This window comes from Adiantum capillus-veneris, chromosome 26 (assembly GCF_014529385.1).
Source record: "Adiantum capillus-veneris isolate H3 chromosome 26, ASM1452938v2, whole genome shotgun sequence".
Classification (NCBI taxonomy): domain Eukaryota; kingdom Viridiplantae; phylum Streptophyta; class Polypodiopsida; order Polypodiales; family Pteridaceae; genus Adiantum; species Adiantum capillus-veneris.
Window position 1 is genome coordinate 45734598 of NC_140956.1, and position 72089 is coordinate 45806686.

Sequence of the window (72089 nt, forward strand, 5' to 3'; positions counted from 1 at the left end):
TACGAATTCCTGCAGATTGCGTAGCGTGGAAACATATAGATGGAACATGGTCGGATTTTGCCAGGGAAGCTCGAAATTTGCGCTTAGGCCTGGCTATGGATGGCGTAAATCCATTTGGTCAAAGATCAACATCTTACAGTGTATGGCCCGTTGTCATCGTCAACTACAACATTCCCCCGTGGTTGACTACGAAGAAGGGGCACCTATGGCTAAGCTTGATTGTGCCAGGGTGATATAAAGTGGGGAATATGGATGTGTATCTTCGTCCACTATTGGAAGAGCTACAACAATTGTGGATTGGCATAGAGGTGGTGGATATGAGCCGACACACAGGACGACGGAATGCTTTGATCAGAGGCATTCTAATGTGGACCATGCATGACTATCCCGGGCTAACAGAATGCTCAAGTGATCTATTGACACTCCTCACTCAGACACTGTAAATCTTGTTTTTTCCCATAGTTGATCTATTATCATGTGTATACATGCAGGGCTTCAAACAAGCGGATACAGAGCATGTGTCACATGTGGACCTAGACTGAATGCACGTAGGGCACCCTCACTGAAGAAGCAAATCTACGAAGGTCATCAAGCGTATCTTCCAGAGAATCATGTGTTACGCGACGGCTTTTTGGGAAGAGAGCCACCAAGGATGTCTGAACAAGCATGGTTAGAGCAGAAGGAGATGTGCGATGAGGGATTGCCTCCAGGGATGAAGAGACTATCTCTATGGTACGAGTTACCATACTGGCCCCGACTCATGATCAATCACTTGCTCGATCCAATGCACATATTCAAGAATGTGGGTAATCTACTATGGGACCATCTGACCGGCAAGAAAGATTGGGAGCCAGAGTTGACCTTAGAAATGTGGATCGTATGGAGCAATATTGGCCGCAAACAACGTCTGATGGATCGATAAAACTCCCTAAAGCACCATGGATTTTCACAGGAGCCCAAGAACGCAAAGTAAAAGAGACCATTCGATCTTTGCGGACCCCCACTGGCGTAATGCTCTCGCTCTCGACATCCGTAACACAATCTACAAACTTGCAAAGCTGGTGCAATGGATCTCACAAAAGGAGATCAACGTAGACTCCATACCATTCGCCAAACTAAATGCTGCGGAGCTTGTGTGCATGTTTGAGAAACATTTTCCTACTACAATGCTAACCATTCAGGTGCATCTTCTTGTTCACATAGTTGATGAGGTGGAAATAGCTGGCACAGTTCATTCCAGATGGATGTTCTTCTTAGAACGTTTCATGAAAACGCTTAAGGGATATGTGCGTCAAAAGGCACGTCTGGAGGGTAGCATGGCAGAAGGTTGATTAGTATCAGAGTCCCTAGTCTACATTGGAGAGTGGCTAGACGGATTTGATAAATCCCGGGACACGCTATGGCGAACCATAGATGATGAGCGCATATCTGGGATTGTCATGTGCAATCTCGGTGTTGAGAAGAAGATGACGGAAGATCTAGAGGCTAAAATCAACCGATTTTGCATGCTTCACAATCCAGTGATGCAAAAGTGGATTTCACAATATGAGGATGCAAAGCAAGAGCGACAAAGGGCACGAATCGAGTGGAGACGGGGAAGACGACCACCGATGCACTATCCAGCGGTTCTGGAGAGCCTACCAACCTTCATGAGCTTAAGATGGTTGCACAACCAATTGAAAAGCGCACAACAATGCGGTGACGAAGTGACTGAGGAAGAGTGGGAGTACTCTCGGGGTTGCGCGACCAAGGTAAGTTTGCAATGTACGACTAGCAAGTGACTTTATTTATAAATGTTTGAACGGCCACTCATAATCTTTGTTCGTTGTAGTATAAGTCATACACAGCAGCATGGTGTAAAGGTCGACATTTTAGGGTGGAACGAATCGACAAAAAGCGTTTTACTCAAGATTGTGGAATCATGGCAAAATTTGAACAGTCTAGTCGACGACGTTCCTCTGATGCAGATCCTGTGGTGGCGGAACTCACTTACTTCGGCACGCTGCAAGAGATTTTGAGGATCGATTACAGAGGATTTTTTGTCGACTTGTTCGACGTGCAATGGTTCAAGATAATCATTGAGGGTCGCAACGCTACTGTGCGTAGAGGAGAGTCTGGTTTTCTTGAGGTGGATTCTACTAAGAAATGGACTGACCTAAGAGACACTTTCGTACTACCCGAGCATTGTGAACAAGTAAGTATGTAAATAGTTAACATCCCCCTTTTACAAGTTATGTGCTTGAAAGCTCTCATGTAAGTTATGTGGCTCTGGCAGGTAATATTTCATCCTACAAAGTCTACATCAAACTGGTGGTACGTCATAGAGGTAGCCCCTCGTAGTGCAAGGACGTATGAAGGCTACCATGTGCCAATCACAACGGCATCAATGGAGGAGATCAGAGAAGATGCTCAATCAGAAGCCGCTGCGGTGGTGCCAGACGAGCATCAAGATGCTACTACTCTATATGGGGTGCATGCAGAGGAGCTACAAAATGAAACAGAGGATATGTGTTTAAACGGAGAGCTCTATATAGATATAGGAAGTTATGCTGAGTTATGCGAGGATGAGAGAGAGATCTCTTAAAGCCACAAATATTGTATTTGAACAATTTTGCTCCGTGTTGTAAAAGCTCCGGCTCTCTAAGTACCTTCCATGGTGTATAACGCTCTTTTCTACTCGCGCTCACATCTTTTGATTGAAAATTCTGAGTTTTCGACTTGCCTCTTCTATCACTCAATTCATTGCGTCATTGTATTTATATGCGTCATTACGTCATTGTATTTAATGGTCTTTGCGTCATTGTCTACTCTATTCATTCAATATTAAGTTTAAATATTCGTGTGTTTAATGCAAGTATGGATGATGAGGAGTTTCTTTCTTCTTTGTCACCGCAGCAGAGACAGTGGTACGTGGAGCGTCATCGCTCTGGCGCATCATCGCGCGTTCCTACTCCATCCGCATCTCCCTCTCTTTCGGAGCATTCGGCGCGCTCCAAAGCTTCGGCGTCGACGAGACGAGCTTCACACTCGTCTAGACACCGGCGCTCTAGTGGTGGCGATGGCGGTTATTGTGGGGATTCCGCCACCGATGCCTCCACACCGCCTCGTGTTCGATGAGGCTCTTTACCCTCCCCTTCTTTGCCCGCCCCCACACCAGCCACAGCATCGCCATCTACGCCAGGTTTTGCACGGCTGACTATTCCTAGAAGCTACACACCTCTACCTACTCCGCCAGGAGCCACCCCACTCGACACTCCTCGCTTCGGGGCCCAGACGCCGGTGGAGACACCTGACGTCCGTACCCCCATCGACATGCCGCTAGAGACCCCTGCCGGGACACCCAGGTTCACGCGTCACCGGCCAGAGGGCTTGTCTTACTCCATCGACTTCAGCGGCGGCATCATCATGGATGATGACGGCAAGAAGGTGATCTCGCGCATGCGTGGTCTTTGCTCTCAGCTGTTTAGACACTACATACTAAACAAATGGAGTGAAGTACCAAGTGATTTAAAAAACAGATTCATCAGCATACTTCATGATGAGTTTCCCGTTTCAACACGGGATCAGCGCTTCAATGAAGACCTGATGAAGATTCGAATGCGCGAATACTGCAAACACAAGCGTTCCGAAGTGCAAAAAGCAATCAAGAATGGGTGGAACAGGCCAGATTGGCTAGCCAAAGAAGATTGGAAGAATGCGAAGAAAGCAGCGCGCGAGAATCCCGACAAGTGGAAGCAACAAAAGGATGCAGCCAGAGCGCGAGTAAAGGCAGGGAGCTCGCACCACTTGGGGAGCGGTGGATGGGCATCATTTGAGGCCGATTTTGTAAGTGTTTTCACATTGCTCTTTATGTTCGATAGTTTAGGGATTATGAGTTTTTTAATTCTAACATAATGAAATCTTTGTATGTTTTGACAGTGGTCGATGACAGGACGTGATCCCACACCGTACGAGCGCGAGTACGCAGGCAGGAAGGGCTTAAACGCCCTGATGGACATTCTCAGTTCTCGCGGCGGCATGGTTAGTATTAGGGTTTACTCTTTTTTATTTTTTGTATTGTTTTTTAAATGTCGTTATATGTTTATACTTACTGAAAGCTGTCTTAGTCTTTTTTTGCAGAATCCGACAGATACACCGCTTGGACGCGATGAGACGTCTGACTAGACGACGTCAGTTTAGCCGTAGCTAGATAGCATTAGTTTAGGGTTTCTCATAGCTTATGTATCATGAGACGGATTTTATACGTCTTTTTGAACCATGTATATTATTACATTTGTCACCGCAGTTCCTTTGCCAATCAATTCTTTATGCCTATGATGTTGTACAATTGTCATTATTACATTTGCCAATCAATTCATTTTGCCTATGATGTGTACAATTGTCAATTTTGCAAACAATGTGTCTTTTGGGTGACTATTTTGGGTCTATTATCTACCCTTGCACTTTTTTTAAAAAGTGAATCAAGTACAATATGGTTGATGGGTGGCAGGGCATGAATGCCCTGCCACCAAAAAAAAATTCTCTCGGGCGTCGCTATAACCGTCGCTATTTATGGCTCTGTAGCGTCGCTATGAGTGTCGCTATAGTCTTCAGTGTAAACGTCGCTATGAGCGTCGCTATGAGCGTCTCTATATTGCAACGCTTATAGCGACGCATATAGCGACGCTCTCGTAGCGACGCTCGTAGCGACGGTTTTAGCGACGCCGGGGGTTATAAAAACCCAGTGTATTTCCGTCGCTAACCGCGTCACAAGAGCACACAACCTCTTGTAGTGGGAGGGGTCCAATAGGAATTGAGTAGCCCAATGGGCTACTTAATTCCTATTGGTCAAAATGAGGAAAGGTCCAATGGGGATTTAATTCATTTAAATCAATTAAGTTTAATTGATTAAGCTCTCACAAAAGGGGAAAGGGGGACACATGTCAAAAGGCTATCACTTATGCTGCTTAATAATCATTGGCTTGACTTGGGGAGGGCCTATGGGGAGATAGCAAGAGCAAATAGCAAGAGGGCTCGCCCAAGAGAGAGAAGGGGCTGATTTTTGCAAGGCATTATCACACACACACACACACACACACACACACAGTCTATGTGTGAAGTAAAGAAGACTATCTCTTCCCAAGCTTTAATGGAGAGCTCATCACCTACTCCAAGCTTGTGAGATAGAAGCCTACATCGACATACTTTTGGCATGCGGATGCAAATCCAACCAAGAGCCAAGCTTCAATGCATGCTCATCTCCTCTACCAAGCTAAGCTATGCTAATATGAGTGATTATGTGAGGAGATGTACATCTTTCTCGTAAGATACTCCTTCTTCCTCTCAATCTACTCTCATACCTTGCTAGCTCTCACCATCTTCGAAGGTGTGTGAGGTCTTGGGTCTGAGAACGGGGATCATTAAAGTTGTGTTTGCTAAGTGTTTTGCTTAGTGCATGAAGCTTTCATCTTCATTGCACTAGCTAGTCTTGAAGGAACACAAAGAATTATATTGTACAATGTCTCTCTTGATGGGAGAAACCATAATACAAAGCCTTTTGGAGGGGGGACCGGCTCCATGCAAATCCGGTCCTCAATTTTTGTCAATAGCTTAATTTCTCTCTCTTTTGAAAGTATTGTTGATGCTATCTAACTAGGTGTTATGCTTTTTGTTGCTCTCTCCACCCAAGCACTCTTGTAATTCTCATTAGGAATCTATTCTAATGAAATGCCCACTATGTTCATGCTAATTTCCGCTACACACAAGTTATTAGGCCATTAAATGTTACACACACAAACAAGAGACACGCTCTTAGACTCATCAAAGCGAAGGAATAAGAGGTGGAGGGAGGGAGAAAGGTAGAGAGATGGAGCTTGTGTAAAACTTGAACTATAACTTTCCATGTATTTAAACAACAATCCCATCGTACACACATTATCTTAGGGTTGGGGAAAGCCCTCTCATTCTACTACCCTCTTACAATATATTAATTAGACAATGAAACACACAAAAACCACTTGTTCAAAAACACAAGCTCTAATGGCACAACGTTAATGATACAAATCACCTTGTGTCCAATGAATCATGTTGCACTATTGGATGGAAGAAGATGTTGCAAGACAAATCACACTTTGGGAGCACCAAACCCTCAATTTATTGATGATGGTAGAGCATGTACAAGAGTGACTTCAAAAAGTGGCATTCACATATATAATGTGTAGCCTATCAAACCTTATACATATCAATGTGTGAAACTCAAAATATGGTGACTACACGTGAATCTCTCCTCTCACATATAGAGTTTGGGGGCTTTATGAGAGACATGTACAAGGAAGGGAAGTGATCTATTTATAGGTTGGAATCCCTTTATCAAATTATACAAATCTTTTTTACAAGTTAATTAATAAAAGGCTTAGGGATTTTTTAAATATCGAAATGAAGTGGGCCTCTCTTGTCCCCTTGAGTCACATGGATGTGAGCTCAAGAGAAGAGAATTATTGATGGTACAACAAGATGAAACTAGAGAGAGAGAGAGAGAGAGAGAGAGAGACTTTTTACTATTTTGTACCTCTCTTGAGGTTTTGTGGTGAGGTGTTTTTTATGATTAGGATTAGTTGTTAATTGAGTTAAGTAGGTTAGTAACATGAAAATGCAATCACTCGTTGGTGCACACAAGGTGCATTACATGCCCGGGGCAGTCACTTATCAAAAGACCCCTATATCACGTGCGTTCAAGAGGTAATTAATAATACCCCAATATACATACTATACTTACACTGTGAGCCTATTTAAAAAAACCCCAACCCCCTCTGTATGTATACATTTTTATACATTTTGATCTTTTAATAATCCTCTCCGGTTAACTCACGTGATATCATACACATTCTAAAAAGTGACCGCCCCGGGATTACATGGGTATATACAATAATAAAAGAGTTTGAGAGGGATGGAAAACCATAGAGAGTGGACAACAATATAAAAGGAAATGAGAATTTCGCATATTTACACCAAATGGATGATGTGGTTAGTGTGGACATAGTTGTAAGGAGATATGTATATGTGTGTAAAATTGGAGCATAAAAACTATGGAGAAAGGGGAAAGAGCAATGGTGAAGAGGTGAGAGGGGACATAGAAATTGTAGATTTGAGTGAGTGATGGAGAGGAATGAGAGTGTAAGGAGGAGGCAAAAGGAGATAAAATGACTTGTGTGCATGAAGTAGGTAGGCTGGGGTCGACCACAAAAATCATAAATCCATGTCTCTTGAAAAATTACACAAAAAATTAACCATATTCTTGAGCTCATAAGATCCATTTGGTATGTTGATAACTTCTCTAGATTTAGAGTGAAAGTAACTTCAAAAAATTTGGCAAGAACATGTTGTTTTTTGCCTTACCAAATCTTTGTGTAAGCTCCTTCTTGTTGAACTTACTTATGGCTCTAAAAGTGAGCCTCCTTATGCATCTTAGCATGACATAATACATACAAGTAGACTTGAACACATGCATGGAGGAGAATTATTGATGAACAAAAACATATACATTATGGAAGAACACAACAAGCTAGTGCATGGACTATTCATGGAATATATGATGATGGGTACATGGTGTTCATATGAACATAGTGAAATCAAGAGAGAAGGGATCCTCATTTATTCTTTACCTTCATTGAATGATGTAATTTTTTTTTCTTTGATGTAAATGAAAATATGCATGTAGATATGAATCATCTAGGAAAAATTGATGGAGTAAGTAAAAGTCATTTTGTAAATTTTTCTAGACTAGTCATACAAGGCTTTAAGGATGCTTGCATGAGTACAATGTATGGTCTATATATACAAAGATAAAAGAAAATATGCAAATGGCGAGACAATGTAAGCACCAGAATTAGGCAAAAAACAATACACTCCTAGATGCAAGTATTTGCATATATACCAAAACTCATAACCTTTATACTTTGATATGGAATATTTACACAAAAAAGGGTCAATAATATAAATTCACCTCTCTTTTTTTGGTTCACTTAGCCAATGACTAGCTAATTGAGAGCTTTCAAGGAAATATGGGTAGCGTCCCCTCACACATACTTTGCCTATGTACAATGTGAAAATGCAATAGCCACGGTGGTAACGTGAAATTTTATTGGGTGAGGTAGCTCACTACTATGATGAAATAACTTGGATAGCTAGAAATTGGCTATCACTATTAAAGTTCCCTCCCTTAATTTGTTGGCATACTTTTGAAGCCATATCTATATGTTACCTTTGTAGAGTCCTTATGCTTTGAGTATCCTTATTGATACCATTTGTTTCTTATAGTAGGCCTTTGCTTTTGCCTTAATTCGCACATTAGTGGCTTCCATATTTGCACTAGGGCTAGCTTCTATCTTTGGTATCCACACTAAAAGGACCCTTCAATGGATCGACTCTTTGGGGGGGGGGGGGGGGGGGGATTTGGGTCTATATTACGTGCATTTTAAAAGCTTCTTACTTATAGATCATTTGTTTTAAAAACCTACATTATGTAGTACATTTTATAACCAAAGTATCCATTATGTATCAAAATTGCTACTATTCCAATTAAACCAACTTTATGTATGCATATTTTCTATAACTCTAAGAAACACTTAATCATGTGTTCTCTCTCTCTCTCTCTCTCTCTCTCTCTCTCTCTCTCTCTCTCTCTCTCTCTCTCTCTCTCTCTCTCTCCACTCACGCCTGTGTTTGCACACTCATAATTGGTATCAAAGCGCATGACGATCGTGGAGAGCAAGGCCGCGTCAAGAGCTTCAAGCTAATAGCTTACTCGCTCTCCATGGTGGTGGAGAGAACAAGAAATCTTGGGAGCTTTATGATAAGGCAATGGGAGAGTGATGTATGCTCTTATGGAAGCTCAAAAAATAGTGTGGAAGATACTGTGCACGTGAAGGTGCTACCCTAAAAATTGTGTGAGTAGCAACACTGTTTTGCAAAAATTTGAATGAACAAAAGGTCAATTGTTAGCTTGGTTCCCAATGGCCTTATCAAAAACATTGTGTCTACGACTTTCCAATAGAGATTTTTACCAAACTCTACACCAATTCTACACCCTTCACACTTTTACATTGGAATCCTCCTTCAAAGCCTCACCAAACTCTACTTCGAAGACCTTGAGCGACAATTACAGAGAGAGAGAGAGAGAGAGAGAGAGAGAGAGAGAGAGAGAGAGAGAGAGAGAGACCTTCTTCTTCCCCTCTGCTTCTTCTTTTTGCTTCACCTTCATCGAGAGTGTGAGACAAATCCCAAAAGAATTTCCCCTTTTTGTCAAGAGAGAGCATGTGAGTAAAAGAGTGTGTGTGTGTATGAGAGAGAGAGAGAGAGAGAATTGAGAGAGCTCACACCGCGAACAAAATGAATGCCCCCACAATTCCTCCTTCTCTATTCCTTCGCAACTTGAAAACTTGTTTGTTTTTTTCCCCCAAGTTGAAAATCATACTTCCATGAACACTTTAACCAAAAGAGTCACTTCTTTTCTTCATCTCCCTACTCATCATTTTAAGGGAAAAAAACTATGTATCCCTTCTGACCTTTCCAAGTCTTTGTTAGCAGTGGCTAACATTTCATCGATTGTGCACAAGCAGGGGATGTGCACCATAATATTTCCTACTTGTTTTGTATAGGTCTTGGGCTCATTTGAGTTCAAAATTTTATTAAGTTATAGGTTAAAGGGTTCAATTTAATTCAATTGTAAAAAGGCTTGGAGTCCATGCCTATACAAGTAACCTAGGCTAAAAGATAAGACATTCTTGGGTGAGCGTTGCTCTTTGCAGGGTTGATGGTTATGAGGTTCTTGGGTTTTTCCATGCCCTTGAACTCTTGATTCTTCTTAATCAAATACTCTTTCTTTCTTATTAATCCACTTAGCATTGATTATGTGTATGTGAAATTGTATTAGTGAATTCTACATCTCTAATCTCTCTGATTAATCTCTTCTAGCCACACCATTGGCCATGGTGTGTGAGGGCTATGCCTTCCTTCTCTTTCTCTCGTTATAAAGTGTGTAATTAGTGTTTGTGCAAACAAGTTAGCATTGAGGGGTTAGAACGGAATATCCACACTAATGTGAAGTAGACATGTTAATTACATTGCTTGTGTATGTGTGCGATTAAGAGTTGTGAATAGGGTGATTAATGTAGAGACTAATTTCAATTGCATACTGTGTGCAAAGTGATTAATAATTTGGTTTGTGTGTTTTATTAGAGGAAGCCCACTCCATGGATTCTCTCTTTGATGGGTAAAGAGATCGGCTTGAATCCTCTATTTCGATGCATCCGTCGCAATGATGCTTGTGACTTCAAGCCCTAGCCGGGTTACCATGACACAAATTGATGATTTTGTTGGCCTTGGGTTGCAATTAGAAAATATGCTACAACCATCCCCAATGTTTGGCGATGTTGTCGGGAATTGATAACCTAAGCTAGTGAGTAGAAAACATTAAGAATAAAGTAATTTTATTACTAATTTCATCAATTTTAAAATATGTGTAACTCAATTTTAGGTTAATTTGATTGTAAGTGCAAGTATTTGAAGCTATTTTTTGAGTTATGGTACCCTAATTCCACTCCCTATTCACTAATTTCACACTAACCATTACTAATTTTGTTTCATTTCCATTCTAATTTTACTAATTTGAAGTTAATTTTCACTAGCTTTTGACTAATTTCACTAACCTAACCACTAATATTTTATGTGTGATATATATGAAATTCCCTAATTAGAGGTTGATAATGACTCTAATTAAGTTTTTTGTGCTAATCTATGGCTAATCTTATGATTGAGTGACTTACATTGGTCAATTTTTGAACCGATTTGGTGGTGCACACACTTGTGTGTGCAATGATGCATCTTCGCAAGGAGCAAATAAATGTCTTGGAATGCATTAACAACGTAAGTTCATTAGCTTTCTCGATTGGATTCTTGATTGGTTAATGTGGCTCCTATGTGCGCTAATCATTTGCTAAAATTTGGTGTGTAACTCCTATGTGCGCTAATCATTTGCTAAAATTTGGTGTGTAACTCAAGTAACCTACACTTTGTACCTAATTTGACTTAATCGAAGTGAAATTGATGGCCAATTTTGATTGATGAATCATATGTGTGTCAAGATTAAGCTTAATTTCCAACAAGAATTCATGTGTGTATAAGGATTGATGTGTGTGTAGTGCAAAAAAAGGGAAAAAAACTACCATAAATTCAAGTGTTTGTACACATAATTTTGAGTGTGTGCATGCATAGAAATTGAAAAAATTGATGATATATGAGTGTGCAATCAGTCAATTGATGTGTATGTTAGGAAATTCTAATCATTGGAAATTATGCCTAGTTATCGAAAAAGTGGGAAAAATTTGAGTGTGTGGCCATTTAAGAACACATAATTTTCAATGATTAATGGTCGATTGGGACACCTAAATGATTTTTGGTTGTTGAATGTGCATCAATTGTGTGTGCAAGTAACATAGCCAAATTGCATTGCCAATTGAGCCAAATTTATTTTTTTGCGCTTAATTTTCGAGTGTGTGCATTGCTTAATTAGGTTAAATTAGGATCTAATATTAAGAAATTGAGCATGCATGCATTCATATATGATTGATCAAGTATGAAATTGTAGCAATGCAATTGTGGAATTGATGGATTAATTGCTAAATTTGGGTATGTATGCCAATCAATGGCATGTGCAATCCAAGGTATGAATGAATAATTGGTAATTTTTACCAATTATAATGATGGATTGACCAAATAGTTGATGTGTGTATCACAAATTGGCTTGAAAATTGAGCTAGATCACTCAATTGATGTTCAATTGTGGAGATTTTAGTGTATTGCCATGCTAATGATTGATCAATGTGATGAACATAGCAAAGATGCATTGATGTGTGTGTACTTGTACTCGAAATTCATTCGTGTGTAGCCTCACAAACCAAAATGATAAATTTGCTACACCAAATAGTTTTGTGATGGAAAAAAATGGACTAATGGATCGCATTTATCAAAGCTTCAATGGCTAGGATTGAAGATATTGATCAACACTCATTGTTGTATGCCTCAAAATTGAGTCAATACACATAATATTAAGTAAGCAAAGCATGATAAATCATTAAGTCATTATCGAAAGAAAATCACATACAAGCTCACATGTGTTTCGATAGCATAAGCGTGTTAAGACCTTCACAGTGTAGCACCTAATGGACAAGATTTTAATGAAAAGTGTATTTCAATTTTGAAGGAGGTCTTTTACCATCATTGGGGTATGTGCTATGGGAAATTCCTCCTAAGAGGATAAATCATATATATAGTTTTTGTTTGGCTAGTTCAACATAAGGGAGCCCACCTAGCCGGACAACACATTTTTAATGCATTTGTACTTTATTATTTTTTCAAGATAGTGTACATCTGATCCCAGGGTAGCAGATCGTTCCGTGAGTTGCAATTCTTTCATGATATTTGTAAAGGCCCGTGTGGGCCGGCCATTGGCCATTTAGAAAGCCCTAAATCTAAAAGACAATAACCTTAGTATGAAAAGGAGGCCTATCTTTTGGAGAAAGGAAGCTATGTGTACATACGCTCAAGTGGCCAAGCAGCTCCAACTTGTAATCAACTTTTCTAATGATTGGATAATCCAATTTCAATTTCGAAACTTGCATTGTGTTCCTCTTTCCTTGCTCTTTATAAAAATACCTAATGCTGCTTCTAGGTTTCTAAGAAAAAACAATTTTCTCCATGGCTTTGCTAGAATCGTATTACATTATTTTGTGCTTGACCTTAATTTGTTTGACTACAAAAGACTCCATAAGATGGTAAGACTGACTGATTGTATTCTATATTTGATCCCAAATGCACAAATAGAATTGTGTATTTGACTTGTTTTATTAGCTGAAAGGGATGACACTAGATGAGATATGCTTGTCTCATTGAATGGTATCATCTTGTCTTAGCTTCCATTCGAACCAAAGACTGGACCACTCTTCTTTGATTGTAGCATGTGAGCATTTTTCTCGGGTTCTAATTAGATCTATGTAAGGCTTGCCTCAAAGATTTCCAAGGGAAACTTGGAGATTGCATTACTTGCTTTTGATTGGGCACGTAAGTCTTACAATGTGTCCTAGCTCATTGGAAGTGTTTATGGTGACTGACCTGGTTGGATTGCTCTTTTGTAGTTGAAAATAATGAATGTTCAACATGTTATCTTCTCACCCATATGTTGAATGATGTCAGACATTCATATTGAGACTTTGGATGGCATGGTTTGCATTCCCTGGGTGTGGACTGGTTTCTCTTCATATGACCAAGTTCTTATAGATTTAATCTTATCACTACCTGCTGGCAGGTTTTCTATCTTGGTAAGTTTCATATCATATTTCTTGACGACGAGCATTGATAGCCTCTTCAACAAGTGTTTGAAGTTCAACCTATGAGTATGCCTTGTTGTCTCTCTCTCTCTCTCTCTCTCTCTCTCGTTTGCAATGAATAACTCAATTTTTGTATCCTTTGGTTTCTTGGTCTTATTGTCATTTGTATCTCTCTCTCTCTCTCTCTCTCTCTCTCTCTCTCTCTCTCTCTCTCTCTCTCTCTCTCTCTCTCGTGCATTTGATCATGATGAGCTCTGTTGTTGACTATAGATACCTTTGGTGGAGGACACTGTTTGAATCGAGAAAGCATGTGCATTGTTGCGCCCAAAGGGTTTGCTCCAAAGTTGAAGGACTAACTACAACCCATCCGTGACTGACTGAACCACTTTTTGCCCTTGGACATTTTGCCCCACATCAATGATGACCGCGACGGTGTGACTTGGGCCAGACTTTAGAGTGTAGCATAATGAAAGCCTCTGCACATGCACTTAAAAAATAGCCGTTGTGGTGAAGTGGTCCGATGTGGCAGAGAGATTCCGCTCGCATCGTTTGCAGCTTAAAAGTAGAATTATGCATGTAGTAAGCCATTGCGTTTAAGAGAACTGTGCTCGAATGGTAGGTTTACCTTACGAACAACCTTCTCTTTCAAATTTACATGTGTGCAAGATAAGTCCAATGGCAAGCTCTGCGGATTAGGGCCTCTCCCTTTCTACAGAGTCCAACTTTCCATGTGCACAGTGCACACCCTTTCAGTGACTTGTGGTCAAAGGAAGAACCTCAAGAAGAGTCGTGCGTATTGAAACCAATAAAGGGGCGCCACATAGGCATTTGGCAAACCAAAAGTACCTAGTAACATGTGAGTCGTCACTACAAAATTTTCTTGTCCAAGGTGGCAATACATTTTGATTTTGACTCAGATATTCGCCCTCCCCCCCCTCTCCCTCTCACACACGCGCACGCAGGCGAACACGAATAACACCACGCGCGCTCAGATTGTCTCGCAAGCTTTCAATCTGATCTCGAATGTACTGTGGATCGAGCAGACAACAAGTCTTCTAGGGTTTTCGTGCATCTGGGATCTGCTTTGGTATAGCTGCAATGGGTGGCGTTGCATCCACTCCTCGGGGAGACGTGAACCCCAAGGAGCATGGTGACTATCTGCTCGGAGTCCTTGTCGGTGAGAAGGCATATGATGTGCATTCCAACCTTTGGGACAGACTGCTTGGACTTCCTCTCACGCTGCAATGGCCTGATAATGTCATTCAAGACGCATGTGAAAGCATTGGTAAGCGCATTGTTTGTTTGTTTGTTTGTTTATGAGAGAGGGACAATATCTGTAAGAATGCTGATAATGGAAAGGAAAATGGTGACTGTGCGTTAATTGCATTGTAGGCTTTGGCAGAAATTGTTCATGGTTTTCAGTAAGGGTCATCAATTGCTATACATTGAATCCTTTTGATTGTAGAGTGCAGCACTAGGGCAAGTCCAAAGGCTTGCATGAATCATTTAGATTATTTGAACATATAAGGCATTTATTTGCAGCAGAAGAATTTGAGTCTGTTCCCTAAGGTTAAATGCAGAGTGTAAGTGCTTGTTTCTTGCATGCATTGTGTGTAAGTCTTACGCCTTTATATTCAACTAAGCAATTAAGATGTCTCTTAGACCTCGTAAGGAGGTGCAACGTAATTTCGCAAGCATCTCCTTCAGTCTTGGAGTAGCTGTTCAATGTGCTTTATGGTGTAGTGCATTTTTTTGATGGTGATTTCTGGCAATATAATTTATATAGTATGATCTGTAATTTGCAATGTCCTTATTCTCGCTATTTTGAAAGGAAGTGCAATTTAATTTTGCCATTGGGTCTTGAAGTAGCTGTTCACTAGATACAATTCCGAGCTTCTTTGAATGGATTGTGTCACCTCCTTATGGGGTTTGGACCAATCCACTCTTTGATTAGGCGATGGTATCTCCCTCTAATGTCATAGTAGGGCATGTGCAAGCATAATGCTCCCTTCCCCTTTAAGTCTAAATGACATTTATATTTCCGGTTGTGTGAGATGAGATTGTAACCCATTCTTATGCCATTCAACATTGTCTATGTTTTATATGGTGATGACAAACGGATTCCATTCTGAATACAAGCTTCACTTGCCTTGTTTCCATGTTAAGTAGTGATCTAGTCTAGGGATGCCAGGTGCAATGGAATAGAAATGGTGACAAGATCTAGACTTTACACTTCCACAAATCTTTACTTCTTTCCTTGCTTGAATGTGTGCTACTTAAGCACGATTGATGGTTCCTTTGAGAGAGAGAGAGAGAGAGAGAGAGAGAGAGAGAGAGAGACTTCGTGACTTGTAGCTGAAGTGTTCTAGCCACCGTTTCATACACCTCAGGCAACTTTGTGAGAACCAAAGCAGCTAACTGAGTACTCGTCAGTGCACTTTTCATAGCCGATAGTTGATCATGAATAACTTTAGTCTTCATAAGAAACGATTGCATGAAACTTCCTCCTGGAAACTAAATGGCAAATAACTGGCCAAGAAGGGTGACTGCTTACATCGTAGAATCCCGATCAAACATTCCAACGAGCTTGAACCACATATCATTGGCAGTCTTCAAAGTCTGAATGGCTGGAGAAGGTCCTTTGTAAGAGATTCCGCAATGGTCGACATTGCCTTCGCATTAGCTGCATCCCAATCGACACACGATTTGAGATATTCGTCATCTTGAAGGCGGGTGTACCTATTGTGGGGATCTCTCGTCGGATGGGGCTCCGAGCCATTGACAGTATCCCATAAGCCTTTCCGCGAGAACCAGAGTCGCATGATCAAATTCCAATGAGTGTAGTTATTGTCGTTCAATTTGTCGTTGGTGCTCGAGCAAGGGGGGGCCATGTTGAAGTTGCAAGATCTGGTAATTCGGGAAACCTTCTCGCACTCCATGGGTGGCCGCACTAATCCCAAGCCACAAAATAAACTCCAAGCCGTTCTACTCCTTTGCATAGACAGCTCTATACGAAGTAGGCTCTGCTCTTTAAATTCTCCCAAGCCGCTCTGCAACAAGGTGCTTTTACACCCCTCTCCTGAGCTCCAATCTCCCCACTCCAAACGCTCCTCTTCGCTCGACAATGCTCCTTATCAATCTCCAAGCCTCAATGGCTAGCCATTGGCAGCATTTTGAAACTCTGTTAGTAGGCTTTGCTTGGGCAAAGAAGGGTTCTGGGCCGAAAGCTAGTAGACAGCGTGTTGAAACACTGTGGCAAGGAGTGATCGTCACTGTCGATGTTGGTGCTAGGAGGCAGCGGCATTCTAAAACGCACATAGGGGAGTTGTTACCGTTGCTTGCAGTGTATCAAAACGCTGTCTCCACCGACAAGGAACCGACCACTGGCGGGGTGAGCTGCCGACCCAGCGTTTTAAAACGTTGAGGGGTTGTGACCACGGTAGCTAGTAGAGGGAGGAGCTGAGCGACTCCGATCTACAACGTTTTAAAGCGCCGACAGCAGAGAGTTGGAGGTTAGACACCTGCAACGAGGTTCATCTTCTCTGCGCCAAGGTTCTTCAAGCACAGAGCTTCACCAAGAGCTCTGATACCATGTCAAAGTCGACGATGCGGAAGCGTAGAGACCAAGGAGAGTGAGCACGAGAGAACAAGCGAGAGAGAGTCTTGTGAACCAATCAATGATTAATTGATTGTGTATACAATGGAGGCAAGGGGTTGCTTCTATAGCAACCTCAGTAAAGTGCCCTACCCAGACTTTGACAAATAAGTAAAATAAATACCTAAAAGCCAAAATAAATAATGGGATCACATTGGGCAATTCACTTGAGATGCCAAAACTCTTAACACATCTTGGTACCTTCCCTTGGCTTTTGAGGTGGACAACGAGTGGGTCCCTCTCGTCTCTCTTACAATTTGGTTGTGGGTACAACATCAAGAAATGTTAAGAGTGGATGTGGATGATTATGGAGGCACGGCCAAGGGGCTTCACAGTCCCTTGGCTTTTGTGAGCTGCTACAGGGGTTTTTATAGTGGATGCTTTATATCAATCAGATACACAACATTAAACGTTGTGGTTTTTGCTATATCGCCGGAGGTGGACAGAGCTTTGGGAAGATTTGTGTATACTTGATCACTATCCATATAGCTATCTTTCACCACCTGATTAGAGTATCTTTATCCCCAGATGGACCCCGTGTTTTGTTATGGGATATTTCCCCATGATTTGATTGTACATCTCTTAGGGTTTTTCCCATATTTCTTGTACATGGACCGATGGTCGATTTTTATGTAACACTTTTTTTTAGAGAGAGAGAGAGAGAGAGAGAGAGAGAGAGAGAGAGAGAGAGAGAGAGCTCATCAAAGTTCTGTATAATTGCAGCTCAGAATAGCATTTTCACTGGCCATTTATCGAAACTTCTTCTTCATCTTGCTTGGAGCTTACAAGACGTGTCATATGCTGTACCCCCAGCAAATGTGCCGTCAATCTTGAAGGCCACTAATGCAGTTCGATTTTCTAGTGTGTTTCTCAAGCATCTGATTGAGAATGGAAGTAGTGACCAGCTGATGAGCTGTATTTCTTTGTGCTTAAGTGAAAAGGAAGCCAAAGCAACAGGACTTTCAAAAGGTTTGATTTTTCCAAAGGGTTAAGTGTTATAGCTAAGGGCTATATATTACTGAAACCTTTGACACATCTTTATGTTTCTCAGGCAACCAAAATGTGGTGGGTTTCTTGATCTCTGCAATGTTTAAATTCATTGGTAGTCTGGATGTCAAGTAAGCAAAGTCTTTCAGGCTTATTAATTCTCATGTCGGGGCATTGATAAATTTCTCATTTGAAGTTTATTTACTTGTGAAGTCCATCTACATACTGGCTACACTTGGAAGTTGGGAACCTCCTCCTTGTTATGATGTCCACTCTGCTGCATTCAAGCTTACCTTTCGGAACAAAGGATGCTCATGTCTTCTTTGATGCCGCCATGGCACAGGTCTGTGATTGCCAGCTGTCAGAGGCTCTACTTGACCAATGGTCAGTGTTCTTGCTTGAAGCATTGACTGAGAATATTTATGTTTACAGGATATTGGTCTTGTAAGGCTCGTCGTGCGCAAGTTGCTGATGTCATATATAGCACGGTTTCCTCTTCCAGAAAATGCTGCACATTATATGACATTTTCCAAAACGAATCAACGGGGAGTGCTCCAGAAAGTTGGGTCAGCTGCTGGTTAGTAGTGATTATTGTTGATTATAGGCTTATATAAAATAATGGTATAATAGTTCTTTTATCCAAACCAACTTATTCAGTTTTTTTATTGCTTCCAGCAACTGTCTTGAGGCTGCCGTACTATACCTACAATTACCTGCTGAGCTCCAGCAGTGCGGCAGGGCCCAGTCCTTTGGCTCAGAATAGTTTGCTTTTACTTCTTACTCTTGTACACTACCGGAAATGTGCCCAAGCCGATGAAATTGCTCACCAAAAGCTTGATGGCAAGGGGGAAGATGCAGTAGCTGTGTTGGCTGACTCTGATCATCTTGTCTTGAATCCTTTTTCTCAAGCTCTTGATTCAGCTAGAGATACAGAATGTAACAATCTGACACTGGTCTCTTTCTTGACATGGACACTGGGTCGTTACTGATAGTAGAGCTTTTTTTCTCAGTTGATTTGGTTGATCTGGAAAGCAATGCAAGGACGGACTCTTTGACCAGAATTCCATTTGCAGCGCTGTATGATACGCTTGGGCTGTAAGTATCACAGACATAAATATTCTAGTTACAGCTGCGTTCTGTGCAATTTCTGTTTCTTTGTACCTTCTAATGACTAACACAATCCAGTAGTGGAGCTTGGTAGTATTGAAGGTTGTACAGTAAATGAATCAAAGATGGAAGATTTTCTGAAAGCTGTCTTCCTTTTATGTGCTAGCTATTGGCCGATGGCCTTTGTGGCAAAAGAGTAATCACCAACGTTTTAATATGAAAGGTCAACATAAGTTACCAATTAAGCTCACGTAGCAAGTCTGATGATTTGAATAAGCCGAGGAAGTCATGTGATCACGACTAGTCAAGGACGGAGAGAACGATGATGAGGGAGCCATGAGGGCTTCTTTCCCTCATGCCCACCATCACCATACCATGATGCATCTGTGCGCAGCAAGGAGCAGCCCATTAGGGGTACCGAAAAGATAATGAGAGCATGAGGGCATGCCACCATGGAAGGCACGGGCGATTCCCCATGACTCAGTGATTGCACGTGCGGTCTGCCCATGCTGCAGACAGGAAGGGCTTTATGTTTATGAAAACATTCCTACTAATAATCTCACCTAAGGGTGGACCGTGGATTACCCAAGATGAGCACTCCCTTGGAATGTATCGTAAATAAGCACGAGTGACATCGTACAATCACTAACTTCTTATTATTCAACTAGAGGTAAGGATGAGGCAACCTAACTATCGCTAGCTCTAACCCTAGCCTTCTTTAAGCCGGGGCCATAGTATCAACATTGGGCATGATAGGATTCCTCATGCTCTTATCATTAGGATGTCTGTAATCTGCCGGCACCACATGCAAGCACAAAATCACCTATTTACACTGGAATCCACAACTGAACTGAGAACAAAATTGCAAAAGAAGAAACTGAAGTAAACATGTGAGAGGTGAAGTTCCCCTCGGAGATTGCTGGCTCCCAAATATGTTCCCCTGATGGTATTTCTTCATTGTATTAATGAATAATTGTGTGTACAATTGCTTTGTGAGCGCACTCACATAGTGTGTTTTTACAACTGGTGTGCTGGCCATTTAAACAAGTTCAAACAGGACCAAACAAGTTCGGACGATTTCTAACAGTGAAGCCAAACAGATTCTCAATTAGTATTCAATCAAATGCCAAACGGATACTTATGCACTGTTCCATAGAGTGCATCCAGAATGCTTGTATGCCCCTCTTGTGGTGTCCAAATAAAGTTCTTTACCTGTTGTCTGTTATTAACCAACAAGAGTATTGAGAAGTAGCAATTGAACAAATGCCGAAATTTTCTGCGGACCCTTAATTTGCTGCACAAAATCCCCAAATTTTGAAGGTGGTTGAAATCAAACTCAGTTCGTGTCAATGCGTAGGGCTTGATTAGAGGATCAACTTTGACTTCTGCAGCTTCCTTAAATTCTCAATTGTTTGAGAGAATGTGACAATAGAAGAGGCTTTTGTGAGCACCCATTGCACCCAAACACATATTTGATATCCGATTTTGAGTATGCGTGTTGAGTAGTACTATCTTTAGAGCTATTTTTTAAAGCATGTAGGCTACAGATGCACAACCAAAGGCACTGTCTACTATGACTTACACCACATTCCCTGGAACAACATACATACAAAAAAAGGTTAGATATGTCTTTTCCTCAGATAGGCTAAAAGTGCACAAAGAATGAATTGAGAGGTGGATGCCAAGCGGGCCTTCTTTAAGCATCTCTAGCAGTTATTGGGGATAATAAACGCTCGTGAGCTTGAAGGACTTCTGACTCGACCATGCACCTGGATTCTTTTGCTAGGCATGGGCTTTAATTATGCAAAAGTGTTCATCCGACCTTCTGATTATGGTCCTCTTTTTCTTTCATTTATTGCACAGGGGTTTAAAAGAAGAAAGCTCAGTTCTCTTGCTTTATTCTTTAGTGCATGGAAATCCAGCCTTTTTGGAGTATGTTTTAGTGCGAACTGATATTGACACGCTTGTAAGTTTTCTATATGACTCAAATGTTTCTACTGATGGGAGCTAAGATGATATTTATACCTGGCACGTCAATTTCATCCTGCAGTTGATGCCCTTGATGGAAATGTTATATGATGCTCCAAGAAAGACTCGAAAGCAAATATATATGCTGCTTATAATATTGCTCATCCTCAGCCAAGATGCATCCTTCAATGCCAGTGTACACAAGTTGGTATGTTTTTCAAAATTTTCATGTAACAGTGCCTCTTTTTTGCCGCCACTATTGACCTATTAATAGATATGGCCGATAACAGCTCAGCCTTCCAGTCAGTCAGTGCAACATGGTGTTCATTTCTTCCATAACCCTGTCCTTATTTTAATCTTTCTACACCATTTAACAGATATTACCTGCAGTATCATGGTATAAAGAGCGGCTTTTAAATCAAGCTTCTCTTGGCTCATTGATGGTTGTGATCTTAATACGGACAGTGAAATTCAACCTTTCGAAACTGAGGGTAATTTAAGGGAATATGTATCTACTAGTTCCGAGGTGGTGAAACATGAAGTCCATTTTTTATGTTTTTTCCCTTTTTCTTTGATTGCAGGATGTGTATCTGCACACAAATTGTCTAGCAATTCTTTCAAATATGGCTCCTCATGCTCATAGGCTGAATGCCTATGCAGCACAACGGCTTGTGAGCCTTTTTGACATGCTTTCCCGCAAGTATGAGCAGATTTTTTCAACAACTGTTGAAGGACTTAAAATTTGATTTTACGCAGATTACAGTTGTGCTTGATACCCTAAATTATTCGGGGCACTTTTCAGGTACATGAAGCTTGCAGATTCTCACGTCAAATCAGCAGACACAAAATTAAGCATGGAAAGTGTGGCTGAATCTGGGGATGATGTGGTAAGTTTGGTGTGTTAAGAGAAAGACTTCACAAAATTAAGCATGGATTCAACGCATTCAATTTTATGATTTTTCTTTAGGCTTTGCCTTCTTCAGCTACTCTCAAGTTTCCACTTTTTTCTGCTACGTAACTCCATTTAAGAGTCTCTTAGTCTTAGTCTAGAATTCAGAAAATTATTTTTAGGTATATATTCTGGCTATGGTTATGCTACTGCCTCATTGTGGTGGTTTTTATCTCCACTGTTAGTGGGTTTTACTCCTCCATAATTCTAGTAAAATTCTGTCCAAATCTTCAAAGAGATGACCTGGAATTATCTTTTATTGACACAATCGTGTCATTGGATTTCTTCCATGAGGGCTTATAGGGGTCTCTGCTTTGTATCGATCAGCTAGCAGACTATTGGGAGTTTTGTTTTTGCCAGCAGTTTGAGCTTTCCAGATCTTTCAGACAGGGTTGCCTTGAGAGCTGCATAAGATCTATTTTCTCAGCCAGTGTTGCTCATATAAGATCAAAAGACTCACATGGTCTTGGCCTTGGTGTTGACGATGATTGTCATTGCGGAATTTTTGACGGTTTTGTTGGGTTGTCCCAGGGCCAGTAGATATTTCGGGTTTTAGATTGGTTTGATGTACCCACAGCAGTAGTTGACCACAGCAAGCGTTTCTATTGGTCCTGTACTCATTTGTCATTGTGAAGGCCCCCATCCAACGGGGAGCTGCTGTCTCTAGAGGAGTGAGCCACTCAGCTGGTAGAGCCTCTGTGATGTCCTGGCACATGCTCTGTACCCCTCTCATGCCCTGTAGCTGGATGCTCTGTATCTCCTCGGGCAAACCTGAGAATTGAAGCCAGTCGCCTAGAGCGCGTGCTTGACCCTCTGCCATGGGACCCCAAGAAACATGAGGCCTACTACCAACCAAGTGGCACTCTCTGAGTGCTAACCATGGGGTTCCAAACGAGGGGCTGTCTCAAGCGCTCTTCCGTGCAAGTGGGCGGGTGCTACTCCAGACCATATCGCAATTGCTCCCAAGAGCGAAGCAGGCTCGCAGCAAATCGATCCTCCAATCTCCTGCTCAGACCAGCTGTGCGCATCTCTATAAGGATCCATCTGATGGAAGGTCTCCAAGGGCCTCCTACATGAGGCACTCAAACTCTAAGCCGCTGAAGCAAAAACTCCTTCCAAGGCTCCTCCCTTGGAAGCAGTCCTCTGACAACAAATTTCCCAAGAAGGCCTCTGCTGTGCTGTGTTGGGTCTATGATCCCCAACCGCTGATGACCTTCCAGGCTACTTTGGCCCGGGCTAGCTGGGTGTCACGCCTTGACCAAAGAAAATTCTTGATCACTCTCTCTAACTGGCTGATGCAGGGGCTCGAAAAGATCCAACAAGATGTAATGTACCACATAATAGCCAACAACACCTGGTTGGCCACTACAACTATGCCTGCCAAAGAGAGCTGTGCCGAACACCAATGTAGCAACTTCCTCGTGATGGATAGGAGGGGAGCAATCTGTTGCTCAGGAGACAAGTCCAGGCCAACCTGATAGCCCAAGTAGCAAACTGTAGTCCCTGGGGGAATCCATCTAAAGCCCTCACCTGGCGACTAATCAGACGTAGGAGCAATGCCAACCCAGAAAGCCACTGTATTCCTCTAGTTGATCAGTGCGCCCGATGCATAAACAAAACGTCTCTAGAGCCTGCTCACACCTGTGCAGGTTGGCCTCCTGGCCCTCCAAGTACAGAGTTGAGTCGTCGGCAAACTCAACATCCAATAGCTCATCGCCCCGAATAGGGAGCGTTAAGCCATGCAGACCAACCTGCTGTGAAACCAAGAATCTGCTCATCGCCTCAACATAGAACAGAAAGAGGAAGGAGGCTAAAGGGCAACCTTGTCTGACCGAGCGTTTGGGCTTGAACCGGTCCCCTCTACCCCCTGCCAAAAGCACCGGACTGTGTGCACGTCTGTAGAGAGGTGACACAGCCCTTATCCAAGCGTTTGAGAAACCCATCCTGCGTAGAGTGCCCTCCAAGAAGTCCTAGTCAACTCTGTCGTAAGCCTTCTCAAAATCGAGAAGAAGTATCACTAGATCCTCACCTCGGAGGCACGCTAGGTGTCACAAACTGGTACGTGGCTGGCCCCTGGACACACCCTCCGACACGTTTCCCGGATATTGTGCCGATAGGCTGACATGTAGCACTGTACGGACGCCACAATCTTCGCTAACTGCTTTGCTGACGTGGCAGAATGTACAGAATTCCGTTATTCGCGCTGGTTGCTTTACGTTGGTAGATTTTGGGGATAATTGCTTTTGAAGTGAATCTCTACTGTGTTGCGGTAGAATCTAGACTTGGGGTGTCCAAGTTTGTTATAGTGGTATCAGAGCATAGAAGGATTCTTCTTCTACGGAGGATCCGATCCTTTTTGCAACGCACACAGCTTTTGAGAAAGAACCCTCGTGTCTCGTCCCCGGACTTATTAGCCACTCCCACCCTTCATACATCATGCATCGGGTGCGCTCCCGTCTTCATCGCTCTGTCTTACAAGGCATAAAGCCATAAAGAATCCCAGATTACACAAGGGTTCTCGTGAAGAATCTGACAAAGATGACATCTCTCAGCAGGAAGGCAAAGAGAAGTTGAAAATCCGGCGCGGGAACCGAAGAAAAGAATGAAGATTTGGGCAATTTTTTTTTCAAACAAGTTTGCCAGAATGGAGTACAAACGTCAACTACAGATTGGCATATGAGTAAACAGATTGATTAAGTACTCCAGGGACATGAGATTGGCGAGACACTTGAAGAATTATCTGATTGATAAGATTTACTCGAGATGGCATGTAGCCATTGCTTCTCCTCTCAAGTCAAGAGGAAAGCCGAAAGGACAAACAAGTGTAGAAAAGCAGAACTTGTACTCGCAAAAAGAGATGGATAAGAACTCTTGAAAAGAAGATGAATTTGGCCAAAGAACATAAATTTGAGAGTTACAAAGCAGCAGCCGAGTGCGGAAGAAAAGAATAGATGAAAGCAGAACTGGTACCACTTTACGTGGGGCCCGAATCGAATCAGATGAACAAAAAGTACAAAACTTTGCCGCCCTTGAGGCAAAGTGAAAGATCAGGAAGCCCTTATTTTTCTTTGATGGAGGAGCCAAGGCCAACTTCTTGAATTGGCGGCTCGATTTGGAATTATGCCCGACAGGCTGAGGCCACAAATGGAGGCAGTTCTAGCGGCATCTGGACGGGATGTTGCCATTACACCGATCATTGGCAAACTTAGTTTGCAATGTCAGGGGTGTTTAGGCCACAAGGACTTCTACGTAATGCCCTTGGGAGGTTGTGAAGTCCTCCTAGGAATCCCTTGGTACCACAAGAACAACGCCATGGTTGACTATCGAGGTACGAAAGCGACTTTTGACAAATGTAGGGCAAGAGAGATTGTATGTAAGGTGCAGCGGAATGAATGTTTGAACTTTGCTCAAGATGAGTGCTTCATAATGTGCTCAAGGTTCCTTTTCGTTCTTATGGGAGGTAGAGCCTTCCGTTCTTAATGAGAGAGTGCAATGATCACAAACAAAGTGAATGGACACTGTGCGTGCAAGTGTATGAGACTGAGAGATAGAGAGAGAAGAGAATATGACACCAGAGATGTTGTCAAACCCTCCTCCGAAGGCCCCACTCTCTATGGCGAGAGCGGTCTACTATTGATTGCACAAATCTCTACAATGCTTGAACTTGCCGACGATGTCGACGACGATGAGGACAACGACGAGACGGGCTGAAAACTGAAATCTCTAATGGCTGAAATCTGCAAATCTTTATCTACTGAATTCTGACTCTATGTCCGAGACGATGTCGATGGCGACGATGTGACGACGACGCGTTGAAAACGCAGATGCTGAAATCTGCGTTTTCCAGGCTGAAACTGTAAACCTTGTGGAAATTGACCGTGCGGCGAGGAATTGCTACGGGAAGGTGAGATCTGCGAGGTTCGGGACTTGATCTGCGGTGTCTAAGGGCTGAAAACTGAAAACGCTGAGGTTTCTTGACGTTCCGTCGCGGTGAATCTGCAAAACGTTGGGTGATGATGTTGCTAATTGGACTATTTTCTTATTTTTAATGATTAATCTCTTTTATAGGATATTTTATTGTGTACACTAGGAACTGTTAAAAGATTGTAGCTACAAGAACTGCCATCAAGAACGGAAAACTCTGATGTGTCATTTGATGGGTGACGGTAAACATTGCGAAGGAGTTTTCGTAAGTTCGGTGGAAAGGGCCGGGTTACGAGTGCCCCTGATGCGTCACATGATGGGTGACGGGTGCATCAGTAAGGAGGCATTCCGTAGGCTAAGGAGGAAATCCGAACTTAGTAAGAAAATACGCGTAAGAACGCAAGCACAAGAATAAAGATGGGTTCAATGAAGCTTTTTACGAAAAGCAGGAACAGTTGCGGGAGGGTAGATGTTTTCTTGCGAGGAGTCTGTGTCTGCATTGCATCTGTGCCGTGTCCTGCACCCGGGGACGCCTGGAATGTGTCCGTGTAGCATTGTTTTCATTAACTGAGTGAGTTTTTAAAGTTTGAACAGGTTCACACTTTATTTTATTAAAGTGGCCGGTCACTTTTAAGTGACCAGGCCTTTATTAATAAAATAAAGCAAGTCCCTAAAAAAAAGGCAGCGCTAAAAAGCTGGGGGGGGGGGGGGGGGGGGGGGGGGGGTGTCTGAATTTGCGATCTCTCTCTCTCCTCTCTCTAAGAGCGCCAGGCTCTGCTTTTTGGGCCCTTATTCCCGTCGGGTGCCAGGGCCTATAAAAGGATAGCTAGCATTTAGTTTTTGAGGAAGCCGGGAGCAGCAGAAAGTGCTAGCGCTGGGATTCTGGAGCAGAGGTTGGCGACGGAAATTGCAAGTGTTCGCGTGACGACTGAGTACGGAGGTCGATTCTCCGAGCAAGAAGGGACAGGTATAAGGTGTTGATACGCATTGAGAATTGCTGCTTTGTGTGGTTTGTTTTGCAGGAATCTCCCGTCTTACGTGAAGGCCCTTCACGGGAAGTACGGCTTCACGCCTAAGTCCCTTACGGGAAAGTACGGCTTTGCGCCTAAGTCCCTTACGGGAAGGAACGGCCTTGTGCCCAAGCCCTTTACGGGAAAGCACGACCTTCGGGTCTAAGGTTACAGAACGGAGGGGTTTCCTCGGGTTCTCGTGCTTGTATAAGAATTCTCCCTGAATAAAAGAATACTCTTAACGGGGGGGGGACCAACCCATCTTTTGGTCCCCAATACTGTGTCTATCTTCTCCCTTCTCTCCCTTTTGTAAAGTATATTATTTTTCAGATTTCTAAGTGCTCGTGTACGCTCCCGTTTTGTGACAGATGATGCAGATGCAAAAATGCTACGGCTGAAAATCTGCAAATCTGTCGCCGGTTGTTCTGCAAATGCAAAACGCTAGGCTGATATGATGTTCTGCTGTCGCCGGAATTTGCAAGTGCAAATTGCTGGCTGATCTGGTCCAAAAACGCTAGGTTGTTGCTGTGGAGCAAAAACGATAGCGCTTGGGGTTCTGCTGAGAAGTTGCCTGTTGAGCAATGGTGCTCCTGCTGCCTCTTCTGCCAGAAAGTGCTAGCTCTGGTTTGCTTATATACAAACTTAGCAAAATTGCCCTACCTACTTTCCAACAAAAGTCACTTAAAAATAATAAGTGAAAAATATAAAAAATAGGAAAAATAGGCTAAATGCACTGGAAAATTCCCCTGAAGGATTCTGATGGATTCTGATGGGAATGCTTATGATCATGCTGTGTGCAACTAGAGGATATGCATCTACACTAAGTGCCTGGGCATGCACGGTCTGCGAACAGACTCACAAAAGTGCCAGATCACTTCTAAATCTAGATAGACCGACTGACTGAACCCTTGTCGTGCTGTAGCTTGTCCATGGACACATAGGGTTGGATGTGCCACATGACATCCCCTCCTTTTCAAAGTGAGGTATTGGTACCGAACTGTATGGCGTCGAGGGAGATCGCCAATAGCATCCGGAATCGTGGAAGGGACTCTTCGCCGGCCCACTCTGTTGTGTGGGTCGTGCGGTACTTGAACTTCATAAAGGTCTGCAACGCTTGCTTGTTTGGGCCGCGCCGAAAGCGACACAGTCTTGTGTGGCTCCTTCAATGCTTCAACTTCGTCGAGTGTCATGCTTCCTTCTTCTTCAAGAATCTCCACGGCTGAAAATTCCTGAAACCATTTCCAACACAAAACCATTAACATACCTATTCCATGTAAATTGACTGGAAAAAATCTTGTCGTCCTAATAGACTGTGCATGCAATGTAGCTGAACAAATAGACGGAGTGCTAAACCGTTCACCACATACACGCAAACAAAAGATCGAATCTTTCTCTTATGATCTAGAGCAATCAACTGTGGCAATTCACAATGGAAATGCCCATGCTTGGTGCTCATACTTTCTTGTGCTCTTTCTACGACTGTGTCGTGCCAAGGAAGAGACATAGAATGTGACTTCCTTTTGAATGCAAACAATTCAGCTTTTCATGAGAAATCCGCATACATCCGTGCGCATTCATGAGTGAATCGTACTCAACGAACAATATGTCATGCCTATGAAAAGGGATCACATAAAGATGGTCACTAACATACAGGAAACGATTACGAATGAAACACTCGAGCAATGCGTGCGTACGAATCATGCGAACACATAATACTTCCTGTGAGGGTTCTTTGTGTAAACCGGCGTGTTCAATCCAAAAAGGGCGGTAGACTTCACTTCAAACCTTGATTTAGCTTTCACCCATTATTAGTCGTCTATTATACCTGCGCTATAGTGACACAAGAGAGGGGAATGGGATATAGATGCTAGAATGCACCTGTATGAGAAGACCGACACCAGATTGGCCCCTAACTTAGGCGCCCCTTTCGGTATTTCTTTATTGTTCAAAAGAGGAAATAAACGTTGTGGTTCCCTACAAGCTGCCCCGCACAAACTCGGCTGAATTTCCACTGTTCCAGCCCGATTTTGGCAGCATAACTGTACTAGAACCCTTCACAGTCAGTATTCCCACGCATTGGCCGACTTTCCCGACGCATACAGGCACTTTGCAAAACCTGGCGAGAATCTGCAGCACGCTGAATTCTCTGTTTTCAGCCCTGAAAATGCGCCAGATCACCTGTACAGCGGTCCCCTTGCGTCCCCGAACCTCTTGGGGGTATTAGGGTCCGTTTAGGGCCAAAACCCTAAACCTGCAATAATACACAGCAGGCTGTAATTTACTGTTTCGGGCTCCGTTTCGCGTGCCGGTCGCATCCTTAGCAAGTCCTCGAGCTCCCGCACCTGTAGGGCTACTTGCCCTTTGAATCGGACGAGATTTCTGGCGTGAAACCTCTCCGAATTCACCTGTACCTGCGGGGGGATTAGCCGCTAGCTAATCCAGTACCTGTGCAAGAGGCTCTTGCCTCGGCAATCGCGCATGAACCCACACAACTGTACATTGGTCAAATGAAGAGCCCACTAGAGGGGCATAACATACTACCAAAGGGGAGAGAGAGGGCAGTGCGTAGCGTGCAGGGCATCACTCCTGGCACCGCACTGTGCATAAGAGGGAAAGCAAGCACTCCATAGCTCTTAACCTGTGACAAAATCTGAAAAATGAGCCCTCCCAGCTTAAAATTCAGCGCCACTTCTTGTTGCATGAGGCAAGTGCACCTGAAGGTGCCACTTGGTACATTTATAAGCATTTTCCCGTTTCGGGTTGCCGTCTAAAAATATCCCAACCGGTTGCCCAGTTGACTTCACGGCAGAGTAAGAAAATGTTCCCCTTGTCATTCCGGAGGTAATGACGTCAACACATTTTCAGGTCCCAAAATAGCAGTTCCCTAAATTTTAGGAGATGCTGCCATTGTATCTTTCTAGGTCATCCGACCCTCTTTGTACACTGTGGCCACATCCAGAACTGAAATGTAGCCTCTGTAGCAAAGGATTCCACTTTGGCTAGTCAATGACCCCACTTGGCTAACCATAGTCCTTGTCCAACCTTAGTGCTCTCTTGCCCTCAGGCCTGGACTCCCTCTGGACAGTTCCACACTAGCTATGCAATGCAGGGCAGTAAGATTTCCCGAGGGGTGTTTCCAAAAAGTGAAAGTAAATAGATAATAAGAAAGAAATCAACAAAAAGGATAGATAGTAGTCACACGCTGGTGACACTTTGGACCTAGGCTCGAGAGCCAAGATCGGTTCTTCCTGAGGGGGTTCTTTGGACCTAGGCTAGATCGATCCTTCGTGATTGATCGAATCTACAACGAGGTTAGCTTCGCTAGAAAAAGCATCAACTAACACATCATCCTTCTTGTGAACAATCACATCTTCTTCATGCAAGTTTGCAACTCATCATGCTTGTGAGAAATCACATCTTGATCATGCAAATCATCATGCTCATCATTAACATCCAAATCATCATGCTTATCATTGTCATTCAAATCATCATGCAAATCATGTGTGTGCTTCTTGCTTTGGAGAAGAAGAGACTGAGAGAGTCTCCTTTTCCCGAATCTCTTGCATCTGTGCTTGAACTTGAGAAAAGAGTCGCAAGAATTCTTTCATGTGTTGATCGCTCTTCTCTTGTCGTGCTTTGGTCTCGTGGTCATATTCTGCTTGTCTTGCTTTGTTCTCGCAATGTATGGCTGCCACTCTTTCTGTGTATTGACGCTCTATGGCTGCCATCTTTTCTTTGTGTTCACGCTCTATTTCTGCTTTTCGGTCTAACTTCTTGTCCATAAACAACTGCGGCAACTCCTTCATAGGAGTTAGTGCAATCCTTGACGTAGATGGGAAAGGGGGAGGGTCGGAAAAACCTCTCGGTGGGGAAAATTCTTCTTCGCCTCTCTCATGCTCATCACCTCTAAGCGAAGTATCCATTCCTCTTTGAGTGATTCCACTGAAGTCGTGGGTTCTTGTGGTCTTGGGTTCTTATGGTCTTGGGTTCTTAAGTTCACGATGAACTTGGGTTCTTGGGGGTCTTGGGTTCTTGGGTTCTTGAGGGTCTTGAGGTTCATGAGGTTTTTCTTTCGCTTGCAATCTGTGTTTGAGAAGGATCTTCTCTTCACTCGAGTTCTACTCTTTTCCGCAAGCGCACCCCTTGACGGCCTTGCGCTCACACCAAGGTTGCTTTTTCCCACCTCACGTCGATTGGCCTAAGTGCACGGTCCGCTCTCAATGAGTGAAAAGAGGCACAAGGGGAGGTTGGACAATCCCTTCTTTCCTGAGATTCCTGTCACTCTTCAAAAACACGATTGGGAATCGACACGTCCAAGCGAACTTGGGTTCCTGCGACCGCAACAAGCAAAAAAATTCTTGTGATTCTTGTGGTTCTTTCCTTGAGTGATACAGAACACTGCCAAAGTTCTGATACCAATGTAAGGTGCAGCGGAATGAATGTTTGAACTTTGCTCAAGATGAGTGCTCCATAATGTGCTCAAGGTTCCTTTTCGTTCTTATGGAAGGTAGAGCCTTTCGTTCTTAATGAGAGAGTGCAATTATCACAAACAAAGTGAATGGACACTGAGCGTGCAAGTGTATGAGATTGAGAGATAGAGAGAGAAGAGAATACGACACCAACGATGTTGTCAAACCCTCCTCCGAAGGCCCCACTCTCTATGGCGAGAGCGGTCTACTATTGATTGCACAAATCTCTACAATGCTTGAACTTGCCGACAATGTCGATGACGATGAGGACGACGACGAGACGGGCTGAAAACTGAAATCTCTAATGGCTGGAATCTGCAAATCTTTATCTGCTGAATTTTGACTCTATGTCGGAGACGAAGTCGATGGTGACGATGCGACGATGACGTGCTGAAATGCTGAAATCTGCGTTTTCCGGGCTGAAACTGTAAACCTTGCGGAAACTGACCGTGCGGCGAGGAACTGCTGCGTGAAGGTGAGATCTGCGAGGTTCGGGACTTTATTTGCGGTGTCTAAGGGCTGAAAACTGAAAACGCTGAGGTTTCTTGATGTTCCGTCGCGGTGAATCTACAAAACGCTGGGTGATGATGCAAATGCAAAAACGCTGGGTGATGATGCAGATGTCGACGACGATGAGGATGACGACGAGACGGGCTGAAAACTGAAATCTCTAATGGCTGGAATCTGCAAATCTTTATCTGCTGAATTCTGACTTTATGTCGGAGACGAAGTCGATGGTGACGATGCGATGATGACGTGCTGAAAACGTAGATGCTGAAATCTGCGTTTTCCGGGCTGAAACTGTAAACCTTGCGGAAACTGACCGTGCGGCGAGGAACTGTTGCGGGAAGGTGAGATCTGCGAGGTTCGGGACTTTATCTGCGGTGTCTAAGGGCTGAAAACTGAAAACGCTGAGGTTTCTTGATGTTCCGTCGTGGTGAATCTACAAAACGCTGGGTGATGATGTAGATGCAAAAACGCTAGGGCTGAAAATCTGCAAATTTGTCGCCGGTTGTTCTGCAAATGCAAAACGCTAGGCTGATATGATGTTCTGCTGTCGCTGGAATCTGCAAGTGCAAATCGCTGGCTGATCTGGTCCAAGAACGCTAGGTTGTTGTTGTGGAGCAAAAACGCTAGGGCTTGGGGTTCTGCTGAGAAGTTGCCTGTTGAGCAATGGTGCTCGTGCTGCCTCTTCTGCCAGAAAGTGCTAGCTTTGGTTTGCTTATATACAAACTTAGCAAAATTGCCCTACCTACTTTCCAACAAAAGTCACTTAAAAATAATAAGTGAAAAATGTCAAAAATAGGAAAAATAGGCTAAATGCATTGGAAAATTCCCCTGAAGGATTCTGATGGGAATGCTTATGATCATGCTGTGTGCAACTAGAGGATATGCATCTACACTAAGTGCCTGGGCATGCACGGTCTGCGAACAGACTCACAAAAGTGCCAGATCACTTCTAAATCTAGACTGACTGACTGACTGAACCCTTGTTGTGCTGTAGCTTGTCCATGGACACATAGGGTTGGATGTGTCACGTGACATTGTACTTGATGAAATCTAGTTTCTTTACTCGATTTTTCTTGAGAGAACTGAATGGATGATTGAAGGTCGAATATATTTGACCTTGAAAAGAAACGACAAGATTTTTTTTCTTTTGCAATAGAGGTTTACTGTTTCTCTGAAGGCGTATAAAGCGAGCTACCTCTGTTACGTCGTGAAGATCCCATGATTGATTTGTGGTAGTAGACCACCGAACCGGCCACCTTACAACGTAGCCGAGGCCAAGATAAAGAACAATGAACCAGAACAGATTTCCACATTATGAGGATCGATGATATACTCGACGGACTTAAGTATTCTACTTGCCGAATTGATATTATCATGAGATTTGTATTGTTCCTGGAGATGTCTACAAGATAGCTTTTAGGATGACTTTTTGAATTTTCAGAGAATACTGATCATTTGTGGGTTTTCCAGACACTGAGGAAGCATAAATTGCTTATAAATATGAGAAAGAGCGAAATTTTTTTGCCGTATATACACTTTCTGAGAGACATCGTCTCAGTAGCAAGAGTACAGATGACTTGGCCGAGATTGAGAATGTTCATGAAGTAAGAAACTTTTTGGGCTTATGTTCTTACTACCGGTGGTTCATTAGAAAGTTTGCAGTGGTTGCTTCCCCTTTGCATATTTTGACACAGAAAGGAGTCCCTTTCTCGTGGGGAGCCACAGAGGGGACTGCCTTTCAGACTTTGAAACAGAAATTGACTTCTGGACCAGTTTTGACTTTGCCGGATTTGCAAAAGCCATTTGAAATATATTGTGATGCTTGTGGTCGTAGTTTGGGTGCGATCTTAATGCAAAAAGGCCATGTCATTGCCTATGAGAGCCGATTGTTTTCAAGGCCGGAATTGACAACACAGATTTATGAGAAAGAGCTTTTGGCGGTTATCCATGCTCTTACTCAATAGCAACATTACCTACTCGGAGCCGATTTTATGGTCTTCACTGATCATCAGAGTTTACGCTAACAATAGGTGCAGTATCTCTATGAGATATATTGTGGGTCTACCAATCACCATAAGATGGCTCGGTTTGGGTGCTTGTAGATAAGTTGACTAAACTTTGTACAATTTATTCAGTCCTGTCAGGTGCAGCGGAAGAGAATAAGGATTTACTCCGATCTAGTACTCCGCACATAAACACAAGGGACACTTTGCTTCACTTGAAAGAACTGAACTGAAATTGAAAGAAAGAGAGAGACAAGAGAGAGAAAAGAGACGACACAGGGATGTCGAGTCCCAACCCTCAAGGGCCCCTTGCTCTGTTGCCAGAGCAAGTACTTTCTTTATTCTTGCACAAATGCTGCTATAATGCTGCTGATGCTAATGGGTACTAATGCTATTGATGCTGGAGATTGAACTGATGCTACCGGTGCTGGGAACTAATGGGTACTGAGAAACTAAGAGGTTCTATGTCGAAGAAAGGGAGGTCGACGATGAGGTCTATGTCTAAGGGTCTTTGTCGACGAGGAGGTACTAAGGGTCTTTGTCGACGACGGTTTTGTGTCGAAGACGGTGAAGTCAACGACGGTTCTATGTCGAAGACGGTGAAGTCAACAACGGTTCTGTGTTGAAGACGGTGATCTCGACGACCGGTATTGTTGGTCTATGTCGACGACGACAACGATGGTGACTGTGATGACGACGACGACGGTGTCGTCGTCAAGTCCGAGACTGCGATGATGATGACGAAGGTGTCGTCCTCAAGATAGGGATCTGCGATGACGATGGCGATGGTGTCGTCATCAAGATAGGGACTTCGACGACGATGACGATGGTGTCGACGACGACGGCGTCAAGGCTGAAAACTGAAAATGCTGGGCTGTGTGTTGAAATCTGAAAACGCCAGGCTGATTTGGGTCTTCTTCTTCTTGAGAAAACGCTAGGGCTCCTGTTGAGGTGCTGCTTGCCTGCTGGGTGCCTGCCTTCTTGTGTCCTTCCTTCTTCTGCTTCTACTGAGTGCCCAATGGGTTTCTTTTATAGATCTTTAGCAATTTGCCCTACCTACTTTTCCAACAAACTTACAAAAGGAATTCCAAAAGTCACTTTTAATAAAATGACTTATAAGAGGTGGTTCACGCGGTAAAATGCCTACATGATGAAATGATTGTTCTTGTGCAAGAGGGGTATGCAACTATGACCGGCTTGGACATGCACGTCTTGCTAGAGGCTCACAAAGTGCAAGGCTCACTCCTAAGCTAGGCTATGAGTGATGCTAGACTATGGCAAAAGCGTGTTCACGTGGCGCAAGTGAAGTGGGTAGGTGACATCCCCCCTTGTTAAAAGTGAGGCACAACTGTTGAACTTCTATCTGTACTTTTGATGCTGATTGATGAATGCTTCTGATGCTGTGGATGCACAAACCAATGTAGATTCTTCCGAAACCAGGGACTGATGGTATTGCGGGTGCTGTGGGTACTGTTGGCGATGCAAGCACCGTGTAAGGGTCAATGTCCTGCCTTACTACGATTGCCGAATATCAGCCTCGGCTCTATACCATATAGTACTGACTCTGCCTGTTGTAGCAAGAGCTGTTCCCTGAACATTGACTGCGGTGAAAACATTACCGGTGCTGATGGACCGAGGTGTGGTTCCAGAGTCCTTCCCAAAGGTTCAATGACGAGGGAAATGGATGCACACTACATGCAAATGCGAATGGAGAAGAGGCTAGGGATCTTGTCTCCAAATCCTTCCATATCCGCATAGAAAGCCAGGAGATCTTGGTATCTCCTGGTACTCAAGATCTGGGTTTTTGTGTATCCGATGGTGATCTTCCTTCAAAGGCATGACACTGAAGATGGGATCTGGTAAGTCCATGGTCGGGACTCAAAGATTCTTCAAGAAAAAAAAACTGGGCCAGGTTCCTTGGGTTCTTGGTTCACTTTGCGTTCTTGATGGTTCTTGGTTCTTGATTCTTCTTGATTCTTTTGGGGTTCTTCTTTAGGTTCCTGAGCTTCTTCTCTAGGTTCTTCCCTTGAGTTCGTGAAGCCGAAGCACGCAAAGAGCTCTGATACCAATGTCAGGTGCAGCGAAAGAGAATAAGGATTTACTCGGATCTAGTACTCCGCACACAAACACAAGGGACACTTTGCTTCACTTGAAAGAACTGAACTGAAACTGAAAGAAAGAGAGAGACAAGAGAGAGAAAAGAGACGACACAGGGATGTCGGGTCACAACCCTCAAGGGTCCCCTTACTCTGTTGCCAGAGCAAGTACTTTCTTTATTCTTGCACAAATGCTACTACAATGATGCTGATGCTAACGGGTACTAATGCTACTGATGTTGGAGATTGAACTGATGCTACTGGTGTTGGGAACTACCGGGTACTGAGAAAAAAGAGGTTCTATGTCAAAGAAAGGAAGGTTGACGACGAGGCCTATGTCAAAGACGATGAAGTCAATGACGAGGTACTAAGGGTCTTTGTTGACGACGGTTCTGTGTCGAAGACGGTTCTTTGTCGAAGACGGGTACTGCTGGTCTATGTCGACGATGACAACGATGGTAACTGTGACGACGACGACGATGGTGTCGTTGTCAAGTCCGGGACTGCGACGACGACGACGAAGGTGTCGTTGTCAAGATAGGGATTTGCGATGACGATGGCGATGGTGTCGTCGTCAAGATAGGGACTTCGACGACGATGACAATGCCGACGACGACGATGGTGTCGATGACGACGGCGTCAAGGCTGAAAACTGAAAACGTTGGGCTGTGCTGAAATTTGAAAATGCCAAGTTGATCTGGGTCTTCTTCTTCTTGAGAAAACGCTAGGGCTCTTGCTGAGGTGCTGAGGTGCTGCCTGCCTGCTGGGTGCCTGCCTCCTTGTGTCCCTGCCTCTTCTGCTTCTACTGAGTGCCCAATGGGTTTCTTTTATAGATCTTTAGCAATTTGCCCTACCTACTTTTCCAACAAACTTACAAAAGAATTCACTTTCAATAAAATGACTTATAAGAGGTGGTTCACGCGGTAAAATATGCCTGCATGATGAAATGACTGTTCTTGTGCAAGAGAGGGTATGCAACTATGACCGGCTTGGACATGCATGTCTTGCTAGAGGCTCACAAAGTGCAAGGCTCAGTCCTAAGCTAGGCTATGACTGATGCTAGACTATGGCAAAAGTGTCTCCACGTGGCGCAAGTGAAGTGCGCACGTGACAAGTCCACTGTTCCAATCTTTAAAGTTAACCAATCTTTAAAGTTAACCAAGCTGGTTGTTTATAATCTGTATTGATTATAAGGATTCCTGAAAAATATTGGGCGTTATTGTAACCCATGTTTACTAATCATTTCTGGAAGACTGTTTGTAAACGTTTGGGGCGAAACAACTCAATATCCGTATTGCCACTAATCCCGAGATCAATAGACAATTTACAAGTATTAATCTACAGCTAAAGGATATGCTAAGGATATACGTTAGTGAGAAGCAATCCAATGGGAAATTTTATTTCTCTAGTTTGTTTATGTATGGTTTTCAACCTAGATCACCTGTTACAGTGGGGTTCAAGGTTGCATCCGTAAGTATGTACGAATTCTATCTGTACAGTACAGTCGTACAGTACGGGTCCGTACGTATAGATAGGATCCGTACCGGTGTGTGTGTGTGTGTGTGTGTGTGTGTGTGTTTTGGACTGCTCTATTTTAGCCGATTAGGCCTCTGTTCGAAAACCGCCTTGCTACGGTTGAGAGCGACTGGTTTTAGCAGACACAGGTATTGTGCAGTGTGTGCTCCTCTCTTGCAGGTGCCAACTTTGAGTGCAGTGTGTGGTTTGTAGTACTTACTACTTATTAGAGTCAAGAGTTCAAACTAAGTCTTGGATTATCATGATTCATTATGTATTTATTTTGATGCTCTTAGTTTTATGTGACCATGACAACAGACATCTGACACTATTTGGTTGTAGACATTGGTTAGCTAAGCTCAGCTTTGTGTTTTCATTGTTCGGTTAGAGTCGTAGACTCTAGTTTTTGGCATTTGTAATGGTCTATTGTTGATTTGCTAGTCTTTATTTGAAGTCTTGGTGAATACATATATAAATGTATGAAGTACTCTCAGTTTTCGGCTTTGTGAAAAAAAGTATGAATTTAACGTACCTAAAAACTCAATCCATTTGTACTATGTACCTTACAAACTGAATTTGTACCGAACACTACGTACCTAACTACTTTGGTGGGGTTGGCAACTGAGAAACTTTAGTAGGTCAAGGAATTCCTCGAACATCACATGGATGTGCTCACACTTGCTTGACAACCATGGGATAAGTACAAAAAGTATGCCGATGATAAATGTCGGCAAGTTACCTTCATAGAAGGGAAAGAGGTATTTTTACTTGTGCCAAAGCGGTCAAAAAGTAGTCTGATAACAAGGTCAACACCTAAATTATCTTTGAGATATTGTGGGCCTTTTAAGATACTCAGGCGAGTTGGAGATATGGCTTACAAACTCTGATTACCTACGCACTCTCGCAGTCACCCGGTATTTCATGTAAGTCGTTTACATAAACACTTACATAGGGATGACAACGTCATTGACCGACAAACTTTGATTGATTTCATTGAACCACCAACCCAGCCGCATGAACCTGAGCGTATTCTCTACTATCATGATCTACGTATGTGTCATCATGTTCGTCGACAAGCATAAGTCAATTGGAAAGACAGACCTGACAAGGTGCCACTTGGGAAAACAATATTATTCTTGAGAAGAAATCACTTTTGTTTTCGAGGACAAAAACGTTTCTCCAAGGGGGGAGTAATGTCAAGCCAAGGGGTAGAGGCCAAGAGGGCCAGTCTGAATTGACCAGCGTAGCTAAAAGCAAAGCTTCAGAAAGGGCAAGAAAAAGGCAAAGGAGCCTAGATTTCGCCCCGTTTCTGACAGTTCTACCGAGGACTCATCCTCGGATACTTTGGACTCCAACGATCTCATGTTTTATGCAAAGAAGAAACATTTTTATAAAGCCAACCAATATGAGTTCCTCGAAGATAAAAGCAAGAAAGTAAAAGAATTTAAAGAAGGTGGATACTCGATTTGAATCCTTTCCGAGATGCTCGAACATGGTGGTTCACTCTTCTAGTGAGAAAGGAAGCTTTGGTTAAATGGTTGAAAGGCTTTTTATTTCTTCTTAGCTGACTCGGGAGTACGAACGAGATATACGAACCGCTTGGAATCATCTTTGGATGACCAAGGGAGATTCTTTGGACGCTGATTTGCGAGAGATTTTGGAACTCTTTTCTACCAGCTTCTTCATTTAAGGTCTCGTTTAAAGAACAGATTGAGCGGTTTTACTACGGACTTTCTACAGAGATTCAAGATTATTGCTTGGAACAAAAGTCAAATTCTATTCAAGAATTGATGGGTCATGCGAAACGGGGTTTTGCTATACACTCGGGCAATCTGACTTACCCCATTGATGAGATCTGACCAACAGACTTCTAATAATGAAAGTAGAAAGAGCAAGAGTTCCCAGAACAAAGAAAAGAAAGATACACGTCCCCGACAGACTCTTAGAGAAAGGGTTATGTATCTCAAAGAGGGGAAGTGTTTTGGATGCGGGGAACATGGGCACATCTCTGCAAAGTGCCCCAAAAAGGCACAACAAGAACAGACTGCAGACAGGCCAGAGAGTTCTAGAGCAGCATAGGAATATGGCAGAAAAGGTAGATGAAAACAGAACGGGTACCACATTGCGTGGGGCCCGAACCGAATCAAATGAATGAAAGTAGAAAACTTTGCCGCTTTTAAGGCAAAGTTAAAGAAGAGGAAGCCCTCATTTTCTTTGATGGAGGAGCCAAGGCCAACTTCTTTTCACTTGAATTGGCGGCTCGATTTGGGATTACGCCTGATAGGCTGAGGTCACAGACAGAGGTAGTTCTAGCGGCAACCGGATAGGATGATGCCATTACACGATCATTGGCAAACTTCGTTTACAATGTCAGGGGTGTTTAGGGCACGAGGACTTCTACGTAATGCCCTTGGGAGGTTGTGACGTCCTCCTCGAAATCCCTTGGTACCATAAGAACAATACGATGGTTGACTATCGGGCTCAGAAAGTGACTTTGACAAATGAAGGGCACAAAGATTGTACTTGGTGAAATTCAGAGAATTGAATGATGATTGAAGGTCGAATATGTTTTGGCCTCAAAAAAGAACGTCAAGATTTTCTTCACACTCATGCCGATTGCTTTTTTGAGGGCCTGCCAAGCGAGTTGCCACCAGCTCGTCCTGAGGATCATACCATTGACCTGATACTTGGAAGCACACCAACGAACCGGCCACCTTCCCGTGTGAGCCGAGCCTAGAATGAAGAGATTATGAACCAAGTGAAAGACCTCTTGGGAAAGGGTTTTATCCAGCCGAGTACTTCACCTTACTGCTCTCCAGTGTTGTTGGTTTGAAGAAAGACGGATCTTGGAGAATGTGCATCGATTATAGAGATCTCAATAAAATCACCATCAAGAACAGATTCCTGATTCCTAGGATCGATGATATTCTTGATCGATTACAGGATCCTCGTGTTTCAGCAAGATCGATTTGAAGAGTGTATATCATCAGATCCGAATCGCGCCGGGAGATGTCTACAAGACAGCTTTTCGGACGACCTTTGGTTTATTTGAGTTTTTGGTGATGCCTTTTGGCCTTACCAATGCTCCAGCGACATTTAACCAAATGATGGACATGATTTTTCGAGAGTACAGATTATTTCTTGGCACTTGCTTTCACGACATTATTGTCTTCTCAACGATGAGGCAGAACATAGAGAACATCTGCTACAGGTCTTCAGGCATTACGAGATCACAAGTTGATGATTAATGCAAAGAAAAGTGAATTCTTCCTACCCGAGATACACTTTTTGGGACACATTGTCTCAGCAATAGGAGTGCAGATGGACCCGGCCAAGTTTGAGACTATACGAGATTGGCCCGATTTTAGTGTCCATGAAGTTAGAAGCCTCTTGGGCTTATGTTCTTATTACAGGTGATTCATTAGAAAGTTTGCAGAGGTTGCTTCCCCTTTGCATATGTTGACGCAGAAAGGAGTCCCTTTCTCGTGGGATTCACAAAGGTGACTGCCTTTCAGACATTGAAAGAGAAATTGACTACAGGACCAGTTTTGACTTTGCCCTTGTAGAAGTCACTGAAGTATATTGCGATGCTTGTGGTCGTAGTCTGGGTGCACTCTTAATGCAAGAAGGCCATGCCATTGCCTATGAGAGCCGATTGTTTTCGAGGCCGAAATTGATAGCACAGATTTATGAGAAAGAGCTTTTGGCGGTTATCCATGTTCTTACTCAGTGGCGACACTTCCTACTTGAAGCCAATTTTATGGTCTTTACAGATTATAGAGTTTACGCTACTTGTCACAGAAGCAACTATCGGAAAAGTAGATGCGGTGGGCGAACATCTTGTCAGAGTTTCACTTCCAGATTGTCCATGTGCAGGGACATAAGAATTTGGTGGCAGATGCTTTGTCCTGAAAGTCGTTGGTTCTGGCTATTTCTGCGATACATCATAGAAGCTTCGAAGATATGGTCGATCAGTATGCCACATATACAGATTTTGCGGATATTTTCACTTGGATACGGAATGGGGAGGTAATAAATAGCGGGATATTCAATTCGAGATGGCTACTTGATGAAGAAAACGATGTTGTGCGTTACATAGCTGTTGAGGGAAAAGGTTCTAACCGAATGCCATTGTCCACCTTTTACGGGTCATCGCGGCATAGCTACCACCTTGAAAGGTGTGGAGAGATACTTCTTTTGGCCGAGACTCAAGAAGGACGTGGACGATTTTGTTCGCAGTTGCTTGGTATGCCAGAAGGTCAAGTTTGATAGGCATAAAGCACAAGGATTGTTACAGCCTTTACCCATACCCACCCGCGCCTGGGAAAGTATTGCAATGGATTTCATTTTTGATCTCCCAAGAACACAGAGTGGGCACGATGGTATCTGGACTGTTATTGACAGATTTAGCAAAGCAAGCTCATTTCATTCCAGTGAAGAAAACAGTCAAGCCGGATCACTTAGTGAAATTGTTTGTGGCCCAGATCTTCATATTACATGGCATGCTTGAGACAATTGTCTCCGACAAACACCTCAGATTCACGAGTTCGTTTTGGAGGCTATTTGGGAGACCATTGGCATTTGGTTGCAGTTCTCCTCATCTTTCCACCCGTAGATAGATGAGCAATCTGAGATTGCAAATTCAGTCGTACTGGATTTGCTGAAGTCTTCTTCTTTGGATCAAAAGACTACACAGGGAAAAAGGTTTTTACCTTTGGTGGAATATGCCTACAATAACACAATCAACTCTTTGATGGGGAAGATGCCATTTGAGATTATTGAATTTGCTACCAAGGTTCCATCGTTAGCACGAAAGATAAGATTTTTTTCTTTGAAGCCGACCAGTTCACGAGGGACTTGCACTTGGTCCGGAAGGCGTTGAAGAAATCTCAAGAAAGACATAAAAAGGCAGGAGTTCGACATCGTTGCGATTTGAAATCAAAGGCACGCCTGAGAAAGAAAAAGGGAAAGAAGCGGTTTTTTTGAAAGCTTAGCATGAGATACTATGGACCTTTCCAGATTTTCGAAAAGATAAATGATGTCTCCTTTAGATTGAAGCTGCCAGATACTTGGAGGATTCACAATGCTTTTCATGTGAGTCTCCTGAAGCCTTTTAAAGGCGATGTGCCCGATGATGGGGAGCTAGATGAGCAACCTGAAGTGGAGGAAAACAAGGAGATACTCGTTCCAAAACAGATTTTGGCACATAAAGATAGAAAGGTAAAAGGTAAAATGATAAGGCTGATCTTGATTAAATTCAAGAACTATCTTGCATTGGATGTGAAGTGGATGGAGCAGGAGGACCTGGCAGATACTCCTCAGATTGTGAACCTTTACCTTGAAGCATTTGGTTTAGCATAGCCTATTCCAAAATTGAACCCCGAACTCAGCTGGGCGGAATTTGGTGCAGCGGGTATGCACAAAAGGGAGTTGCTCCACTCCTTTGTCAACAGATTGCCCCGATTTTGATACTAAAGTCACTGATGTCTCTTTTGAGTTTCAGGGATACTGTGAGCCGACAATATTCTGCTGTATGACTTTATGAATTGGAATTCCCGATACTGATTTGTTCTTGACTTGTTTAAGTGCAGGAACTGATAGACGAAATGACTTTAGCATTTCGGTCTGAAAGATCTCGATAGACGTGATTGCAATAAGGATTAGTTAATCCGGCATCTATGAGGTCTTGAGTGGATTTAGATGCGATTGCTAAATAAGCTGCCAATTAATCATGGTCTGAGATACGAATGAATTTTTGATTGTGATTTGTCATGTGATGTCCTGTGATGTCAACTGATGTCCAGTGATGTGACTGTTGATTGGTACATGTGCTAGATGTGTGTTCCTAGTGCATCGGTACCAATAGTCAGTGTTTGCTAAGACAGTTTATGGCTTTTGTCTGTTTTGCAGGCGTAATCGAGGACGATTACAATGCTTTCAAGAGGGGGGTATGTCACAAACCGGTGATGTGGTGTGGCCATTTGGGCAGCAAAAACACACACACACACACTCTCTCTGGCAGAGAGTCCTGGAAAACGCGTTGTAGTGTTGACATGGCAGCAACATACGGACCAAGAATCCGCGGCGCGATTTGCGGCAGGCTGTACGGAAGATGCTTTGGCGTGGGGCTGATTTCTACGCAAGCTTTTCTCTACACAAATAACCTACGCAATATTTTAGTTGAAAAGATTTTGAGAACTTGCTTTATTTTAAGTGGATTTTTAAAGAGAAGCTTTTGATTTTGAAGCTTTTGGGGCTCTGCTTTTAGCATCCCTTGTAACCTTTATTAAGAACCCAAGGGGGCTCCCTCTGCAGAGCATCTGGACGCAAAGTCTGAGAGCGAGTACCCGCTAGAGTTGTACTTTGCTCAAAGTTTAATATAAAAAGAAACACCGAAAGGGGCACCAGTCTTTGGGGCCAATACCTCTCGGCATGGAACTACGCCGGGCCGCGTCGTCTTTTGTGAACTGTTTAAAGTGAATCTCTGCTGTGTTGTGGTAGAATTTTGACTTGGGGTGCCCAAGTTTGTTACACCGCTAGACTTGGCTATTTCCGCGATTCATCATAGAAGCTTCGAGGACATGGTCGATCAGTACGCCACAGGTCCATATTTCTCAGATGTATTCACTCGAATATGGAATGGAGAGGTAGTAGCAGGATATTCCATACGGGATGGCTACTTGATAAAAAAACGATGTTATGCGTTACACAGCCGTTGGGGGAAAAGGTTCTGATTGAATGCTATTGTCCACCTTTTACGGGTCACCGTGGCATCGATACCACCTTGAAATGTGTGTGTTACTTCTTTTGGCCGAGACTCAAGAAGGATGTGGACGACTTGGTATGCAATTGCTTGGTATGCCAAAAGGTCAAGTTTGACAGGCATAAAGCATAGGGATTGTTATAGCCTTTACCTATTCCCACCCGCCCTTGGGAAAGTATTGCTATGGATTTCATTTTTGATCTCCCGAAGACAGAGTGGGCACGATGGCATTTGGATTGTCATCGATAGATTTAGCAAGCAAGCTCACTTCATTCCAATGAAGAAAACAGTCAAGCCAGATTATTTAGCGAGACTGTTCATTGCACAAGTTTTCAGATTATATGGCATGCCTGAGACAGTAGTTTTTGACAGAGATCCCCGATTCACGAGTTTGTTTTGGAAGGCTATTTGGGAGAACATTGGCACACGGTCGCAGTTCTCGTCATCATTCTACCTGCAGACAGATGGGCAATCTGAGATTGCAAATTCAATCGTATTGGATTTATTGAAGTCTTACATTTCTGATCAAAAGACTCAATGGGAATTTTTTTTGCCCTTGGTGGAATTTGCCTACAATAACGCGATCTACTCTTCGACGGGGAAGGCGCCATTTGAGATCATTGAAGGTGCTCTGAAGGTTCCACCCTTCCTTAGCACGAAAGATAAGATTTTTGAAGCCGACCAGTGCACGAGGGACTTAGGACACTGCATTTGCCAAGGTCTGGGAGGCTTTAGCGAAATCTCAGGAACGACACAAGAAGGCAGTAGATCAATACCGTCACGATTTGAAATTAAAGGAAGACTATTGGGTGCTCTTACGTTTTGAGAAGGCATGCTTAAGAAAGAAAAAGAAAAAGAAGCGGCTTTTTTCAAAGCTTAGCATGAGGTACTATGGCCCTTTCCAGATAAAAGAAAAGATAAATGATGTCTCCTTTAGACTGAAGCTGCGCGATACTTGGAAGATTCACAATGCTTTTCATGTGAGTCTATTGAAGCCTTTTAAAGGCGATGTGCCCGATGATGGGAAGCCAGATGAGCAACTCGAAGTGGAGGAAAGCAAGGAGATACTTGTTCCAGAACAGATATTGGCACACAAGGCGTAACAGACTTGGACACTCCAAGTCAAGAATCAACCGCGATAGCACCAAATAACCACTTCAAAACAGTTCACAGTTCACAATAGATTTACACTAGCCCGGCGGAGTTCCGTGCCTAGAGATATTGGCCCCAAAGATTGGTGCCCCTTTCAGTATTTCTTTTTGTATTAATCAAAGTTCAAAGTACAAGAGTGGTTGGGTCTCACTCTCAGACTCTGCGTCCAGATGCTCTGAGAAGTGAGAGACCAACTTCACTTATAAAGAGTTACAAGGGTTGCCAAAAGCAGAGCCCCAAAAGCTGTTGCAAAAGCTTGCAGTTAAAAGCTTTTAAATGAAGCAGAGTGAATTTCTCTCTCTCTCTCTCTCTCTCTCTCTCTCTCTCTCTCTCTCTCTCTCTCTCTCTCTCTCTCTCTCTCTCTCTCTCTCTCTCTCTCTCGCTTAATCATCAAATAAAGCAAATAGGCCTTCTCTTTAATGAAGCAAAAGAAAGCATCGCCAAAAACTGCCAAAAAGCAAATCTGCCGCAGGCTTTCAATTTCCGCCGCGTTTTGCGGGCTGCCATGTCAGCACAGCGTACGGAAAATCTGCCACTTCAACCATCAACAAGGTTAGGGTTAGGTTAGGGCAGAATTAGGGTTTGCAGGTTTTAGGGTTAGGGTTTCCAGAATTAGGATTTCTGCAGACAGGTAGCCACGTCATCACTTTGTGACATACCCCCCTCTTGAAAGCATTGTAATCGCCCTCGATTACGCATGCAAACAGACAGAGACCATAAATCGTCTTAGCAGACACTGACTGTTGGTACCTACGCACTAGGAACACACATATAGCACATGTACCAATCGACAGTCACATCACACGACATCATAGGACATCACTCGACATCACAGGACATCACATGACATTCAACATTCATTCGGATCTTAGACCATGATTTATCGGCAATGTAGCTAGCAATCGCATCTAGATCCAATCGGGACCTCACCGATGTCCGATTGACTAACTCCTATTGCAACCATGTCTATTCGAGATCAATTAGACCAAAATGTTGCAGTCATTTAGTCTAAGTTCTTGCACTTAAAAAGAAGTCAAGAACAAATCAATATCATATTCAGGAATTCCATTTCATAAAGTCATAGAGCAGAATATTGTCAGCTCTCAGTATCCCTGAAGCTCAAAGAGACAATCAATGACTCTAGTATCAAAATCGAGGCATCTGTTGACAAAGGAGCGGAGTAACTCCCCTCTTGTGCATCCCACTGCACCAGATCTCCGGCCAAGCTGAATTCTGGGTTCCATTTGGAGTAGACTATGCTAAACCAAAAGCCTCGAGGTAAAGTTACACAATCTGAGGAGTATCTGCCAGGTCCTCCTCCTCCATCCACTTCGCATCCAATGCAGGATAGTTCTTGAACTTAACCAAGAACCACCTTCGGACTTTACCTTTATTCTTCATATCCTTATGTGCCAAAATCTCTTCAGGAATAAGGATCTCTTAACCTTGGTTTTACCAAGGTTGACAGACAAACCACTGTCGTGGGCAAATTTATGCAAATTGCAATGCGTCCAAGTGATGTTGCATCCCCTCTGGAGAGTTGGAGATCAACACAATATCATCAGCATATAATAATAGTGGAATCCATGTCCCCGCCAGCTGTGCTCCTCTTATCACCATCTCTCTCAATATTGTCAGAAACCCCATCCACATATCAAATAGAGTAGGAGAGAGCGGGCAGCCCTGCTTCACCCCGATAGTGGAGTGAACCAATGTAGATAGCCCTTCTGGAGTGCGTACATGCCCCACTACTGACCTGTATAATGCCATGATTCCCCAAACCAGCTCTTTGGGTACTCCCATCTCTTGTAGTCTGCACATCAATCTAGCTCTAAGCATTGTGTCAAAAGCTTTGTGGAAATCCACAAAGCTACAATAGATCCGTCTCCCATGTGATCTGCCCTCCTCAGTAATGGCTCTTAGTGTCAAAATGTGGTCTTAAGAGTAGAGAAACCTCTCCTGAACCTTGCCTGCCGGGTTGCGCGTATGCCCTCCCTCTTTGCCCATCTACTCAGTTGCTGCTCAAGAATGGATGCGTACAACCGTGCCAATGTGTGTCCAATCATAATAGTGTGATAGTTCCCATGCTCCATCGGGTCTCCTGACTTGAAGATGGGTACAATAGTATATAGACTCCAAGTATTAGCCAGGCCCTCACACATGGCACGGTTGAACATTACTGCTAGAAGCTCTGCGAGCAGGTCCCTGGCATGTATAAAATGCTTAGCCACTAAGCCATCATGGTCATATGCTCCCCCAGTTCTCATCCTATCAATGGCCTTCTTCACCATCTCAACGATGAAAAAAGCACACGTGCGTGGGCATGGCTCGGGGATCAGGGAGAGGTGGCTGTCCAGGAATTGTGTACAGAGCCGATGCATATTGGCCCCAAGCCTCTGTAGAAGTAATGGCAGGAGGGGGGGAATGCTCATGAAAGAGCCGCCATGCCTCACCTGAGTCCTGACTCAAGAATAGCTGATATAGATCCTGCTCTAGCTGAGCCAAAAAAGCCCTATTCTTCTGCCGCACTAGGCGTTGGAAGGCAATCTGAGACTTGTCTGTGAGTGAGGTCCCCTAAAAGCACCTCCCTCTGAAGTCTGGCTTTCATCTCGCGGCTCTCCTCATCATACCAACTGTTCTGGGGCATGCTCCCAGAGCGTCGTCTCTGCTTAGGCTGGGTGTGTAAGTATGCCTCTACTGCTGCATCATGTAGAGTCTGTGTCAGTACAGTAGTAAGCTCCTCTAGGGGTAGCCAGGGCTCCTCGTGCACAGGTGTCTGTAGATCCCGTCTATGTAGATAGAGTCTGTCTCCCGCGTAAAGGTGTAGCGAGTAGGGGCTGCTACCCGTGGCATGTGTGCTACACTAATCTGGAAAAACAAATGGTCATTGATACAAGGGCATGATCTACTGCTACCCCAACAAGTCTGGATCCAACTGTGAGGTCCTGGATACTAGAGATAAAGCTCAGCTGTGCCATGACATAATCCACTGTGGTGGCTCTATGTCTGTGTAAAAAGCGTGTAAAACCTCTCGTAGCGGGAAATCTCTGTAGGCCATTCAAGATGGCCAGGCCATGTGCAATCCCCATGTCTATCAAGTACCGGACATACTCAGTATGCTCCACATCTTGTGATAGTCTAGATAGGCCCATCTCTGTAGTATCCAGCTCCCTCAGCATCTCCTATGAAGTATCATAAAAAACTGTCTGGTGCTGGGTAGTCCTAGCATTGAAGTCCCCCAGGATGATAATGTCACCATCCCGCGAGAACTCCCATATGTCATCATCCAAATAGAAAAGGGGGAATCTAGGTGGTGCATATACTGATGTACTTGGAGGAAAGTAGCAAATAGCAATGTAGAGATAACTACCTGTCTCTACCCTCAGTCTCACCATCATGTACCTAGCCTGCTCATCCGTGTGAGCAGTATGTACCAATGGCTGCAACTCCTACCTGAATAGAACTGCCACTCCTCCCGAGCCTCGTCCTTTGTGTTCTGATCGAGTCTCCTATTTGCAGACTGTCTCCCATCTGTATCCGTTGACATGTGGCATAGACTTGCCTAGGGGCCTGCTGTGTCTCAGAGTAGAAGATGATGTCCCTCTTAGGGAAACTATCCTCAAAGGCACCCACATCAAGGAGTAGGGATCCATTACAGTTCCAAGTAGAAACTTTGAGTGTGGTCCCATAAGTCTAACACCGTCATGCGGAGCGTTGCTCCAATATCACCACTCTTCCGTCCCGATAAAACGCAATCTTTCCCTTTTCTCTTGCCGCTCTAATATCTGGCATTACCTCTTGCTTATGGGCAATTTGCTAGAGGGTGAGGTTGTAACCGGCTAAAAACCTTGGGTTCTGCATTACTTGTGTGAACATAGCCACAGCAGTAGCTAACTGGGTCCTGAATATATCATCATCAGTCTGTGGTGGTCTTGAGGACTCACCCACTTCATGTATCTGTTGACCCTGTGAAGAGGAAACCTCTTCAGTCACATCATCTGGTCTGTCAGCCATAATTACAATTCCGTGTGTCTGGTCTATGATCCCCTGTGTCTTCAAGCCCAAAACTGACCAAGGCTCACTTCTATGGGAAAAAGTGATTTAATCCCGTCGATGGAACCATGTAACCGGCCTGTATGATCCAAAAAGGGCGGTAGACTTTACTTTAAACCTTGATTTAGCTTTCACCCATTATTAGTCGTCTATTTTACTTGTATTTTCAAGACACAACAAAGGGGAGAGGGATACAGGTTGCTAGATTGCACCTGTATGAGTAGACGGACACCAGATTGGCCCCTAACTTAGGCGCCCCTTTCGGTATTTCTTTATTGTTCAAAAGAGGGAATAAACGCTGTGGTTCCTACAAGCTGCCCCGCACAAACTCGGCTGAATTTCCACTGTTCCAGCCCGATTTCGGCAGCATAACTGTACTAGAACCCTTCACGGTCAGTATTCCCACGCATTGACTGACTTTCCCGACGCATACGGGCACTTTGCAAAACCTGGCGAGAATCTGCAGCACGCTGAATTCTCTGTTTTCAGCCCTGAAAATGCGCCAGATCGCCTGTACAGCGGTCCCCTTGCGTCCCCGAACCTCCTGGGGGTATTAGGGTCCGTTTAGGGCCAAAACCCTAAACCTGCAAAAATACACAGCAGGCTGTAATTCACTGTTTCGGGCTCCGTTCCGCGTGCCGGTCGCATCCCTAGCAAGTCCTCGAGCTCCCGCACCTGTAGGGCTACTTGCCCTTTGAATCGGACGAGATTTCTGGCGTGAAACCTCTCCGAATTCACCTGTACCTGCGGGGGGATTAGCCGCTAGCTAATCCAGTACCTGTGCAAGAGGCTCTTGCCTCGGCAATCGCGCATGAACCCACACAACTGTACATTGGTCAAATGAAGAGCCCACTAGAGGGGCATAACATACTGCCAAAGGGGAGAGAGAGGGCAGTGCGTAGCGTGCAGGGCATCACTCCTGGCACCGCACTGTGCATAAGAGGGAAAGCAAGCACTCCATAGCTCTTAACCTGTGACAAAATCAGCAAATGAGCCCTTCTTCCCTTCAAATTCAGCGCCAACTCCTTCTTGCATTGGAAACTGCACCAGAATGTGCCACTTGGCACATTTACAAGCATTTTCCCGTTTCGGGGTTGCCGCCTAAAAATATCCCAACCGGTTGCCCAGTTGACTTCACGGCAGAGTAAGAAAATGTTCCCTTTGTCATTCCGGAGGTAATGACGCCAACACATTTTCAGGTCCCAAAATAGCAGTTCCCTAAATTTTAGGAGATGCTGCCATTGTATCTTTCTAGGTCATCCGACCCTCTTTGTACACTGCGGCCACATCCCAAAACTGAAATGTAGCCTCTGTAGCAAAGGATTCCACTTTGGCTAGTCAATGACCCCACTTGGCTAACCATAGTCCTTGTCCAACCTTAGTGCTCTCTTGCCCTCAGGCCTGGACTCCCTCTGGACAGTTCCACACTAGCTATGCAATGCAGGGCAGTTAGATTTCCCGAGGGGTGTTTCCAAAAAGTGAAAGTAAATAGATAATAAGAAAGAAATCAACAAAAAGGATAGATAGTAGTCACACGCTGGTGACAGAGGTCATCTCCGAGGAAGATGCCCGTCTTCTTAAGAGTCGGTCTCTTCTTCAGAAAGTCCTTCGCTTCCATGGAGGGGAAACGAAGGATAAGTGCCCTTTCTTTCGAGGTTTCCCCATTGCTGCCATTTTTCTTATTGCCCACTCTTGAAGCTCTTGTATGCGTCAGCTCATTAATCCCCATCATAGTCATAAGTTCTTTTACTTCCCCCTCCACATTATCTTTGTCTTTAAGGCCACAACTTCTCACATGTAAGGCACGTACACGTCTTCTTTGCTCCTCTTTTAGTGTCAAGTTAATAATGGTAGATGTGGATGTTGTTTCTTTCCCTTTCTCATGAGAGAGAGAGAGAGAGAGAGAGAGAGAGAGAGAGAGAGAGAGAGAGAGAGAGAGAGAGAGAGAGAGAGAGAGAGAGAGAGAGAGAGAGAGAGAGAAATGAAATGTTATATTTACGTCTTCAAAAGGCCAGAATGACCTATGGGACCAAACTGATACAGAAGTGGTGAATCTGTTACAATGTCTGGGTACCTTAGTTTTAAAGTACTAAGTGTGAAAAGTGTGAAAGTGTGAAAGTAAATGTAAATAAATGTGAAAAACTAAATACAAAGTATTAAATAAACTTCTTAGGAGCATTCTGGGTGTCTGGTTAGAATGCTTCTAATCCTTTGCTGTAGTCTCCTCCGGTGAAGTGTGCTTCTGCATCTCGGTCGTGGTCGTCTCGATTTCCTAAGCTCAATCGCCCAGTCAATGAGGGTGCCTTTGGTATGAATGTGGGTACTGCTTTGTGCTGGCTGCTGGCCTCTTGCTTCTCCTTCCACTCCTGGTTCTCTCGATCCAAAGAAATCTGTGATTTGCCTCTGAGGCTGTAGTGCTCTTTGTCTTCTCATTAGATTATCCCTGTGTCGATGTAGTTCCAGTAGGTACAAGCCTAAGTATCTTTGATCTTGGTATTGCATGACTCTATCTAGAGGTCCAAAGCCTTCTTTAAATAGGCAGTGGAAACGCCCACGTATCTCATAGTATACGGTGCAATGGCATATGTAGTGTAATTCTGTCTCCGGCTCCATTCCGCATAACTTGCAAATTTTGCTCAGGTGGGATTCCCCTGAATCTGCCAAATTCAATTTCCAGCTGATGTGAGGATGTACGAATCTAACCAATAGCACATCTCAAACCATGAGACAGGTGGGTATCCATGTAACTCGGGCGAATCACAAATCCATCTTCAGATAGCTGTCGGAAGTTTTCTTTGTAGTCGGCCATCTTCGTGCCCAATTCTTGTGTAGGGTCTACCCATGTCCTCTTAGTATCCAACTGTATAAGATCTTGACGGATGATTTTATTAATCTCCGTTCGTGTAATTGCCAGTGATGGAGCCGCAAGAGAGTATTGGAAGGGGGGTAATCTTTCCATACTGAACCCGTGTCTCTGAAACCACGAGGACAGTTGCGCATACCAGCATGATGTATCCCCTTTCATTGCTAATTGTCGAGAAGATTCAAGGGCCAGTCTAGTATATCGGCAATTATTTGTATCCCACAAACCATGTATAAAGGACACTGATCTGGTAAGGGCTTCAATTTCTATCGGAGGGGCAGCTACTTCCGCTCGGGTAATCGCGTGTGGTACGGAGGCCTTGGCTCTAATCATTCGGGAAATCATAGATACCAAAGGTCTCTCCATTGACTTCCAATTATCCTAATCCACAGATGGTCCCCAAATCTGGACCCCATAAAGCATAGCCGAAGCCACCACAATATCAAAGAGCCAAAGTTTTGTTCGTGGTTCCTGAAACTGCAGTTGTGAAGACATCCTCTCCAACCCTCCCAAGGCCGCAGAGGCTCTGGACAGTCTAGCATCCGCCGCTTTATTAAGAGTAAACTTCGGTCCTGCAAATACCACACCAAGGTATGTGTATGCATCAGTGTACTCTACTGTATCCTGGCCATATGCAAATGTAGGTGCCGATCTCCTAAACCACTGCGGTGTGGTGTTAAACACCATAACTTTGGTTTTACTTAAGTTTATCGACAGTCCACTGTCCTTTGCAAATTTATGTAATGCATCTAGTTGCCTCTGCATTGCATCTGGTGATTCTGCTATCAATACAATATCATCTGCATACAACAACAAAGGGATCCATGACCCTGCAAGTTGAGCACCTCTGTCACCCTCTCTATCAATGTAATCTGATACCTCATCTATGTACATTCCAAATAAAGTAGGGGACAGTGGGCATCCCTGCTTTACTCCAACGGTGGAATGAACAATGTCGGAATCCCCTTCTGGAGTACGTACATAACCAGTTACTGACCTGTATAAGGCCATGATCCCCCAAATAATCTCTTTGGGGACCCCTAACTCTTGCATCTTGCGCATCAATCTGGCCCTTGGTACTCTATCAAAAGCTTTCCGAAAATCCACAAAGCAACAATACATCCTTCTCCCGTTTTCTCTTCCTTCCTCAATAATGGCTCTGAGTGTAAGAATATGATCTAAAGTGGAATAATACCTCCTGAATCCAGCTTGTTCTGTTGCCGTATGCCCTCATTCTCTGCCCATCTACTTAGTTTTTGTTCAAGAATGGATGCATACAGTCGGGTTAATGTGTGACCTACCATAATGGTGTGGTAGTTCCCGGGTATCATAGGATCTTCTGACTTGAAAATAGGTAGGATAGTAGATAATTTCCAAGATTCAAGTTATCCTTCACACATGACCCGATTAAACAAACGAGCAAGGACTTCTGAAAGTAGATCCCTGGCATGGATCAGATGTTCTGCTACTAAACCATTATGATCATATGCTCTTCTTGTCTTCATCTTATCAATGGATTTTTTCACCATTTCCCTAGTAAAGAAAGTACTAGTAGCAAGGCATGGCTCTAGCGGATCTGGTAATGGAGGCTGTCCAGATACCATATATAATGATGTTACATATTGACCCCAAATCTCAGGACAAGTAATCGTCGGAGGCGGTGAGTGCTCGTGAAATAAACGCCAGGCCTCATGTGAGTCCTGACTCAAGAGGAGCTGATATAAATCCTTCTCCAGTTTGGCTAAAAATGCCCTTTTCTTGCGACGTACTATACGCCGAAGAGCAATCCGAGATTGCTTATATGTGATGATTCCAAGTGCCAGCTCTTTTTGGACCTGGGTTCTCGTCTCTCTGCATTCCTCGTCATACCAACTGTTTTGAGGCATGTTCCCAGATCCTCTCTTCTGATCAGGTTGAGTATGTGGGTATGCCTCTTGTGGTGCTCCATGTAGTATCTCTGTTAACTGAGAAGTAATCTCCTCTATAGTATATACTGGCTCGGCTGCCCACATCCTATCATAGATCTTTTCCACATAGACTGAATCAGTCTCTGGCGTGAAAGTATATCTTGTGTGTGTCTTCTTCTTTTGTACTTGAGAGGCATTGTATTGGAAGAAGATTGATAAGGTCAAGAGAGCATGATCCACTGCAATCCCAACCGGTCTGGGTCCCACCTTAAAGTCCTCGATACTAGAAATAAAGCTTGGTGAAGTCATGACATAATCCATTGTACTGGCCCCATGCCTGTGCGGGAAGCATGTGAATCCCCCAGATAAAGGGAAATTCTTTAGACCATTAAGTATGGCCAAACCATGTATAGTTGCCATCTCCATGAGATGTCTCCCATATTCAGTGTGTTCTTTATCCTGTGAGGTTCTAGTAAGCCCCCTCTGTGATAAATCCACTTCTCTGAGCATTTCCTCAGAAGTATCATAGAATATTGCTTGAGAGTTGGCCGTTTTGGCATTAAAATATCCTAAGAGAACGATGTCTCCATCTCTAGAGAACTCCCATATGTCATTATTCAATATGGAGAAAGGGGACTGTCCTTTAGGTGAGGAGTAGACTGATGTACTTGGAGGGAAGTAGCATATAGCGATATATAGAAATCTACCTGTCTCGGCTCTCATTCTCACCCACATATACCTTGCTTGCTCATCTTTCTTGATAATCTGTAGTAGTGGCTTCAGCTCCTCTTTAAATAAGACTGCTACTCCTCCTGAACCGCGGCTACCCCGTAGAGATCTCGTCTGGTCGACCAGTTGTTTCCCATAAATAACCCTTCACATGTGGCATAAACTGTCCCGGTATCTGGTGCGTCTTTGAGTAGAAAACTATGTCTCTGTCCCTAAAGCTGTCTTCAAAGGCACCTACATCTAGCCTATATGATCCATTACAATTCCACGCCGCTATCCGGAGCGTCGCCCCATAGGTCTCGCACCGTCATGATGAGCGCTTTTCCAGAACCACTACTTTCCCTCCTCTATAAAAGGCGATTTTCCCCTTTTCTCTTGCTGCCCTGATCTCTGGCATCAACTCTTGCATGTGTGCCACTTGTGCCAATGTAAGGTCATCTCCCAAGAAAATACCGGTTTTCTTAAGAGTTGGCCTCTTCTTTAGAAATTCTTTCCTTATTTCTATATTCGGGACGCGGAGAATAAGTGCCCTATCCTTTACGTTTCCCTTCTCATCGATTGCTTTCTTGCCCACTCTCCATGCACTTGTGTGAGTGGGCTCTGTGATGCCCATGCATTGTAGCAGTTCCTTCACTTCTTCATCTACATTCTCTTTGTCTTTGACTCCTGTGACCCGCACATGCAAAGCCCGATTCTTCCTTTTCTGCTCTTCCTCAATGGTCATATTAATAATGGTGGAGGTAGGTGTGGTCTCGGGCATCTGGGCCTTCCTTTTCTTCGCATCCTCAATCCATTTCTCTGCTTCATCAACCTTTTCTTGTGTCCTAAAAAGATGTTCCGCCCATGAAGATGCCGTTTTCGATTTCTGTTCATCTCCTTCCCGTAGAGCTTTCATCCGATCCTTCATGTCCTCGAGCTCCTTCAGCACCGAAGGTTGGTCGTCTCCCTTCTCCTTAGTTGCAGATTTGCAAGCCGCAAGTTCTCCTTTTAGCTCCCCGATTATTGCATCTTTTTCCCCCATGTGCTTTTCGATATTTGTTCTCCATGCTTCAAAACTTGCTACTGCCTCATCGAGTTTCTTTTGCATAACGCATTCTGTTACATTTACTTTGGTCTTGATTAGGTTCCTTAATTCAGTTTTCAAGATCTGAATTTCCTCATTCTGTATCCCCCGGATCTCTCTCCTTAGTTCTCTCATCATGTCTCCATACATGGAGTTCCTGTAGCTCTCAGCGCTCGCGTGCATTTCCTTCCTGATGTCATCCCTCATATAGTTTAGCTCTGATTTGAGCATCACCTGGACCTTCTCCATCATTAGCTCATCATGGATCCTGGAGGTTTTCCCAACTCGTAAGGATCCTGGTGATAGTACAGTATCTCTGTTTCTCCGTTTAAATGTAGCTGTTGTTTTTTTTGGGGTGGTGTAGCTATCTTCACCCGGCCCTTCCCCTTCGGTAGGCGGATCCATCGAACCCGAGCCACAAATGTGGCGACCCTTGCTACGTGTGTGAATGTTGTTGCCGCCTACCCGTATGCTGATGCCGCTCGTGCTCTCTTGCCGATGTCTACGCGTATGATGTCTCCGTCGGCATTGTTTTCGCCTGCGTTACTGACCACCAGCTGCTGCTGGCCAGCTTTTATGCAGGGGGCAGCTTCGCGAACGGGTGCAACAGCAGGGAGCAGGGGGATGCTGCGTGCAGGGGCGGGGCTGAAGGGGGCAGCGCGCAGAGGCGGAGGTGGCGCGGGTGTTGAGTTCGAAAGGGGCGGGGCTGCAGGGGGCAGCGAGCAGGGGCGGGGCTGCTTGGCGGGCAAGACCGGGTGCGAGCAAGGGGGACTGCAGCGCGCAAGGGGCGGGGCTGCAGGGGTCAGCGCGCATGGAACCTTAGCGCGCAGGGAACCTTAGCGTAGCATGTCCCAGCGCGTAGCAAGTGTAAGTAGTCGAACCTTAGCGTAGCATGTCCCCGCGCGTAGAGAGAGAGAGAGAGAGAGAGAGAGAGAGAGAGAGAGAGAGAGAGAGAGAGAGAGAGAGAGAGAGAGAGAGAGAGAGAGAGAGAGAGAGAGAGCCTGCGCTGACGCGCTCCCCACCTGTCTCGGCTCCTGCTGCTGCCGCGAACCCTAACAGTGTCAGCTCTGCTGCGCTGTACTGTGCCCCGCTGTGCCCGTATTGCGCTAGCTGCTGCGCCCGTATTGCACTAGCTCACAGAGAGAGAGAGAGAGAGAGAGAGAGAGAGAGAGAGAGAGAGAGAGAGAGAGAGAGAGAGAGAGAGAGAGAGAGAGAGAGAGAGAGAGAGAGAGAGAGAGAGAGAACTTTTGCAGCCAACCGATCTTCATGTGTATACGGACTTTTTGAGGATAGTGTTGGAAATTATCAATGCAATCTTGACGTATGCCTTGCCACGTAACCCGGAGGTGATGATCTAATAGTTTTGTGACACTTTCAGCATTTGATAGAAACAACTGAAAAAGGTGTGATCTTTTACATCATTACCAGGTGGTCTATGCACTCTTGCATCAGCAAGAACTCTTCCAACCTTTTCGAAATCATCCCCGATTCTACGAGCTGATTGAGAACCTATATACTGTAATTCTCTAAGATAATTCTTGTTGTGCCTCAGTCCCTGCCATTATATCACCAACATTGTAAACGCTATTCCCTTTTCTAAAAGGTTCTGGACTTCTTCAATTCCCGCATGGATGCCAATAGCAGTGATGAAGAATGGTCAGTTGAGAAGGTGCTGCAGGTTGTCATAGCCAATACAAGGTCTTGGCGTGGGGAAGGCATGAAGGTATGAATGTTTTGTAGCTTTTGTATGAGCTGGTATATATCGGCGATAATCGTGAGATCTAACATACTTCTTTTGTAGCAGATGTTTACACAGCTCAGGTTTACCTATGAGGAAGAACTTCATCCTGAGGAGTTTTTTGTCCCATATGTGTGGCAATTGGTCGTGTTTAACAGGTAACGGGTGATGCAAGCGTGAGTGAATAGGAGCTTGAGAGAAAAACGGCCTCTTAAGAGTTCCCTTGACGTAAAGTTGTCTGCGTTGTTCTGTGTGTACTTGCAGTGGCATTTCTTGGAATCTTGACACTATTACGCTTTTCTCGAGCATAACAGCCCCTGAGGTTTGACCTCTTCATTGTTTTAGGGTTTAGGCTTTAGGGTCTACCCTGAAATCTCTCACATTGTACGTATCTTTTTCAGCTTGAGAGACTGGAGAGCTTTTCAGACAAGGCTTTAGAGGTGTCAGCTACTCCTGCCGTGGAGGTGTAAAATGCTGCAATGTTCGATGTATATAGATTGAGGAAAATGATGCAGGGAAGAGTTATAGATGGAGCACAATTGATGGAGACAAACGGGTACGAGGTAGCTATTGATGTCATGCATTTGAAGTATGTGATGAAGCTGAGGTACATCATATTACCTGGGCAGAACTTGCTTACAGTTTGTCGTATACAACAGTGAAGGGCTTAATGAAGCAGAGGTTTCTCTTGGTGCCTGGGGAGAGCTTGGCTGATGTATGAAATGACCTGGCAAAGGACTTTAGGCCATGAAAGCAAGGTCCTGTGCTCTTTCAGCTGCCCTGAGGTTTTGCTTCAGTGCTAGTCTTCCGGTGAAAACTAATCAATCAGCAGTTGCCACCTCGCGTATTTGTACAGGGAATTTGGTAATGTTTGAGCTTACCTGCACACCACAGGCTGGTGCTTGTATGAGGACACTAGTACAGCAAATGCAAAAAGTTCCTTCTTTTATCTCTTTACTGTCCGCAGGTGCCATTGTTCTTTATCAGTTTCACTGAATCATCTCTCTCTCTCTCTCACATTTTTTTAATAGTAAGTGCTCTCTCTCTCTCTCTCTCTCTCTCTCTCTCTCTCACACACACACACACGCGGGTGCACACATGCATGCACGCACACGCGTGTGCCCACACACACATTTCAAAAAAGTGAAAACTAGCTGATCTCTAGTGAAAAGCCAGGGAGAGAGAAAAAACCCCCCCCCCCCCCCCCCCCCCCCCCCCCCTCTCTCTCTCTTTCCTCTCTGTCTAATGGAAAGAATGAAAAGTAGCTGATTTCTAATACTTGAAAAGCTTGGAAGAGAGGCCACTCCACCGACCCCCAAGAGGAAAATTGAACGAGCAATATAGAACAAAAGCATCTGATGAACCGAGTAGAGGGCCCCATTGACATTTAGTAGCAGACCAAAGAGAACCTAGAAAACATGCAATGATGAATCATAAGGACGTAGCCGAAAAACAAAATAAGGGGGGGTACAATGGCACTGCCCTTCATAAGAAGACACTATGATTACTCCAGGCATGAAACCATGTAGTGAAAACAGGATGAGGATTAAATCAGGACTAATCAATGTTTTTTGTGTTGTAATCCTGATTTTACTGCCTTGCAATTAGTAATTTGTTTTTGGTGTCATTTTGCTTCTCATGAATGGCTAGCCACAACAAAGCCTCCGAATTTAGATGGTAGATGAAAAATCTTTCTTTTCTGCAAATTTGAGTTTCAATCCGATGCCCCCCCGCCCCGCCCGCTGGCCAATGAACATGATACCAAAGAACTCACAATAGCCAAAGGGATTTTGTTAATCAATATTACATCAGATAAGTGAGTGACTAAGGAATGTAAGTAAAACCCACCAAACTGTTCGCTAGCAAACTTTGCTTGTAGATTGTAATTGAGAGAAAATTAAACACTCAACCATTTTAGAAGGCACATACATTGAGTGTAAATGCCAAAGCTTATTCTTTGTAGGAGCAATGTGTATCAACTAGGCTTGAAATAACAAATGCTTCACACTGTGGTTGCAAGAGCATCTAGACTATTGAATTCACTGGAACCGAATGGTGCCATTGATGTCATCATGTAGAAGATTAGGTTCGTGCTCTAAACACAGAGGAAATGTTGTAGAGAGGGCATTTGGTGCATGCAAGCAGCATGTACAAAGAGCATAGAAAACTAGCCTTTCAACTTGAGGGAGCCAGAAACATCCCATATGCATGGAATCACTTACAAGAAAGCTCAAGAATGCTTTGACTAATGTACCTGTGTTACAATGCCTAATTTTGATCGACTATTCTTTGTTGTAGTCACTGATGCCAGTGGAAAAGGTATCAATGCATTTCTTATGCAAGAGAACCACCCACTTGCATTTGAATGTTGTAAAATTAAAACATCTCAACTCAAGTTCAATACATATGATAAAGAATTGAATGTTATAGTGCATTCTTTAAAACTTGGGAAATACTATCTAATGGGTGCTGACTTGATAATTAAAACAGATCATTAAAGTATTGAATACTTATTATCTCAAGTCCTAATAGATGATAGGCATATCAAGTGGCTTGCTTTATATTTAAAGTTTTTAGCCCAACATTCAGTACCAACTTGGTAAAGAAAACGTTTTGGCTGATGCTTTGAGTTGAAGACCTTGCTTTAATAATCTATCTATTATTACAAGTACTTCATTGGATTCTAGGCCTGATACTTATGCATAAGATGATTGATACTTATGCATAAGATGATGAATTTAAAACCACTTGGTTGCATATGCTTGAAAATTCAGCACACACATTTCTTGTATACATCATACAAGAATATTTCCTTTACTTCAAATAGAAATTGTGTGTCACAAAACCACTGCGTGTTTTACTTAATGAAGAATTGCATAAACCACCTTATTCTAGACACGAGGTTTTGTTGCTACTTTTCAGAATTTATCATCGTGATTTTTATTGGCTTGCTAAGTAATGTTAAGAAGTATGTTTCATCTTGTTAGAAATGGGATGATTACCTGCATATTATAACAAAACCACTCACTCTGCTACAGGTAAGTATTTATTTGAGATTGTGTATGGTCACTCTCTTCTTACTCCTGCTTCAAAATTTCTAACATTGTGCCTATTGCTGATACTTCCACTGCAAATTTTTATGACATATATGAAAGTGTTCACTTTGCTATTAAGCATTCACAAGAACTGTACACTAAGCATGCTAATAAGCACCGTAAAGCACATGAATTTAAGGAAATAGATTTTGTCATGCTTCGATTTGAAAAGAGAAGAATTAAAAGTGTTGATAGAAATGTTTTTGTTAAGCTTGCTCCTTGTTTTTATGGTCCATTCAATTTTTTTGTTGTGATAAGTGATGTTTCATTTCGCTTAGAATCACCTTCACATTGGCACATCCATAATATTGCATTTTACATTAGTTTGTTACGATCCTCTTGAGGACCCCTATCTACATATCATATACATGAGGAACCACCTACACTTGTAGATCAAGAAGATCAACTCATCCTTGACCAAAGAGTTGATTACAAGCCCACCACTACACGCATTGACATGTTTTATAATTGTTATCTTTTGACTTTCAAAGGCCACCCTAGAGAAGATACTAAATAGATGCCTATTTTTTCTTCAAAACTTCCTAGATCTTCTCCAGAGAAACTGAGGACAGTTTCTATCCTTGGAGGGAGGAATGTTATGAGATTGAGAACCATCCTGTAGTATGTGGTTAACTATAATTGGGATAGCTGACATGTAATGGTTAATTATTGTGTTGTATTTCTATTTTTACTAATAGCGAGTTGATGCTGTGTAGATTGGAACTCTGGGAGTTGAAGAGAAAGCGTCAGCAATAAATTATTCCTGACTATTTTCATTTACATAGTGTTATAGTTTACTTTTGCTAATAAGCCACTATGGCTTGCTTGTAAATAATTAGTGAGAACTCACCCTAAAGAGGGTCAGGCAATAAGCGGTAGCCCCCACTCAAAGACTAAGTGAAACTAAGTGTAAAGAGGGGTCTTCAAGTTTTAGCACCAATAAGCAATAACAAATATTAAATACCAAACTCTTATTAAATACCAAACTCCACAAAAAGTGCCGTGGAGTTTGGGGCTACAATCTTTAAGCCATTGATTTGCAAGATTTCTTTCTCTCCTCTTTTATGCTATGCTATGCTATGTTGTGTACTCTATACTATGTGCGTGTGCGTGTATGGTGTCCTAGTCTAGGTGTGTGTACTTGGGTTTTGGGAGAGATGGTGAGAGGTTGATAGGTATGTGTGTGAGAAAATTGAAATTGTTGAAGTACCTATTCTTCCCTTTTGTCTCCCAACAAATTCCAAAAACTGTAGATATCTATGATAATTTTGAAGAATAGCAAGACATTTTAGAGTGCGTTTGAACTCTAGAACCAAAACCACGGTGCCCTTTAGAATGCTACAATTGCAAAACAACTTTTCAATGAGCAAAAGAAACATAACCAACCAAAGTTTGCTAGCCTTATAAAAGTACGATAAATTCTCCCAAAATGTTCCTAATGCCTAAATGATCCTTTACAAAGCCCATTAACATTCTAAAAGGTCATCATTTTGAGTACAAGGTATGGTCAAAATGAAAGCAAAAGCCAAACCAATGGTATAGGTGGTAACATTGTCAAGGATGATACCAGCAGCCTAGACGTGAAATTGTCTCCATTGTAAGGAGATGATGCATAGTCAAGAGAGGAGGAACATGTCATAGAATGCTCGATTGATAATGAAACTATGGTTCAATGAGGAGATCATATCCTTAGAGGTAGTTTTAAACACCACCACTATACAAACTCCACACACAACTTAAAGATTATGTGACGCAAAACATGTTGAGTTACTTGAGAGATTCTATGAATTATGCTGCACTTTATGCATTGGATGTTAATTTGATGCAAACTAGGTTAATAGTATTTTAGACACACAATCTCACAATAATTTTATGATTTTGATCAAGATTGAAAATTCTTTGGAGCAACAAGAAGTCTATTACCACTTCCTTTAAGAGATAGTTATGGTAAAAAAGCTCCCTTGTTTTGGGTTGAGCAGGCAGTGCATAACGCATAAGCAAGAGGCTCCGGGCGGGCTCTGTGCTGCACTTCGACTAGCAAAGTGAGTTGTTGCTTCTTGCGGAATATGGTGCTACGATGTGGGGGTGGGGGACGTCTTGCTGTCCTCCCTCTTTTTCCAGCAACAGCCTTGCCCGACCCCGCCGACTTTTGGGCTCAGGGAGGTGGTCACCACTCCCTCCCTTTCTGGCAAGGGGAATCGATGATCTATGCTTTGCCTATGGACTGTGGCGTGGTCAGGAGCTCATGGCAGGGGCTGTTGTGCACGATGGCACCAAAGTCGTGCAGAGGTGGGGTGGGCTCCCCTCAAGCCCGGGACTGTTTGATGGTGACGGTGTTGGTCTGGGATGACTGGTTTTCTTTTGGTGGAGGCTCCTGAGTGGCTGTGATAAAGCTAGTGGGCTCCCCTCTTGATGCGACCTGCAGAGTTGTTTCTTTTGGGTCCTGAATGGGTGCTGACATGCTTGGTGATGGTAGGTGCGGCTATAGTGGCAACCGTTGAGGTATCTTGTTTTCTCGAGGGTGGATCCATGTTCATCCGGACTTGTGTTGTGTTTGATGTTGGGTTACTTTTTTGAGTATGGTGCATACTTTGTCGGGGTGGCCCCCTTTTAGCCGATGTATCCCATATATCACTCACAATTGTAAGTACCGAAAAAAAAAGAGATCGTTATGGCAACTCAAATCCACAATCTACATTAGTATACATGAGTAGGTAGCGGATGATTTCATGCAAGCATTATTAGGAGTTCATGAGATGATGTCGAAATTGAGGGGGATGTTGAGATGCAAAAGCTTAACATGAGCTGGCACTCAATACATAGAGATGTGATTAGTACAAGCATTGATGGAGGTGATACCAGATCGGCATTGACAAGAATTCTTGGTATGACTATAGTCAGTCCTATCTATCCATCTCCTCGGTGTTTTCATGTTATACATAGATTCATGTCTAGTTATGCATGCCCCTTTCTTTGAATTCTCATAATTTTCAAGAAGAAGAAAAAGAATTTATAGCATATGGCATTGCATATTCTTGTCCAAGTTTGTGTGTGTGTGTGCGTGCGCGCACACACGCGTGCATGGGCCTGTGCATGCACATGCATAATCCCTTCCTTCTACCTAACATACTAATAGCATCAGTAAAGGGGTTATTATTTTTTGGCCTGTGCATGTACATGCATAATCCCTTCCTTCTACCTAACATACTAATAGCATCAGTAAAGGGGTTATTATTTTTTTGGCCTTCAAAAGGCCATAGGAGAGTGGGTGGAGAATTGGTACACTTTTTGGATTGTTGATTAAAAATCATAGATTGGCGACACATGTCAGGTGAGCTTGTTTTATAATGTATATGGGTCTTTCCATCATTTCAACTTGGTCCCTTCTTTTAATGCTCAATTGACTTCTTTTTATAATGTAAATGGGTCTTTCCATTATTGTAATTTGGTCCCTTTATTTGATGCACACTTGACTTTTTTTGTTTTTTAAATCTTTGTTTAGTTTATAAGTTTTATAAAGATTATATTATGTAAGTGTTTCTTTGCATCATTATAATTTGGTCCCTTTATTTAATGCTCACTTGACCTTTTTTTACTCTTTGTTTAGTTTATAAACGGGTCTCTTCATTTAAAGATATAATTACTTTCTTGTCAACTTTTTGAGTCAAAACACCATATTAGAGAGTTTGAGACTTTAAGGCCAATTTGGGGATCACCAATGTATCAAAGATTTGACCATATGGACAAATCTGAAACTAGTTTTTAAAACCAAAGCCTTCCACAAGGTAGTACTTGAAAAAATCTTCCAAGCCCTACTCTCAAAACTTTGGCTAAGATTTGACAATGTGGTCAAATATAAGCTCTTGTTAAAAGTGGGAATTGAGAAATTCCCAAATTCACTAATATGGTGTTTCAAAACATACTTTTTTCCTTGTAAATTTTCTTCTCATTTACAAAAAATTTCTAACTAAAAATTTATAAACTGGCCTTACATAAAAGAATTTTTCTCACCACTAAGATTTTTTTTTTGACTTTTGGTTTTGATATACAATGTCACCTTATTACTTAAGTGCATGTATGATTAGCTTTTTTTAAAATTCACAGCTAAGATTTGTTTTAAACTTTTTGTTTTGATATGTAAATGTCACCTTGTTTTTCTTTTTAAAACTTTTTGTTTTGATATGTAAATGCATGTATTATTATTTAGGGATTAGGTTTAGATATTTGCAATATTCATTTATATCCTAAAGATATTATGTATTTATTATTATTAGGGATTAGGTTTAGACATTTTCAATATTCATTTCTATCCTAAAGATATTATGTATTTATTTCATTTAATAGCATGCATCATTTTATTGTATAATTTGTTTTATTGATATATTCATACAAGAATTAGATCAATCTCTAAACTCTCACTAATATTTTATATGTTTTATGTTTTCATGAGGTCAATTAATATAACACTCATACATAAGGACATAAGGAAAAGCGAAGATTTTTGGTGCAATTCTTTTATCATTGAATAAGCTTGTTGGATGTTCTCCTTGTGACATTTGAACGTTTTTTGAATTTTAATGTGTGCATATGAAAATGCCCCCTCACTCTCTCAGTGCGTTGGAGCCGAGGTAACTCTCTCTCTCTCTCTCTCTCTCTCTCTCTCTCTCTCTCTCTTCTGTAGGCCGCCGTAAATCTTTACTTTGTTTTTTCAAACTCACATATTCTTGATACGATTAAAGGGTTATTCTTGATAAAAAATTTTGTAACCGTCCAAGCAAGTGACATTGCCCATCCCTCACAACATTACTTTTCTCCCGTAAAGCATTGTGGAGCTTTCAAAAAGTCCTAAAAAAGAAGAGTAGAAGTTTGAGGGACACAAGATCTCCAGAGCCAACATCTATTGTCTATTGGTGAGGAAGACAATCAAAAGGAAAAGGATCTCGAATACTATGGTTTTTGATGAGGTCTTTAAGGAAAGAAAAGAATCACCGAATTGCTTTGCTTGGTTAAGTTTTGCTTTTTGTACATAAGATACTACTATTTTGAAGCTTTTGAAGGCATATGGTGAAATCCACAGGACCAGGACCAGTCTATCTTGAGTGCCTTTTGCTTGGAGAAGGTGAAGGGACCCTTTTGTGCTATACAAGGCATCCTGCTTGCTTGGCTATGCAAAGTCTTAAAATCAAGCAAAGAGGACTACCCCTATTTTACAACTTTAAAATCTTTTTCATATGAGGAGCAGTGCATGCACATGCACATACACATGGAAATGCCAAGTAGCATGTGAAGCTACACATTTTGTTCGTTGCTTGCGTTTGGTTCTATTAGCAGTGTTGAATGAAATTCATGGAAATCTAGGCCGAATAGTACTCAACTTTGATACACTAATTCGACCTAATCAATACAAAAATCACCCAATTTTACTGTGAAGTTGCGAAGCATCATCAACTTTTGGATGCATGATAGTCGAAGTTGTGATAGCAACCATGAAGACTCAACCTTGGTTGTGGCACAATGGAGGAGGCAAGTTTCCAACAATGAGAGCCCAAAAAATCATGTGAAACTTTAAGGTAGATTCAAAGAGAAAAATTTTCAAAATAATTGGTATTTTTTGTAATTTAACTCTATTTTCTCTAATTTTTCGAGCGATTTTTTTCTTCTCCCCTCCCATCAACCGACTGTTTTGATTTTTCAACCAACCCAAGGGCCTTTGATCCAACCTAGCGACAAACGTGTGCAAAAGAAAGAGAGAGAGAGAGAGAGAGAGAGAGAGAGAGAGAGTAGTATAGGGTCCAAGGGAGGAAAAGAGAGAGAGAGAGAGAGGGTCCTACAGATTCTGAGAGAGAGAGAGAGAGAGAGAGAGAGTAGTATAGGGACCAATGGAGGGAGAGAGAGAGAGAGAGAGAGTAGTATAGGGTCCAAGGGAGAGAGAGAGGGAGGGAGATTCTGGAAAAAAGGGACCAACTTGTGGGAGCTATAAGGGAGGGAACGGTGCACCGCGCTACTATGTACACACCAATCAAGCATCAAGTTGCAAAACAGCAGACAAGAACGTGTCTGTGCGCGCGCCCTCGAGGCCGGCCACCACTCAGAGAGAAAGAGAAAGAGAGAGATGGAAGTGAAAAGGGTGACGCTGGAGAGCGAGGAGGGCTTTGAGTTCGTAATGGAGCCGGAAGCAGCAGCCTTACTCTTGCGTTCCCTCCTGCAACAAGCCCAAGGTGTGTGTGTGTGTGTGTGTGTGTGAGAGAGAGAGAGAGAGAGAGAGAGAGAGAGAGAGAGATGAATGTTGCGCTGTGTTAGATGCAGGTAATGAGAGACGCAGCTATGGAGCAGTAGAGAGAATCCGGGTGCCCCAGCTGAGCTGCGAGGTGGTGGAGCAATTGTGTTGCATGCTCTTCGCCGCCTACCTCCATCTTCTTGACTTCTAATTCTCCCCACTGAGCTCTTTCCATTTCCATGTGTTACACTCTAATCTCTAAAGCCCCCCTTCCTCACGCTCTTGTAATTATTTATAGATGCATCAAGGCATAACTAAGGCTTAGCTTGATAACTAAACTAATCTAATGTGATCTCTCTCTCTCTCTGTGTGTGTGTGTGTGTGTTCGTTCCTTTTTATAAAAAAAAGTAGTAAGGTTCATATCAAATTTTTCGTTTTTGAATCGTTTTCCAATTTCAACTAACGACTTTCCAAGCCCCCCTATTTCTTTCGTTTGACTCGAACACGTGTTCATTGTGACGGGAGAGTTTCGAAGTGACTGCAATCCTTATGCAATAGGCATCCACAAGCTCTGCTAAAAGCTATAGTCTACGTAAATAAGTTTGTGAGCAATCGATGGTGCATGTGCACAAGATGTCGTTAGCTCGATAATTCTCAGGAGCATGGAGTTGACAACTTGCTTGTGCACACTATATTCATGAGAATGGGCTTTAGTCTATGACCGTGCCATAGAGACATCCTATGAGATGAGATGACATTACATGAAATCAAATAGTCATTGCGTGCATGTACTAGCTTTCAAATTTAGTATCTATCTTCTAGGGTAGACCCCTCTTCCTAGCGATGCTTGGAGGTTTCATTTGACATCTTCATGTACTTTCACTTTTTACATGTTGAATACTTGAATCTTCATTCCCATTCTTTACCTTGTTAGTTGTAGGTATGGTACTCTAATTATGAATGCTACTTTGGCCAACCTTTCATGGCTGAAAGCATGGTTTGGTGGTCAAAATTTAGGCAAGATTTTCAATTTTCATCTCCTCTTAACATGAATTTTTAATTTCAAAGCTGAACAATTGTTAGCTAAGACACATTTTTTCCGAGCATTGCCACCACTCCATGTCTCTCGCATGTATTCTCTCCCTGTTACCATGTGTAGTTGTTTTGAACTGTTAAAACCATGTTCTAGTCTGTTATTTTCACTTGGCACGTGGTGCCCTCTCATTATAGAAAAGTACATGGGAGGGGGATTCATTATAGCTTTGGTGACTTCCACAAATCCTTTCACAAAGTCATAGAACCAGATTGATAAGGACTCTACATGACTTGGGAGTCCAACAAGAGCTTGTATAGCTATAGAGAGAGTACTTCCAAAAAAGAATCTTTCAGGGCCTGTTCACTCTACTATTGAGGTTGAGTAAGAAATGAATTTCTTCAAGTTTGTTTTGAGTGTATATTGGTGAGATTTCTGACCATACTGAGATTGCACAATATAGAGGGGCACACGTGTCAAGTCGGTGATATTGTGCTTATTTCAAGCTCTCCAAGGGTATGCAGAAACATCTAGATATGTGTTAAATACTTATGCACATGAAAGTGGGATCTCCATCATAAGGTAGTAAGATGCCTGCAATTGGTCCCTATCAAGGAAGAAGAATAGGGAAGGGGAGAGAGAGAAGGAGAGTGCAAGAGAGAGAAGGTCCCCCATAGTAGTATGTTTCATATGTGCACGCGCACACACACACACACACACACACACACATTGCTAGGGATAGTGTGTTAACTTCACTATACTAATACTGGTGCTCCTTGTCACACTGGTACTGGTACCAATGCTACAGGTGTACTGGTATTGGTATTGGTATTGTTAATGGTACTATATTATACTGAGCGGATACTGGTCATGCTACATATGTACTATTACTGAAGCTACTGGTACTGTACAGGTACTGGAATTGTATTATATTGAATTAGTACTGCTGCTACTTATGTGATATACTGGTACTGATACTGGCACCAGTTATACTAGACTGGTACTGGGGATACTTGTGATACTCGTACGGGTACTACTTGTGGACTGTTACTGTACTGGTGGTGGTACAAGTACCGTTTGTGTACAGTAATATATTGGACTGGTGATACTTGTGGGTTGGTACTGGTGATACTTATGTACTAGTACTGAACTGATACTGGTATTGGTACTATATTATACTGAACTAGTACTGGTACTACTTGCATACTAGTGATACTGGAACTGATGTAAGAATGGGTGGACCTTTTGCTCGAATAGTGTAAGGATAGTGTGTTAATATTCTTGGGCATTATTTACTGGGTCTAATTGATCTAGGGAGTCCTAGGTGAATTATAGTAGATAATTCAATAGTTGATATTTTGGAGGTGCCTTAAAAGACACCTAATTCTTCATAAATAGCTAAAATGATATGGTGAAAGGCCAGGGGCCTGGCTTTGGTATTTTGGCCTCTTCTGCATTACAGGTATTGGAATTGTATGGTACCGAACTAATACTATTGCTACTTGTGTAATATACTGGTATTGGTACTAGCACCGCTCATTTGCAGTATTATATTGGATTGGTACTGGGGCTACTTATACTGATACATGTACTACTTGTGTATTGGTACTGTACTGATACTCATACTAGTACTGATATTGTTTGTGTACTATAATATATTGGATTGGTGATACCTGTGTGCTGGTACTGGTGCTACTTGTGGACTAGTACTGAACGGGTATTGGGACTGGTATTGTATTGTACTGAATTGGTACTGGTGCTACTTGTGTGCTGGTGATGCTGGAGATCATTATTTCTTCAAGTTTGTTTTGAGTGTATATTGGTGAGATTTCTGACCATACTTAGATTGCACAAGATAGAGGGGCACAAGTGTCAAGCCGGTGATATTGTGCTTATTCAAGCTCTCCAAGGGTATGCAGAAACATCTAGATATGTGTTAAATACTTATGCAGATGAAAATGGGATCTCCATCATAAGGTAGTAAGATGCCTGCAATTGGCCCCCATCAAGGAAGAAGAGGAGGGAAGGGGAGAGAGAGAGGGAGAGTGCAAGAGAGAGAAGGTCCCCCTTACTAGTATGTGTCATATGTGCACACACACACACACACACACACACACACACACACACACACACATTGCTAGGGATAGTGTGTTAACTTCACTATACTAATACTGGTGCTCCTTGTCACACTGGTACTAGTACTGGTACTGGTACCAATGCTACAGGTGTACTGGTATTGGTATTGGTAATGGTACTATATTATACTGAGCGGATACTGGTCATGCTACATATGTACTATTACTGAAGCTACTGGTACTGTACAGGTACTGGAATTGTATTATATTGAATTAGTACTGTTGCTACTTATGTGATATACTGGTACTGTACTGGCACCAGTTATACTAGACTGGTACTGGGGATACTTGTGATACTCGTACGGGTACTACTCGTGGACTGGTACTGTATTGGTGGTGGTACAAGTACTGTTTGTGTATAGTAATATATTGGATTGTGATACTTGTGGGCTGGTACTCGTGATACTTATGTACTAGTACTGGACTGATACTGGTACATGTGCATTAGGTGCCGAGTTTCGGTGGATACCCTATCTTGTTACATATACATAAATATGTCTTGCATGGCGCATATGCTGCGGATGCATTTTGCTCTCTCCTTCCTTACCCGACCTCAAGGATTTCAGATACCGCTATCTCAACTTGTCCTAATTGGCTCAAAACTGATGCATGAGGATCGTTCAACACACACACACACACACACACACACACACACACACACACACACACACACACACACACACACACACACACACACACACACACACACACACACACACACACTATCTATCTTAACTCTCTCTAGCTATGGCCGCTACCGGGACCTTTACACCTACTCTTACACTACCTACCTTAAAACTAGATTCCTAAACCCCCTAGCATGGGGCACACACACACACACACACACACACACACACACACACACACACACACACACACACACACACACACACACACACACACAATACCTATGAAGGCCGCTAGCTATTCAAAAACCTACATTACTCTTGACATTTATTCCTACACACTCGTACACTTACTCTAATACTACCTACCTTTAAACTGGATTATTAAACTCTCTTGCATGGGGCACTACCCTTACATGATAAAACTTAATATCTCCTAATATTGGGGGGTATATGGCCATTACACTTAATGCCCTCCCCCAAATCGAGCCGGCTTGCGATCTCTGTTCCGTCTCCCCACTCTACACGGCGCACTCATTCCCTCACTCCTGCACTCTGTCGCGCGGGTTCCTATATGCTCTGCTCTGCTCACTCAGAACGCCATCGAAGGCATTAACCTTGGGGATCGTCGGTATGGATCTCTCCCACTCCTTCAGCTGCTGCGCGAGTTGTATATAAAGGTGAGCTCTCTTGGAGCTCACTTAGTGTTGTGCACTTGTTCATTTCGTTGTGTGTTTGCAAATACCACTTAGTAGTCGCACTATCTCTTGTTGGGGAAAAGCTTTGAGTGATGGTTAAAGGGAAAGATAAATTGGCAGTTGTGGAGCTGGCTGCTCCAACTCAAACACAGGTATTACTGTTGGACATGGGATTTCAAATACTTGATCTCTTGTTTAATTTTTATGGTAAAAAGCTGGCTTGCGGTTTGGAAGCAGTCTAAATAGTTTTTTTCTCTCCTTTACTTAACTCAATGTAATGGAATTAGCCTATTCAACTTGAGAATAGCGGAAATTAATGAGAATACTTTCGAGAAATAACTTTGTGAGCATAGCGGGTAAACATAATTGAAGATAGCAACATAATCATAGCAATTAGTTAACTTGGCATGAACAATACTTTTGCAAGAGAGAGAATTTAGAGAACATGACAACAACTGAGGAC

At 43.1% G+C, this 72089-nt stretch overlaps 1 protein-coding gene across 3 annotated transcripts; it reads left to right on the plus strand.

Annotated features, from left to right (window-relative positions):
• Positions 1 to 14263: 14263 nt before the first annotated feature.
• Positions 14264 to 58775, plus strand: LOC147423362 (dyggve-melchior-clausen syndrome protein). 3 transcript variants are annotated; one of them, XR_015186635.1, is made up of 19 exons: positions 14264 to 14646; positions 17740 to 17985; positions 18068 to 18134; positions 18217 to 18346; positions 18436 to 18580; positions 18679 to 18939; positions 19014 to 19098; positions 20974 to 21076; positions 21161 to 21286; positions 21456 to 21569; positions 21660 to 21778; positions 21881 to 21965; positions 57338 to 57430; positions 57513 to 57602; positions 57688 to 57807; positions 57889 to 57980; positions 58087 to 58144; positions 58224 to 58385; positions 58482 to 58775. XR_015186635.1 is itself a non-coding variant. In XM_086501892.1 (18 exons), exons 1-18 carry the CDS (start codon positions 14460 to 14462, stop codon positions 58290 to 58292), a joined length of 2190 nt encoding a protein of 729 aa, XP_086358018.1. In that variant the 5' UTR covers positions 14264 to 14459; the 3' UTR covers positions 58293 to 58775. The 3 variants fall into 3 exon arrangements, 1 of the variants encoding a protein (XP_086358018.1); XR_015186634.1 differs by having other exon boundaries at positions 58224 to 58378; XM_086501892.1 differs by having other exon boundaries at positions 58224 to 58775.
• The last annotated feature ends 13314 nt before the right edge of the window (positions 58776 to 72089 follow it).

Coding starts and splice junctions, on each gene's coding strand:
- LOC147423362 (XM_086501892.1), top strand. CDS start 14,460: ATGGGTGGCGTTGCATCCACTCCTCGGGGAGACGTGAACCCCAAGGAG. Junction 14,647..17,739: donor AGACGCATGTGAAAGCATTG/GTAAGCGCATTG, acceptor GTATAATTGCAG/CTCAGAATAGCATTTTCACT. Junction 18,581..18,678: donor GAAAGTTGGGTCAGCTGCTG/GTTAGTAGTGAT, acceptor TATTGCTTCCAG/CAACTGTCTTGAGGCTGCCG.